Source organism: Camelus bactrianus, chromosome 23, assembly GCF_048773025.1.
Source record: "Camelus bactrianus isolate YW-2024 breed Bactrian camel chromosome 23, ASM4877302v1, whole genome shotgun sequence".
Taxonomy (NCBI): domain Eukaryota; kingdom Metazoa; phylum Chordata; class Mammalia; order Artiodactyla; family Camelidae; genus Camelus; species Camelus bactrianus.
In genome coordinates this window covers 39,085,690-39,157,778 of record NC_133561.1, presented here as the reverse complement: position 1 = coordinate 39,157,778, position 72,089 = coordinate 39,085,690, and the positions used below count along the sequence as shown (strand labels likewise).

Genomic DNA, 72,089 nt, shown 5'->3' with positions numbered 1-72,089 from the left:
ACAAAGCTATTATAAAATAGTGACTCTTTTCCTTGTGCTATCCATTAGGTCTTTTTGTATCTTGTTTTATGCATAGTAGCTTGTATTCCATAATCCTCTATAATAGCTTTGCCCCACCCCACACCCCTCTCTCCTGACAACCAACAGTCCATTCTCTGTATCTGTGAGTCTGTTTCTGCTTTGCTATATCTGTTCTACTTCTTCTTCTTCTTCTTCTTCTTCTTCTTCTTCTTCTTCTTCTTCTTCTTCTTCTTCTTCTTCTTCTTCTTCTTCTTCTTCTTCTTCTTCTTCTTCTTCTTCTTCTTCTTCTTCTTCTTCTTCTTCTTCTTCTTCTTCTTCTTCATTATTATTATTATTATTATTATTATTATTATTATTATTATTATTATTATTAATTATTATTACTACTGTCTTCACCCTTCAATGGAGAATCAGTCCCTGTCTTAGAAGACAGGTCTTCAACAGTGTTATTAACAAGTGAATCACCTTTTGTGGTAGGCTAATTTCATTCATGGTCTCATTAATTCTTTTCTAAATCCTGTCATTTACTTTGTAATTTTCTGCTCTTCCCTTTGACAATGGACTTTTCTACGTTGCAAGCTCTGGTCAAAGCAATGTTAACAATTGTGATATAAGCTGAAAATTAATTGAAGATAGAAGAGTGCACTTTTGATTGTCCTGTTCATGACATGACCTACTCTCTCTTGAATCCTCACCATCAACCTGAGAATGAGCTGAGACTAGCTTCCTGGCAGCTAAGAGACCCCATCAAGCTGGGTTAAGTCACCCCAGCTGAAGCCAGCCAAGTCTGGTCAGTTCACTACTGACTCATAAGTTTATTATACAGGAGAAAGAACCTTCAGCAATGTCAGTCCAACTCAATTCAGATTAGCAAGACCTCCAAACTGAGTCAAAACCTTGCAAAAAAATAACAGGTAGATGTGATTTTAAGTCACTATATTTTGATATGTCATGGGAAAATATCTACATAGCAAAACTTTTCACTTCTGGCAGAAGTTTTCTCTCTCACTCAATGTTTTAAAATTTAAAAACAATGTTTTTTGTTCCTTAGGAAATATTATTCATAGCACTCCTCTCGAGTTTTATGCATTGACAGGGAATTAAGAACCAGAAAAAGCACTGATATTCTTATATGAGATGGTCATGTGAATTTATTATAGTTCAAAAACATTTTTCTTCAACCCAGCAAGAGAAATTGTGAATCTAAATTTCACTATAACTAAGATACAAAATATTACATACTATGAACTTGTAGGGTTCCTTGGGAAGAGTTAAAAGTTTAAAGTTAAAATCTACAAGTGTTGAGTCCACCAAATGAGAGAATTGATTAGAAACTAAGAATGGTTTTTATTAATTATTTTTGGATCTAGAGATTATCATATTATCTGAAGTCAGAGAAAATCAAATATCATATTACTTACATGCTGAATCTAAAAATGATACAAATGGACATATTTACAAAACTAAACCAGACTTACAGACATAGAAAACAAACTATGGTTACAAAAGGGGAAAAGGCAGTGGAGGGATAAATTAGGAGTCTGGGATTAACAGACGCACAAGGTATAGCACAGGGAACTATATTCAATCTCTTGTAATAACCAATAATGGGAAGGAGTCTGAAAAATAATATATATATACTAAATCACTATGCTGTACAGCTGAAATTAACACAACATTGTAAATCAACTATACTTTAATTTAAAAAAATAAAATAAAGCCAGCAACCTCTTGGTGCTGGTCATTATCAAAACAAAAACAAGCAAACAAAAATAAAACAAAAAAGACAATACTGATGATCTGATTCCCTCATTAACAGATGTTACAAGAGTTAAGTGAATTTCTTTTCAAAATTATTTAGAAATATTTTACAATAAAAAAGTGATAATTGAATAAGTGTAGGCTTAATCATTGTTACAACAAGTGTGTGTGAACCCATAGGTTATTTAAAAAACAGGGCAAATTTAATGACTGACAATCAGGCAAATATGAGAACAGCTGCCAAAACCAAACTGTCCCAAGTCCTGAATCATTGTGAAAATTCAGGGAAAGTACCTGTGACTTGACGAATAGCCAATAAATACAATTTCTGTGAGAAATGTATTACTATATTTTATGAAGATTTGTATGTGTGTCACTTGGTGATGCCATGTGTTGGGCTCAGCTGTGATTCATGAGTCAAGAGAGAATGGGGAGTGTTGCTCTGCTAATTGCACACACCACAGCTAAAACATACATCATATTCCAAAACAATGACTCTTTTTTTTTTTTATTACTTTTAAACTGTCTGTCTGTTTTGGAGACAAGAATAAACAAGAATTTTAAAAATGAAGAGCACTATAAACATTTTGTAAGACTATATTTTTGAGAAATGTTTATTGAGCACCTCATCTTAACAGCTAATATGAGTCACAGGCAAAGACTGCCTAACTCTCCTTTCAGAAGTTGAATGGGAAGAAATAATTTCCTTTTAACTAATCACAAAGGAAAAGATATAATTGATGTTGAGGACCTGAAAAAAGCCATCTGATTCTTATTCTACTTCTAATCTTAAATAATTTCAACTCTCCAATTTTATGTTTGCTTATATAGCTAAGAAGATACTTACAGTATTCTTGGATGATGATTATTTATCATCTCTAAATGTTTTTTATTTTGACCTATCCTTTCTGCTTCTTTGAGCTACATTGGATGATATTATCTACCCACATGTGTGCAATAATTTTCCCATGAAAATTAAGCTTCTTAGAGAAAATCTATTGTTGCTTGGGTTAACTTTACAGCCCCTCAGATCCAATTATTTATTTAGGCCATTAAGTGTTTGAAAAATGAAGACTTAGATTTGAAACCCAATTTGGTCACTGACTGGTTTCAAGAAATTGGAGAAAATTATTTCCTTTCTCTCTGTTTTGATTTCCATATGTACAAAATTGGAATTAAAACATTTTCTCACTTTATCTCACAGATAGGTGTAAGGAGAACATGAAATGCAGTTTCAGAAAGAACTTAGTAAATTACAATGAAAAGTGAAGCATATTCTCTTAATGATAAGGAATTAAAAGTTCATAAAATGACATATTTGATTTCTCATGCACTGGAGATTTCTAAATGGGAGTAAACCTGTTAGGGTTGTAAGGATGAAAGTTTTATAATTACTTCTAGCCATTCATTCCAATATCACATCCCTGTATTCTTTGTGAGGTTGGTAAATTTAAGATGTTCTGGGTTCCCTTATAAGTGAAGCTGCATATTCTTGCTTTCTCAGGGAAGGACTACTTTTCTAAGGGTCTCTTTCATTTTGGCTGTGAGGGATCAGACATCTTCATTGTTCAGATGATAGTTTCACGTTCAGAGAAAATTAGGAAGGAAAAGAATAACTGGAAATCAAGCTATTTTCACAATTTGGAAAATTTATACACATTTCTAAAATCATGAAAAATCATACAGTAAAAAGTCATGACCATAAATCTTAAAAGAGCAATTCTAATGGGTTTCTAGACTGAATATATTATAATGCCTTTCTAGGAAATCATTAGTACATATCACTAAAAAATATTTCATATCTTAGGTTAACAGTTATAAGGGGGGAGACATATGGTACAATAAAAGAAAATGTCATGAGTGGTTTTTTTTTTTTTTTTGAGAGTTTTAAATTTTATATCAGAAAAGAATATCTTATTGCCTCTCCAATTTTATCTCCTGCCATCAGACTTGGCCCAGGGAGGCCTCATTCAGACCCTCCAGCAGCCCAGGATCCTTGGTATCTTGTGGTCCACATATTTGTCACCTGGGATACACTTTTCAGAATATCTCCTGCATATCATTGAGACATTAAGTCTCTTCTGGGATAACATAAATTAGGTCCCCTTTGTAAAATCTATCACTTGGCATGTTGTTAAATAATTTAAAAAAAAAAAAAGTCCTGTGTTTGTGGTGAACATGAGGTTGTAATATTCTGCTGAATACAATCCTCACTGGTATATTTTTATAGTTGTATAATGGGTATATTTTTGCTGAATATATTTCAGGTTAATAAATATTATGTTGCTTTAATTTCCTTAAATCAAACCACTTGTATATTAACACCTCTTCCTTATGTGGTGAGAAATATTTATTCTATTCAGCCAATTTACTCAATAGGGAGCTGTTTCCTCCTCACTGGCATTTTTACATTTGACCCTTGGGGACTTTCACTGGCTGGTAAGTTAGACAATGCTCTCCCCTACACACAGACTCCCTCCCTGACATGATCTATTCAGCACATCAATCTTAGGTCTCTGCTCTTTTTGAAAGCATCCAAACTAGTTGGCTAATGTCCTATCACTACTGTCATTCACATAGACAGAATTGAGTTTGCCAGGCTCCAGGACAAATGCCTATGTCTAATTTAAGTCCAACTATAGGCAATTGCAAAGGATTTACTTGAGGAAATTCACAGGGGAAAGCTGCTCAGCCCACCCAGACTCAGTGCCCAGCCAATGAATTGCAGTCTCAGAACCCAGGGACCCTAGTCATGCATGTCTTTATGCTTACCTCATTTCCTGGCCCAGGCCCTCCTCTTGGAGGCTTCATCATCAGTGTCTCACTGCAGAGGAGGCTCTCAGGCACTTCTGCCCTGATAACCTTATCAGGGACCCTTGAAAATATTTTTCTCTGTGCTATCCTAGCCCTTACCCTTTGGCTCCCCACAGACCTCAGATCCAACATGACAGGAGCATTTGGTTTGGGGGCTCCCTGGAAAGTAAGACAAATATTTTCATTGATCCACCTGGCCATTTCCTTGGGCAATATCCTGGGGGAAAGTGAACCACCATGGGTGCTGGCACTTTCTCCTGTTTAACCTCTAACTGTGTCATCTCAACAAGTGATAGAAGGCTTCACTGTTACATTCATCTGGCCTTTTGTCTTGATAACTACTTCAACATCTGACAGCTTATCTCTCTTTAGCTCAGCAGGCTCTGGGCAAGACCCAGAGATGGTGCACAGCAACAAATGCAGCATGTAGTAATAGAGCCAGAGCTTAGGAAAATACTCTATGAAAATCATCATTTGGGGCCATGCAGCTGTCTTTCAGTTATATTCTTTTTGCATTTACACATTTTGGAATACTCTAATTCTAAAATTTGAATATTCAAATTAGTTTCTCACCATTGTCCGTTTAAGTCCAGAATAGCCACAATTCCCAGGACACAATGCTTCTCTGACTTTGAGGAGGAGGGTTACCATGGTCTCTCACTCTTTGCTGTGTAGGATACAGTTGTAAGAATAAAACAGGAATTAACATGTATTAAACAATCCTGTCAAATCTGTGACAGGAAAATCTTCTTTCTGTGTTATCCTTCCAAGGCTTAATTTCTCCTGTATCTTAAGTCAATTGCTCTCTTTCTGGGTCACACCTGCTACATTGCTTCTGTTTCCTGTGTGTTAAATATTTATGCTAGTGGGTTTTTGACAGCATTCTCTCTTATGATCTTCCCCTCCCCTCTACTCCTCTTCTCTTTCCTTATTTTTTGGGGTTTGTGTTTTACAATTGTACTTTGTTTGTTTGTTTGTTTGTTTATGCATGTATGCTTTCTGATGGAAAGGATAGTTCACCAACTTCTGGCCACTCTGCACTGTTACATAGTGTGAGAACTTAATGACAATACAATGGGGAAATGGAGAATGTGCACACAATCAGAAAAGTGAATCTTGTATCACTCTTGTTGTCATGCTTTATTCCTCTTGACACTATATTTTTTTATTCTGGAATTTGCCATGCATCAGTGTTTCATGCAGATTGATTGGGTGGGAGCGGTGCAGGGAAAAAGACACCATTTGTACCCTTGACTCATACAACATGGTTCCTTGACTCTGTTGAGAAATTCCAGATCATTTTTTAAAATATAAACATTTTTCCCTAAGGGAAAAACTAGATTTTGAAAGGAATAAAATCAGAAGAATATATGTCCTATGGATAAACATGATTGGCAGCTTCAGGTTTCAAACAAGAAAGAAAAGAAAATAGTAGAACAAAATGTATGGTTATCCATATTTTTTTCTAAAACTGAATTTCATACTTGTTTCTATTTATTTACAATCCCCAAGTTTGAAATGGAGAATATAACTAGTCTCTTAAAATATTAACTCTCAAACAGTATTTTAATATTTTAAAGAAAATATTTTGAGTTTATTCCTTTAATAATCTTACAACAATTAATTTTTGAATGTCCTAAAAATAGCTTTAAATGCATCTGAAACTATATACATCAGATATGTTATTAGGATCTGATAGACAGCATAATATCAATAGATGAGAAAGATCATCTGCAACCCTTCTTGTCTTCCTTTATGAGTATGGAAATGAGATACTGTCAAATATCTCGTTTCAATTATCTATTTTCAAATATCCATTGTCAATTGCTCAAAGTTTTGACATTGTCTGGGGTTTTTTTGACTTGTAATAAATCACAATTGTCACAGATCCAAATTTTTTAAAAAGCAACTTCCTTAGAAAAAAGTGTTCCCAAATTTGTATTATAACCAAATAAACTGACTTTTTTATTTTCTTTGATGTAGGGCAGCTCTCAGAGGGTATTATGCCCCTTTGGAGAATTACTGAGGAACAACACTGATAGAAAGTGAATACTGTTTGGAAGAAATCTGTGAGAATCAGATTTGTAAGAGGACAATAAAACATGTTTTACTATTGCATTATTCAGTAACCGTTTGGTTAAAAGTGACATTGATTCAAACTAGTTTAAGCCATAAAAAATTACTTATCAGTCCATACTTTGAGAAGGATAGATACTGTGATAAGGGAAATAAGAATTATCATGGTTCTTAGTGAACTGAAAAAAAATTAATGAGAGATAGAAAGTGTGATATAAGCAAGGTTTTTATTAGTAAAGTAAAAAGGTACTAAAAGAGAGTACACTCCTGAGAATCGGGAGCAGGACAACCGAGGGGAAAAATGCTTATTTCAGGTGAGAATGGATTCCAGGCTTCAAATATGTAACTAGCAACCTGTATCATTTTCTGCATCTCATTTCTGACTTCTTTCTGAGACACCCTCTCTTCATCATTATGAATGCTGCTCAGAGTTCCAGTTTAACAAAGAACTTATTTTTCAGGACCTCACATGCAGAGATATCCTCCTTTCCAAATTCCACGTTGAAAACTCCACATATGTCTACTTCTACCACCCAGAAAAAAGAATCAATCAAGATAAATCAAATTAATCAAGCAATCAGGCAAGGAAGCAATCCCAATTCTATCTTGCTTAGCTTAAACCACATAATCATCCTTAAACCAATTGCAATCTGTGGAAGATTCATTCGAACTGAAATGTTGGTCTCTGTGTTTTGCAGTGACTGCTTCTTGACAAATTATCAAAACTTTTGTTGTGAAAATTCATTTTGCTGGTTGGTTCTGTGGGTCAGTGTTTCAGACAGGGAATGGAGGGGAAGCCTTGTCTGCTTCACTTGACATCTGCCAGGGCATCTCAGAGGCAGGGGTCTGAAGTAATCTGAAGTCTCTCTCACTCATATGTCTGCAGGTTGAAGTTAGAGGGAGTTGGACAGCTTAGGGACAGAATAGACAGGAATCTTATGGCATCTCTTCCTTACTCCATGTGGTCTCATCACCTGACCTCAGTATGAAGCTTAGGGTAACCAGGCTTTTAATGTGTCAGCTCAAAAGTTCCAGAACAAGAGATCCAGGTGGAAGGAAGTTGCATTTCCTTTTTCTTTGAGTCACAAGTTATACAATGTAACTTCTGACACATTATATTCATTAGAAATGAGTCAATAAACCAGTCCATATTCCAAAGACTCATATATCTTGTGAGAATTTGAGAACATGTTTGAAACAACCTCAATGTGCCTAATTTTGGGAATGGTAAATGACACATTTTGGTAGAAATTTCCACAAAGTAGAAGAATAGATAACCAAAAAAAGGGGGTGTATGTATTTGTTACAACCATGTAAGAAATAAATACATAATAATCACAATCAGTTTTAGTTTTAATGGTCCAATATGCTATAGATATTATGTTATTAATTATAATTTGCTGTTACAGTTGTAATAAAGTTAACAATTATTTATATCATCTCTGAATTACCATTAAGCCTTGTTCATTGTTAGACATTTTAATCAATCTTTCTATTTAAGAGTATTAATTTTCCTTTTTCTATCAATTGGTTAAAATAGATCTTTATTTATTTATTTATTTTTAGGCAAAGTAAACAGGTTTAAATTATTCTTGAGTCCTGTTTAATTTAAGTGGATTTTATCTTAAAAAGGAATATCTGATCATGAGCTTTTATTTTCAATATTAAACTATGGATGATGCTGTGAGTTTATTTTTTCTTCTATCATTTTGTGTTTCAAAAGAAAATGTGAGGAATATGAGTTTGTTTATTTGCTATTTTTAGTATGAAGCTAACCTTTATCTTTGACTTTTCTGTTATATATTTTATGGGATGAATTTCCTTCCTCTCTCCTCTGTGTTTACATATAGGTGTCTTAAGAATTATATTACATGTAACATAGGGAGCATTTCATTGCACATGCAATGATTTTTAAAAATTTTCATTTGTCTAGAAAACATATCCACACTACAATTTTGGCTACCACTTCTTCCCTTTTTGTTCTGTTCTATCAGTAATCACCAGTAATCTGCATTTTAGAATCACCAGTTTACAGGTTCTATAGATACTTGCATATTTTTTCTGTTAATTTTCATCTTGTCCTGTGAATTCAGGGAAACCTTTTCAAATTGTTCCCCATGTCACTTAATCAATAATATTCTTCTGAGAATTCAAAACAATTTCCCAAACATTTTCCAAATTATGGAACAGATCATTTTCAGAATTAATACCCTCCTTTAAGTGTTTTGTATTTTGTTCAATATATTTGATTCTGCACTATACTTTCATGGCTCACAAGTTGTTAGTAACTATGTTATTCTTTTAATATCATTTGAATTGTAATCCCTCCAACATTGTTTATCAAGAGGTGGGTTATGCTAACTTGATCTCTATTCTTCTGACAGTGCCACACCATCTTGAATAATGTAATTTATAGAAAGTTTTGAAATTGGGAAATGTGAGTCTTCTACCTTTGTTTTTCTTTTCCATTTTTGTGGTATCCTGGACCCTTGAATTTCCATATAAATTTTACAGTCAGCTTATCAATTTCTGTGAAAAAGTTAGGTAGAATTTCAATAGGGAATTCACTGAATCTAAATCAGTCTGGGAACTACTGATCCCCCCAAAATATTGTTTGCCAATGTATGAATACAAGATTCCTTTCCACTTATGTAAGTTTATCTTAATTTCTTTAAAAGAGGTTTTACAGTTTTCAGTGTACAAGTCTTATAGTTCTTTTGATAAATAGATTTTAAACATTTTATTCTTTTATATGCAAGATCATAAATGTATGAAATTTGTCCACTGCTATTGTATAGAATTACAACTAATATTTTATACTGATTTGATATCCAACAATCTTGCTAAACTCATTTGTTACTTGTAATTGTGTTTGAGTGTGTGTGAAATACTTTGTAATTTCTGTATCCACTCACATGTCATCTGTAAGTATATGGAAACATTTTTATATTTAGCAAGGCATAACTCTTATGTTTTCCTTTAGTTCATTAAACATGATTTAATTTGATTCTTGGGAGATATTTGTAGAAGTTGATATAAAGTCTTTGTAAAGTGTATCCCACATCTAAGTTTTCTCAGGGACAGTTTCTTTACTCTTTTTTCCCTATTGTGTAGCATAGTTTTGTGATTCTTTGCATGTCTCATAAATTTGTTTGTTTTTTTTTTTTTTGAAAACTGAACATTTAAAGTAATATAATGTGGCAATTGTGGAAATAAGATTTTTGTTCTTACTGCTTTTTTTTTTTTTTTGGTACATTTCCTGAACAAAACTGTAAAGTCTGTGTTCTATATCACTTGTCACCAGAACTACCTCTTTTATTAGCTTAGCGGTCACCTAATAAGTGCACATATTTTACTTAAATGCGATGTTCCAATAAGTCTCCTGGATATTGCTGAGGGGTTTTATGTGCATGTTAGACACATCTTTAATGCTCCTTCAGTTTACACTATGCTTCTTCTCTCACTTTGAAGTTTCAATATCAGCCAGAAGTGAGATATTAAGACCTTCTTAGTTCCTCCTGGGCTTAAAAACTGCCCTATACATGACCTTCCACATTCTCAGGAATATATCAGAGCTATTTAAAACCCCCTATGGATGTCCTATTTTCCAATTTTTCCTTTAAAGTCTTTTGGTCATCTTCCCACTTGCTCCAGGTGTTGTTATTGGCTCAAGCAGTTGTGGTACTAAACAATTATGGCTGATGGATTTTAACACGTGTCCTGGGGTAAAAATTTCCACTCTACATGCTGACTCGTATCAAATAAAAAGCAGCTGTTGAATTTGGTTTTACAGGGGGCTGCCATGCCAAATAATAATAAAAGATATCTGTAGGAATAAGGCTCTATGGGGTAGTCCAAATCTATTCTACCCTATTGGGACACCAACTTCAGGAAGTGATTATATTTGTTTATATTTAAATAGATACATAAAAGTATTTAAAGACTATTATCCTATTAATGCAATGAACAGAGGGTAGCTATTTTAAGATTGTAAATGATATATAACTTTCTGTAAAAGTTAAATGTACTAGAAAAATTTATATGGGTTTTTTTGGTATTAGTTTCAGGTATGCAGCATAGTGATTCAGTATTTTTGCAGATTTTATTCCAGTATTTGTTATTATAAGATATTAGGTGTAATTCTCCATGTTATACAGTAAATCCTTATTGCTCATCTATTTTATATATTGTAATTTGCATTTGATCATTCCATATTTTCTTAAGATTGACAATAAGACCAGGTCACCCACTATCACTACCCAAACCATCATAACTTCAGTGAAGTTTAAATTATAATTCCTGACAAATTATTTTTAGTAAATACTCAACATACATACACAAGTGCATCAATTTAATAATAGTTCAATCATTTCAAAAAAAAAAAAAAAGATCCTGGAAGACTTTTCCTACCTGAGAAGATGTCATATTTTAAAGAAACAAAACAATGTAGTATAAATATCACAGTAAACAAATCAGCTTCTTGGAATAAATTGGAAATTTTTAAAATAGAAATAAAAGACATATGAATGAATCTATTCTATGGTAAAAGTATCACAAAAATTGGACAAAGTGAAGCTTGTTTAAAGGAAGGTATTGGAAAAACTGAATCATGGAGAAGATTATAAATTTGGATCTCTACATATCAATATACACAAAGAACTATATGGGAATAGTAAAATTGTAAAGGTAATAGAATAAAACCAAGGAAACTATATTCACCCTTGTGTTCAGTAAGGGATTTTAATAAAGCATTTGAAAGCACATATACAAGGCCAAAAATTAAAAATTCTGGTTCAGTATTGGCAAATTTAATATTGTTGTTCAATCAAAGGCACAACTGAAAAATAAGCTGAGATAATAGAGATATGAAGGTATTTGCAAAATTAGTATCTGAAAAATATTTCACATCTACACTGTACAAGTTTATATCAACATAATAAAAAACAGTAGAGACCAAATGCGAAGAGGACAAAGCTCACTAATAAGCAAAGGAAAGAGGGGCCTCTATACATGATATGTCCTTTAGTGTATATTTTCAAGATGTTTATTACAGCATTCTATGTGGAAGCAAACAATTGGAACCATCCTTGTTACTGATTACTAAAAATAACAATGTAAATGTAGGATATGTGTAATACATACGATGCCATAATAGGTAGCAAATGTAGGATATGTGTAATACATACGATGCCATAATAGGTAGCAAATGTAGGATATGTGTAATACATATGATGCCATAATAGGTAGCAAAACAAATATGTATAAACTAGAGGCCCTCAGAGCATTTTGATGGATCTTAAAACATGAAGTTGAGCACAAACAAGAAGAAAAATAAAATGTCATTGTATTATCATTTCTCAATCACATTTATGCATGTAAACAATGAAGATATGCAAGAAAAATACATTATACTTAAAAGCATACATATATATTCAACATATGTGTGTAGACACATATATTCAATTATTCATGCCCAAAGCATTAGAATATCTCTGTTGGGGGAACTGGGGATATTGAAAGCATGTAGAAAGTAGAATGGGGAAATATGTACTTAATTCTTGTACTACAAGTCTGCAATAGTGAGAGGAAAAACAAAAATAGAGCTATTCTAACCTAATGGGTGAAACTTAAATCTTAACCTGTGATACACTGGTTTTATACTTTACCTCCTACAATCTCTTTTCACAATCAACCTATTATTTATATAATAAATAAATGTTAAGTTCCTGGATGCTGATGCCCAATATCTTGGATGTGTTTTCCTATAATATCAAGATAATACAGAAACCTAATTCATGGTGTTGTTTAAAGATTACATGATTTAATATGTGAAAATATTTAGAACAATGTTTGAGACATATTAAATGCTCAGCAAAATTGCCTTCTTGAAATATTTGATTGTTTATATATATATAAAAAAATTTTAAAATAAATAAAAATATATGTATGCTATAATATGTACAATTTTTAGAATAAATGATATTGCAATGTTATTTCTTCATTATTAAGTGATTAGAAATCTGAATTCAGCATTGTTTCACTTACTTCTAAGGCTTATTGGTAGTCTCAATTTTGAACTTGGTCTTTGAAAAATTTAAGAGTTTTATGGTTAAATATAACTATATACATAATATATTTAATATATGAAATGTTTGTAAATAAATGTATATATACTCATTTAAATAAAAAGGTAACTGTTTAGATCACAGAGCAGAAAACTTAAAAAGAGCCCTGGATTCTTTTGAATGTTAATTTCCACATTCACACATCCTCAGAAATTTTGCTTTATTTCTGTGTATTCTGTGATGTTTTGGGCATTTTTTTCCTCTGTGAGTCACTTTCACCATTAGGACAGCTCATCTGATGAGTAAAATATATATAGGAGTTCCTAAAATCCCTATGCTACTCCAACCAGTCAAATATTCTGTTGTTCTCAAGGAGTTAGACAAAGCTTCTTTCCTTACTGCCTTAGCTAAGTGTTCTCAATGTCACATGACCTGGATTAGGTCTTGTGGTCATCTCAGAACTGAATTCTGTGGCTAGGAGAATAGGAGTCCTTCACGGAGTTTAAGATTAATCATTCCCATCGAACTCAAGGAGAGAGTGGAATGGGAATGCCATTTCACAAAAGAAAAACTGAGTGCTCTAGTTAGAATTCTAGGGAGTGAGTCTTAAGCAAAGAACCAACAAATAGAACATTTAAAATGAATACACAATAGTTCCATGCATTCCCTCTAGAGTCTTTTTTTTTCTTTTTTTTTTTCTTATTATAAAGGATTATTCAAGATGTGTGTCTCCATTTAATCTGTTTTCCTCATGTTTTTAAAGACTTTCCCAATATATCTAAGTTCTTGGCTTCTCCTTATGACAACATTTCAGATATTGACAAATCCATTGGTTTCATTTGTTCATATTGTTTGTGGAGTATTTAAAGGCTCTGCTGTAAAAGGCAAAAAAAGAAGAAGCAGCACATATATTTTCCTGAAAAAAAAAATTGTCCTACAAAGATATTCAATGTTGTATTTCTTTGTTATTCTTTAGCTTTAGATGAACAAATCCAAGTGCGTGTATTTTGATGAAGTCTAACTGAAATTATCATGGTCAAGCTAAAGGATATAGGTTGGTTGCATCATCTAACTACATATTCAGTTTTCCCTACAGTGCAAGCATAAAATCACAGATGCTGACAATCTGAAAAGGCCCATCAACATGATGCTGGAGATGTGCCTAGTGAGGGAGCCAGGAAAATTTCAGAGGATGTACTATGCTTTTCTTTAGAGACATGATATATATTTGAGAATGCTTTCAGAGAATGTGTATAAAGAAAGAAATGAGTGTAGGGCTTTTCTCTCTCACCTATAGGTGTCAGATTGCAGAAAAAACACAAGCAAAAAACCTCACATTTGGGGGATTGAAAGATTGTTTAGATAAAATAAAACATAACAACAAAAATAACCATAATAAATTTATCTCTGACCACTGAATGGCAAGGATTATATTTTATCCAAGGAAACTTGGATTTTTTTTCATGATTAGTCTAAGCTGCAAATGAATATTTTACTTGATGTTGCAACGTGTAACATGAAAATCACTAACTCAGCTTGTTTTGCTCCTTTCACTAAGTATTTAATAAATAAAGAAGGTACAAAAATAAGAGGAGCATTTCTCAGTACTGAAAATTTTGCTGTTTGAAAATAAAAGTTAGAATATATTAAGGTACAGATTTTAAGCCTTAGGCCATAGTTTATAAAATTCAAGTGTTAGATACAAACCTTCTACATCCCAGAAACAACATTGTAAGGCAATAAAGTCCATCAGGAAATTTTCTAGAGAATCAAGCACAACAGGCTGGTACATATTGTTAGATTTCAAATAACAGAAGACTCCAAAACAACTTGCATTTAACTGTATGTATATTATTTGTATACAAGACATTTAGAGACAGGACATTATGAAACTGTATTTGTTGACATGCAGTGACATCAACAAAGACCCAGTTCTTCTCATCTTTCTTCTCTGCCATTCTCAGAGTGTTTGATTTGTCCAGCCCTCAGATGAGGCTAATGGCTGATGAACAGGAAGGAAGTTGCTGCATACTGATGTAGCCAAGGTGGGTAAATTCATCCTGCAGTAAGAATTTCTTTTTCTGAAGACAAAGTCAATGAATTTACCTAGAACAAAGTCCACAAGCTGGGATTAATAGCCCAGTGGCCTGCATTATCAAAAACTCATGAAAATGATCCCATAGTGCATTTCACAGACAAATAAGCATATGAAAGACTGGGCTAGACTAAGAATTTCAATGAGATTTGTGTCTTGAATGGATGAATTTTTTTTCCCCAACAGGGATTCCTACAGAATTGAGAATTTTCTTAACAAATCTGAATAAGAATAATATGCTTTCTCATCTAGTGTGATACTGGAGGCCATGAATGTGGTCATTCTTTGATTCTTATGTGTTCAATTCTGCTTTACAGATTTTTTGGTTGGCAAATTTTTGAAGCTGGCTTTACTTGTTTTTGTCTGGGAGTAATTTTTCAAATGTCAAATCTGTGAGTAAATTTTAATCTATTTTGCTGATAGAAAATTTTCTTATTTTATATGTCTTGATGAGTTCATTAGAAATGTTGGAGACTAATCTTGTGGGGGGGGGGAAACACATCCGATTTCAATATGTTTTAATCTTTACATGATACCATGTGAGCGTTTCTATTTTATGCATATGGACATTAATACATTAAAAATATTTTGCATCATTATGAACATTTTGATCAGCTGTTTTATCTTAAATTACTTTATAGAAAAAAATGAACTGTCATTGATGGCAGTACTATAGGATAGGTAATTATTGCTATTCATATAATTCATTAACAGGAAAAGATAACAAATTATTTTAATGAGTCTCCCAGACATAAATTTGTTTCAATCTACAAACTCATTTATGGTTTTGTGGTATATCCATATTAAATTGTCACTCTCTGATATTCTCAGAATTGTTCTTTCTTGTAAAGTAATAAACATAGAATATAGATCAAAACAATTTCTTTACTCAAGTGTTATAGCACTTCCAGGAAATTATTAACACTTCTGGCAAACCTTCTACTTATGATTTTAAAAAACAATATCATTTTCCATTCAATATGTTAAACTCAGACATCACTATATGATTATGTGCAGTAGAACCATGAACAGCCACTTATCTAAAGAATCTTATTTAAAATATTTCTAAATTATTTTATCCAAACAATTGCAGCTATCACTACATAAATGTACAAATGTTTAAAATAGTAAACTCTAGAGTAAACTGCGTGGATTGGAATTCTGGCTCAGGCATGTTCTAGATATAATCAAGTAACTTAAATCCTTTATGCTTTAGTTTCCTTATCTGTAAAACTAAGAATTAAAATAGTACTTTCCAAATGAGTGATTATGGCAATTGATACTACAATATAAGTAAAATGCTCATTGAAGGCATATTATTTTAATTATTAAATATATTTTCTTATCTTGAATATATGAATATATGTGAAACATAGGATATGTATTTGGTCTCTGCCACCAATTTCTGACACAGAGCTTCTAAATCTCTTGTAACTTCCTGGATGATGAGAATATCTTTTGTTCTAATGAGTAAATTCTTGGTGGGCTTTTGGATAGCTTCATCATCAGAGCTGGTCACCAGACCAAGCCATTATCAGAAGTTTGGAACTTTCAGCCTCATCCCCTGTTCTCCAGGGAGGAGAGATAGGCCAAAAATTGAGTTAATAATCAGTGATTTCTACCTGTACCTCAGCACCTCCCTGTGTCTCAGGGCTGACAGCTTTTCCTTTTCTATGTGAAAAGAAGTGTTTCCTATGTTCTGTGCATTCTCTGAAAGGCAGAGAAGGGCTTCTTGTTTCCTTTTTTCTGGACCACTACTTATCATCTGCTTCTAAGCAAAGATAACTCATGCTATTTAAACTTGAAAAGATTCAGTTCTACTATCTTTAAGATGTTAATAAGAAAGAAAAAAAAAGAAAAAAGACAAAGATGGAGAGGACAAAAGAGAAATAAGCAAAGAGAAGAAAAGGAAGGAAAGGAAAGGAAAGGAAGGAAGGAAGAATGATATATGGAAAATGATAGGCAACAAAAATAACATTTAACATTGTTTTGTTAGCTAAACTATAGAATATAGGATGCAATAGAAACATCAGAATTCTTTGATATGACCCTTTAACATCAGATGAGAAAACTGAAGAACTGCTGTGCTTGGTATCCTTGAGTTCATTCATCAGTGTTTATTTAGTGCTAATGAAAGTCAGGCTTTGTTCTAGATGCTAGAACACTGCAGTAAATAACAGAAAGTCTGGGGATTTTCTTAGCAGAATTAAAGTTCTTGTTCTGATTTCCCAATTCCTAATTATTCTGCCTACCTCATTTCACCCATGCCCTAATGAAAGTGACCTCACTGATGCCATGAGCCTGGTGTGTATTTTTGGAAGAACTGGCTACATTTAGCATTTTAACATGCTAAGAATCTCTGGTCCTAAAAGTAATTATTTAAAACACCAAATTATTAATTAGAAAATTATTTCCATAACATGTATTCTACTGAATGTGTGCTGGTCTCACTAAAAAAAGAATAAATGACTTGTTGTTGGTAGATAAAAACAGCAAAGGGATCATTCTTAGAAAGTTACTTTATTCTTTGTTTATGTTTCCAGGCTTTTAGTGTGCCAGTTATTCTGGCAAACAAACAAGCAGCCCTTAAATATTGTTACAACACAGAAAACATGCTTAGGAAAAGATAAAGGCTATATTAGAGAGGATTTAAAAATACTTGGAAATATTGCATGTGCAAAACAGATAGAGGAGTTGCAGAAAATGCTACATTTTTACTTGTCTTGATTGGCATAGGTAGGGGAATGTAAATTGCTTGGGGTCCATCAAAACATGGCAGGTGACTCAAAATGCCCCATGTGACATTGTACAAGCTAGACAATTTGTCACTAGAAACCTCTTTTCATTTTTGGGTGTGTCTTTGTTTGGAATCATATTGTTGAGTTATCACATTTTATAGTGCATTCAGTATGCATTTATGTAAAAAATAAACATTATTCTGCAAAAAATGTTTTCTGATAAGAGATAAAAAAATGTTTAAGAGCTTTGTAGCAGGAAAGCATAAGCTGAACAGTCCTATGTCAGGGAGGTCTACAACCTTCTCCTGGTTTTACCTTCTTTTCTTCTTTATCAAAGTCTCTGCCTTTTCTTTTCATTTTTTACCCCCATGGGGAAATGTCTGTCTCTTTATCAAGGTCAAATTTAAATGTCAGCACATTGTGAGGCTGGTCTCACCTCCAGTTCTGTCTTTCTTTTATCAATCTCTTCCTTTTCTGCCATTCTGAATCCTTCACATTTACTTCCTTTATAGTAGTTTAGAAAGATCAGTCCTGCAGTGTTGATAGGATTAGAGTAATGAGATGAGGAGGCAGGAACACTAGTTAAAAATCTGATTGCATAATCCAAGTAAGAATTGATGCTGACCTGATATAAAATAATGTGGTGGAGATGAACGGAAAACAATAAGACAGGTATTAGGAAATATAAAATAAAAATATGAAATTAAACAAAGTAAAGCACAAAACCAAAAAACAAAATAAAAGCAAAAACAGAAAACCAGATGAAATAAACTAATAAAAAAAAACCCTTGATTCATCAGACTAAAGAAAAACAGTAGAATAATTTGGGTGAATATATAATTTATCATCTGAATCAGGAAAGAGTTTAGGGTGAAAAGGAGCACTATTGATAATTAAATCAAACAAGAAACTTCTAACTAAAGCAGGCTGTGAAAACCTGGGCATCTGGTCACCCTGAGGATAATGGAATCATTGCTGAATTATACATTGAAATGTATTTAAATCCTAATCTTAATTAACCACTACTTTTCTGGGAAAATTTTTGAAAATTAGCTAAATGATTTGATGGTTAGTATTATCTTGCCAAAATTGGTCTAGATGTACTGAAAATTGTGGGTGAAAATGACTGAAATCTAAGCATCTAGCTATTTTTCTATGATTGTATGAAAACAAAGAGGATAAAAGCTCTCCTTCCTCTCCCTTCCTTCCTCACCCATCCTCCAACTCCTGAACACAAATAAGCAAACCAGACCTCCTCTGAAGAAGCCAGGTGCTCACCATGGTCACATTGTCAACCCATAGGAAGATGTTACTCCTTGCTAACCAAACACACTCTTTAATCAAATCATTAATTTCCAAAGCTTCAACACCATGTTTTTACTGATGCTTTCAAAATGCGTATCTCCAATCTCAATATCTCTAATGAATGGAAGACAATATATTTAATGGGGTACTCACCTCAAATCTTTGAAAACTAGCATGTATTTTACACTTAAAAGATATCCCAATTCAGATACTAGATTTTCATCAATTACTTGATCTGTATTTGGATTTTATAAAATTTGCAATTCAGAAAGTAGAGTCACAAGCTAAGCTGATCCAAATACAAGGAAAATTTTTCAGTGAGTTGAGTAGCAGCTTTAAATTTAAGTTTAACTTCAGTAGATTAAATAAAATGTAAAATTTGGTCTCTGCTAAGTACCAGAGGCTACCATATAAAACAATGTAGGAAAAACAGGTGTCTCAAAGTTACAGATTCACAAATTGCATGTTTACCCTACCCTCAAATCTGCTTCTCTCCTAGGCTTCCCGACTACAGTACCTGGCACTGTCATTTGCCTGTGGGCTAAGGTCAAAAAACTTGAAGTCAGACTTAACTCTAGGCTATTTCCACCCCTCATATCCAGTGTCCAGGAAATTCTGATACAAATGTAAAAAAAAAAAAAAAACTGACCACCATTCACCACCTTTGCTGTTAAAGCTCAAATATTTATTGATTCTTCTTCTTTCACTTTTAGTGCCTATATGGTATTTCCCAGGCTAACTAATCCTTTTCATCTGAATGTGCTGCTTAGTTGCTCAGAGTTCCTCAAAATGTTTTCATTAATCATAAAAAACATACTGCAATCAAAAGTCTGACATGATCTGGTCATTTCTCGCTCTGTTGACTCATCCGCCATCTGCAGATCATCCAAGGTGTTTTCTTGATTATGCCCTGACCACAGGAAGCACATCCCACAGTAAGGCTTTACCTTTGCAGACCCCTTTGAAGTTCCTTCTCATCTAGTTACTTGGCTAACTCCCTTATCTTCTCATTGAGGCTCTCCTATTATTTTTTTATTTTATTTCATTTTTTTAATTGAAGTATAGTCAGTTACAATGTATCAGTTTCTGGTGTACAGCATCATGTCCCAGTCATGCATATATACATACCTATATTCATTTTCATATTCTTTTCCATTAAAGGTTATTGCAAAATATTGACTATAGTTCCTTGTGCTATATAGAAGAAATTTGTTTTTAATCTATCTTTATATATAATTGTTAACATTTGCAAGTCTCAAACTTCCAAATATATCCCTTCCTAACCCATTTCCCCCAGTAATCATAAGATTGTTTACTATGTCTGAGAATCTGTTTCTGTTTTGTAGATGAGTCCATTAGTGCCCTCTTTTTCTTTTCTTTTCTTTTCTTTTCTTTTTTTTTTTTAGATTCCTCATATGAGTAATATCATATGGTATTTTTCTTTCTCTTTCTGGCTTACTTCACTTAGAATGACAACCTCCAGATCCATCCATGTTGCTGCAAATGGTATTATTTTATTCTTTTTTTTTAATCACTGAGTAGCATTCCATTGTGTAAATATACCACAACTTCTTTATCTAGTCATCTATCAATGGACATTTAGGTTGCTTCCATGTCTTGGCTGTTGTATATATTGCTGCTATGTACATTGGGGTGCATGTATCTATTTCCTTAACTAAAAACTCTCTCATCTTTCACACATTCATGCTATTTTCTCTTAACAAGTTACACTCTAATTTGTTTTCAGAACTCTTCTTACATGGAGAACTGTCATAGCATAGTGATTATGAGTACAGATTTTGGAGCCATAATTCCTTGGTTTTACTTCTTAGTAGTTATGTGACCTTGAGCAATTTTACCTACCACTCTGTGCTCTGGTTTCCATAACCCTAAAAATGAGGCTAATAATAGTACCTTGATAGTGATAATGTTACTTTATCTAAGGGGCTAAAAACAGTGCCTGGCACATGGAAAATACCCAATTTTAGGTTATATATTTATTTGTTATTATTTATTTCTCACATTAGAGTGAAAGATACGTGAGAAGGGGCAATTTGTCAGTTTATTTACACAATCTTCCTAGATCCTAGAAAAAATGCCTGGTCTATACATGAATAGAAAGACCAGAGTTAAAAAATATACATACAGATGCAAGAAGATATCAACAAATAATTATAATTAAATAAGATAATGCCCAGAAGAAATATTCAAACAGGGGAATTGGGAGAAGAGAGGATTAAAAAGAAAATCTATCTGTACTGTTTTGAATTAAATTAAATTGTTCTTTTAGCTTCACTCTTGTTAGCTCATTTCTGCATCCATCCTTCATTTAATATTTTACATAGGTAAGGCTAACTTGCCTTGGCTTATCAACAGGGCAAATCATGTGACATCCAAGATGCTCCATTTGAAAGCATGCCATGTAATGCAATTAAGAGAGGATCATGTCAGTAAATAGGAACCTGGATTCATTTCTTGACTATACCACCACAAGGGATTGATACTGCTTTGTGTCTCTCATCTTAGTTTTATCATGAATGGAACTGGATTAAGTAGTTACTATTAACCTTCTAGCTTTCTAATTTGTTGCATTTTTGTGGTATGCTCTGACTTTTTCCTGAATGTTTTCTATCTTTGCCCTCTCTCTGTCCTCAATTGGATATCATGGTAAACAGAGCATAATTGCAAAGATAAACATAAGGCACAAAATTATATGCTATACATGTGTACTCACTGATAGTTGAATGTTATGCTATTTGGATTAGCATGGGTAATAATTTCTTATCTTGCCCAACCAAATATGGTAATATGAATTGATGTCAATTGATAGGATAAAGCACATGAAAATGAAGCAGTAAAAGTAAGTGAAATAGAGAAAAGAAGGATACCAGATAAAATTACAAGTGGACAAAATGAGGGCAAGCAGATTCTATAGCCATCATAATTTATATATTTCCTATGGCTTCAAATTCTTTCTGGTTTCACAAATTAACCAAAACTGCTTCCTAGTGGAATAAGAGAATGGAGAAAATCAACAAATATGTGTAATCCTGAATCTGATTTCCAAGTGGGCATCTGATTCAGTGAGGATGTGTTGTCTTCAAGTTGCAGAAAATCTGAATAATTTTGGCTTCTACTGTAGGCACTTGTGTGCTTTCCTTTAATAGAAATTCTAGAAAAAGAGAATATCAAAAACGGTGTTCCAGTGATGGAATGATGGAATCCTTTTCAAGCATTCTGCTGAGTATTCGGGCTACTCCCCCATTCATCAGATGGTGCTGAGGTTTCAGTATCACATCCTCAGTTAACAACATCTGAAAGCAGCAAGGAAGAAGTGTGTGGAGGAGATCTTTCTTACTACTCTCCCTTTTCATCAGGAAGAAATAATGTTCCCTGAAACACCAAGTATTTTCTCTTATGTTCTCTTTGAAGACAATCCCTGACAAACTAAGCCAATTGGGCTGAATATTGGTCATTTCCTGAGTTTAAGGTGTCATCTGAAAACACTGATAACCTTATTAAGTTTATTTGTGGTTTTTAACAGAGAAGTGGGAAGGAAAGACAGGCTTTTGGGATCAAAGGGTGTTTGTTTATCTGTAGTTGTTCTTGCTTTTCACACGTCCTTTAATAGGTAATAGTTCTAAACAAGGTCTATATTATTTTTGGCCTTGTATAAGGTTGTGCTCCATTTCTTTACCTTTTATTTTAATATGATTGGCCCCTCAGGCTGAATATCCCCACCGCCTTCCCAGGAGCAGGAGGTGAAAAGATGGAGTCCTTCTTTGGAGTTTTGCTGTAGGCTTTTGTATAAGTAAAGCTGATAAACACACATGGGAACATTCCTGGACCTACTATGTGGTGATGCACTTAATGCTTTTTAGATTTGTAAGTATCATAACTGCTGACTTCCATTGATCTTCACAAAATGAAAAATAGAAATAAGTGGTGAACAAATCACTCATAAACTCTTTAGCCACAGTTGAATCAGTCATTTCCTTGTGATGGCATTTTGGGAAGAGAGGGTTACCAATAAAGCAAAGTCCCTACTGGGAGAGTTTCAACCACCAAAACAAAAAAACAAGTATTAGATATGACACTTCCTTCTTAAGAAGGTGCCCTTAACATTGGCCAGTATATGATTTTTGTGTGTTAGTGTCAGTGTATGTGTGTCTGCATGTGTGTGTATGGACTAAATTATTAAATATCAGGGCTGTTGTTAATTCTTAGAATTATTTGTATTACTAGGAATAAAGAAGTATTCCATAAGGGCAAAGCATTTGCCATAATTTTTTGTGTCCTTTATTATAGTATTTTAATAATTTGTCAGAAAACTATATACCTATATATTTTTATTAATTATATAATTTATTGTAACTTCATAAACAGTAACTATATAATTTATTACAATAATATTTATAATAACATTAGAACAGTTTAAGGTGCTCAAATGTTTTATTATTTTGATATATAACAGAAATATGTGAGAAATTATCATTTAATATATTAAAAAATCAAATAAGGATAAAAATTAAAATAAATTCTTAAATGCTAAGTAGTACACACATTTCATGTTGTCGTGGCAACCTAAATATCAGCGATCAACTGGAGCATCAGGCAGAATGGCAGACAGCTTTAATGCATTTGTTTTAGAATCTTTGCCTCCTGTAGTGATAGTTTATGCATTTAACTACAATTTCATTCATGTATTATCATCTAATGAGTAGTATAAATGACTGTCAATGAACCAGATATGTTACTGTAGAAAATATATTTTTAAAAGACATGAAATCAAAGTGAATATTGTACAAGTACCATAAATGCAGACTTCCTTCTCATCACACATTAATTACAATATTATTATTAAAATTCTCTCAGTACAATGATTTTCAAACAGAATAACGTATATTCAGCTCTTAAAATCATCTTTATATGAGTGTCCTGTTTTCCTGTGGAGTTTCAAGTTAAGTGACCATTTCTTCCTCTTTTGCTGTTGTCAATCAGCCACATATTCAAAACACAGAGCTTACACAGTCATTGTCAAATGAAGGGCCAATCTGAAGGAAAATAAAGAAAAATAATTATCACGGACATCCTTTGAAAGCAGAATCTAAATAGCCAAAACTAATGCCAAGTAAATGCAAGGGGTTTTTTTTATTTTTTTTCTCTCTCTAATTACTGCTGTGTTTCCTCTGAGAGTAAAATTCTTTTTAAAACTGCTATAAAATTTTAGTTTTATTGAAAAGTCTCCAATTGATTCTAAATACATGAGAATTTACATCAACATATCTGAGACTGGCCTTTGGGGGCAGGAAAATGGATATTTCAGCCTCTTGAGGTCTTCAGGATTTTTACGAGTGACAAGATGACAAATGCTAATGTCATTGTCCTGGATGAGCATATCAGTGATTTGATATATGACATTCTGTTTTGAACCACTTGTTTGGGATATTGAGATTGAATGCTATTGCATCTATGTGATTGAAATTTTATTAAACTTTATTCTCCACCCCCCATATTCACAATCAAATAACAGGGGAAATATTAAATCCGTGGTTATAGACTATTTCATTATGTTTCACTGATGTATTTCAGACAAACACATAATCCTAATACTTATCACAATTAAGTCTCGATAAATGCTCTATCCTTGGTCACATTTTGGGGAAAAAATATCAAAGTATTTTGAGAGAAGTCCTTAGTGTTTATGAATACTAGCTTTACAATTGGTAGCCTCCAATCCAGTGTTTGTGTTTTGGTGCCAGTCTAGCAGTTGTCCATTCTTAAATAATGTCCTAGGATTTAAATTTCCTAATGTCCAAAATTACTAATTTTTTGGCTTCAATCACCAAATATGTACTGATGCATCTCTCATCTTTATTTCCAGATTAAAGAATCTTTGCATTCATCTTAATTTAATGTTAAAATAAATAGCAAGGTGAGTTTTTAGATTTACCAAATTCTCTGTAACTTACAGGTTACTATTTTAGTGGGTCATTTTAGGATAAAGAATAAGAGACTTTGTTCCATTCTAAAGAATGTGTTACTAACCCTTTAAAATAATAGAAAAATTTCAGTCTTTCCTCTTTAGAGCTTGAACTGAATGTAGGCATTAAGAAATAAAGAAATTGTGGTAACAATAGAAGTTACATATAGAAAAGTAAAGAAAATGATCACTTTTAATTCCTAATTTTAATGACTTTGATAATGATAATAACATAAAACTATAGTATAAAAGTCTAGATGTTCTAATAATTTAATGTATTTTATCCTTTAAAGCCTCCCTGATAATTCCATGAGCTAGGTTTCATTATTAATCCAATTTTACAATCAAGAAAACAGATATTAAGAATTTAAGTTACTTGTCCAAGATCACACTACTTAGAAATGACAAACTTAGTATTAGAGCGAAAGGAGACCCAGCTTTTTACACTAGGTTGATAGTTCTTTCTCATAAATTTCAGACATCTTTGGTGTCCAAACATCACAAATTTCTCCCTGCTTCTTCTTAGTCTATACATTGCTTTTATCCTGCTACCTTTTGAATATATATGAACCAGAGTTTAGTTTTAAGATTTTATATTCTCACCTTGTACCTAGTTAACTTGTTAATGTAACTAGAGTAATTTACTTCACAAGGCAGCAATCTTTTGGAGATTAAGACATTTTTACTCCATATTATTCAGTGGCTGCTGGAGGCATTTTGCCAATGATATTAAATCTTAAATGCGATTGAGCTCTGCAATCATCACATAAGGTAATACAGGCAGACCTCCAAGTTTTCATGCTGTTGGGTTTAAGCCTCCTGGGAACCATGTGATAGCTCTGCCCTGTTTGCCATCAAGTAGAATCTCATACAAATCAAACCCTTCTTGCATTTCATCCAAGAAAATTTGCAAAGACTTGTATACAAAAATTCTTCCCTTTAATGCATCAAGCTTGTAAATATCTTGTGAACTTGTTTGATGGCAAGTTGTTTTCCAAGGCAGGGCAAACTTCTTCAATGAGGAAAATTCATTTTTCAAAAAAAAAAAAAGCATAAAGCAATAAAAAAGATCAACTTATATCACCTTTAACAAATGGAACTAGGGGAATTAAAGTTTTTCCTGAATGTTTTTCCTTTGATGAATGTGGTTAAATTGTATGTCACATATCTAAGGACAAAATGATGAGTTTTCATTCTTGATTTACAAAGGCCTCTCATCTACTTCTGCTCTTCAACACACATGCCACTTTCCCCTTCATAGGACAGTAGGGAAGAGAGTTCTGGATTTAGAAATAAGAGATCATGGAGTAATAGTCCTATTTAAAAAAAAGATCAACAATCGCTTAGGCTCCTACATATGGATATGTGTAATGCAGTCTTTCTTATACGCATAATGTGTTTTAAAAATAAGATACCAAGTGCATAGTTCACACATAAAAAAGGAAGTCCTCTATATAAGTTTACAAATATATATAATGGATATTTTGTATGTTTGCTTGTGGGTGTGTGGATGTGAAACTAAGTAAATGTATTCATATACATATATATATATATATACACATACATATATATACACATATACATATATATATTCAGTGCTGTTCCAGAAGGTAGATTTTTACCTACATTTTTCAGACATACTGGAGGTACAAATACACTAATAAACATTTTTCAAAGACATTAATCCATGCATAAAGTCTCTACCAGTTTAGCTATTTGCTTAATTTCATCATTTATATTATAGTGGGCCTCATGATGTTAGATATGAATGCAATATGGTCTATTATGTCAGGCCCCAGGTTGTTAAACACTCCCAGTGAGCTGGTAACCTTTTCAGAAAATTGCATTGTCATTATACTTGTCAACCACTAGCAAATATTAAGAACTTACTTCTTCATTGTGCATTGCTAATTGCAGGACAATTAATTGAAGGGTTTTGTGACTTACAGAAGCAAAGTCCGTGATCTCTCTGGTATCATAGACACAGTTACATAACAGCCTTAGGAAATAGAGATAGGAAATGTTAATTAAAAATGAATATTTGGATAAGTACTAGAACAATATAAAACAGACATCCAGGAAGCTTTTCATATAGAAACACCAGAGAAGAATGCCATAGAGGTTTGAAAGATTTGGAAAAAATTTGTAAAGTGAGCTGGAAATTAGACATATGTTTTTAACGGAGGAAAGGATATTGATTTGGAATTGGATCAAACATCTACCTTCTTTATGTGATTTAAAGGACTTTTCAAATATTTCTTCTTCAATGATTTGATGAACTTAACAACCACAAAACAACTTTTCAGTAATTCCTGTTAATCCACTGAAGAACTTCATTCTAACTCAACTATCCACATATATATGAGTTTTATGTTGTTATTAGCTTGTACTAGCAACCATCACCCATAGCTGAATAAATAATTGTACAACTATTTTGATGTCACAATTTACAATATTCTCACTCTTACATTTGAACCTCAATATAATGTGAGTTAAGGAGGACATGGTATATATTTTTTCAATTTTGCAGATGAGAAAAATGAGCATGGCATCTTGAATCAGATATACTTGATTTCAAATTCTGGCTTTATAACTTACCATCAATTTGCATTCCCATGCATTCTTCAGTATTTTTTAAATAAAATTGTTTTGAACAGTTAAATTAAATAGGGGAGGTAAAGCTGTTAGTACAGTCTAACAGATTAAGAAATGGTAGTTATTTTGTTTTAAATTTAAAGCGAACATTTTCTCACTCTGTCAAGTTGAATGCTAAATCTCAATCATTGAGGTATTTTAGAATTTTTGTATACTAGACAGTGTATTCATAAATATTCATGCAATTTAACTTTTAAACCCTGAGCTGTATGTTTTGGCACATATTCTATTCCCTATGTAATGACAAAGACATGCGAGTCCCAGTCATTAAGTGGAGTTAGGTGAGGCAGAAAGGAGAAATGACACTGATAAATAATTCCAGGCCATTTCTGTGAACCACAGATGTTTACATCAAGCTGATTAATATTTTCATAATTCACAATAGATTAATTTATTGTGGGTTGCCACCTCCAGCTCTTTTATAAATCAAATTATTAAAATTGTATTTAATAAATCATTTTCATCTTCTAAAAATATGTAAAAAATTTAGCTGTCATATTAACATATATTGTGAGTCCACAAAGGAAGATTTTTTGAACTCTAACTCTCATAATACAGAAAGAGATTTAATATATTGAAATACAGACAGCCTTTGAAAACACTTGAACATCATTATTAGATAATAAGTTTAAGGCAGGTGTCATCTTTTCATCTTTATCAATCGGATCAAGTTTGTCCAAATATTGGTCAAAAGAAGAATCTGAGTCTATAATCTTATTCCTGTCTCCTGCCCTGACAAAGGTTTAGTTTAGTTTCTTTAGAGACCTCTGTTGGAGGTACATATTTCTTGTTAACAACCTTCTTTCATCTCTCTATATATTTTCTTCTCTCACATTTTATGATTATAGTTTTCATATTATCTTTAAAATTATAAGCAGATTATTCAGAATGATTTTGTAATCAAGTAAGTTAATTATTCATACTTGACCCTAACTAGAAGCAAATCTATAAACTAAAAATGCTATTAAATAATTGATTTCCTGTCTTGTTTTAAGTGCCCTGTTCAAACTGTGATTGTTAATTTTGCTGGAAATTTCAATTTAATCTCTAAGATAGCATGAAGTTATTTTACTAGTTTCTTCTCTCCCCATCATGTTTTTAAAACAATTTTCTAAATGTATTATTGATGAACTTTACCTACCTATCTATCCATCTATCCCTTCCCTTCCTCAGGATTTAACTCATTTCTCATCTCCACCCTTCTGCTTATCTGTTGTGGACTGAATTGTGTCTTTCTAAAATTCATATGATGTCATATGATGTCCTAACCTCCAATGTGATTGTGGCCATACATAGGACACTTATGAGGTAATTAGTTAAATTAAGTCATTAGGGTAGGACCCTAATCCCACAGGACTTCTGTCTTTATCAAAAGAGGAAAAGATACAGGTTCTCTCTCCATGTACATACAAAAAAGGGGACATATGAAGACACAGAGAGCAGATCATCATCTACAAGGCAGAAAGAGAGGTCTCCCAGAGACCAACCTGTTGGCAACTATATATCAGACTGCCAGCCTCCAGAATGGTATTGAAATAAGTGTGCCTGTTGTTTAATCCACCCAGTCTGTGGTATCTTGTTATAGCAGCCTGAGCAGTCTCAAACTAAGCAACCAATTTCTAACACACTTTCAGATTTCTGTGTAAATATTACCTTTTCCAAAGCCCTTTCTATCACATCCATTTTCATCAACACCACATTACTAGACTTGCTGCATTTTTATATGTTCTAGCTAATACTGTTTTGGATTTCTGTCACCTGTGACTGATTTAGAAGCTTCTTCAGTTTAGAGACTGTTTCCCACCAATTTAACATCCTTAAGACCTATCACAGTGAGTGGTGAATGTTAGGCTACAAGAAATATTTGTTGAAGTGCATTTTTGGAGACATATCAGTACCTGGAAGGCTAGCTATCATAAAGTTGTCAAACAATTGCACATGTTCAATTTAACTTGAATTGAAATTCTAAAGACCTTTTTTATGTGATAAAATCATGGGGTTCTTCACTCCACTGAAGTAAAATAGCTACCAACGAGAGTATTAATTATATTATGCTATATCAACTCAATATACATTTAAGTGGCCTCTAAAAATAATGATTATGAACTCTGTGGAGCATTGTCGAAACATTATAATAAAATGTATGTGAATTGCATGTAACATAATAGAAACATTATAATAAAATGGAAAAGACAGGAGGTGAAATTGCTCATGAACTATGATTCCAAGTGTTAACAGATTGAAACATGAGAATATTTAGAGAATAATAGTTATAACATGGTGTCAATATGAATATTTTCTCCATTTTCCAAATTTCTGTGTTGTTTTCTATTTTCACCATTAAAATATTAAATTTACTTAAAAACGCAAGGAAACATGTGAGTAGCATAGATAATACGTATTAGAAGAATATGTGTTAAAAAGGTGAATTAGCATGGCAGCTGTACTCGTGGGCATGGGCAAACTGGATGGGGTTCAATCTCATATTTAATGCTTACTAGCTTGATGATCTTGAAGAAGTGATTTGCATGCTCTGAGACTTCATCTCCTTGTCCTTTGAATGAGAAATGATATTAACATAATGCCCACCAAAGAACTAAGACTGCTGGAATATCAGGAGTGCTCTTAAACGCCAGCTAATAATTTCCAATATAGTGTAAACTCTGTGAGGCTAGGGACCTGTGAATTCACTACTATAGATTAGTGCCTGGCATTTGGTAATTTTATAATACAACTTTACTTATAGATAAATGAATAAAAGGGTGAATGTAATGAAGCTAATAGAAAAGACTTCATAGAAAGTCTAGGAATTTTGAAGAAAAGAAGAGCAGGACTTTATATACATATACGTGCATATATATCTATAATTTCATTATATGCCTGATGTCTAAGCAGATAACTAAATAAACAAACACTTTTTGCTTCCTGAAGAGAATTAATCCAATTTTCCTTTAAGTTGTTTCCTGAGTAAGATAGTTTTTTTCATAAAATGCTTTAACCCATACCTTTTGATAATTTACTGTGTCTCTGTTCAGAATGATTTTCTTGTGATAGGTTAACTCAGGTTCTAGTAGAATCAGCCATGGTAAATATGTAAAATAAAATTACTGTAAGAAAGATGAATAACATTGGTAAGATCATTTAATATTTTTGGAAGAGAAAAAAAGCAGAAACTGCCTAAAACTTAGAATGCCCCTAGGAACAAGCTGCATTCCCTGCTTTCAAAATCCTTCTTGCTACTTCTGCTCAGTGATGGCACTGAAATTCACTGATGCCTCTGCACACAGTTTTCTTTTTTCAACTTCAGGTCATATCACATTTACAGTTTACTGTCTTAAAAACACATCTGGAATGCACCCAGTGTATTGATTATCTCTCATATTTAAATTGAAAAATATAATGGACTTGGAAGGGAATAAACCAAGTGGTGGCCAGCTTTCTCTATCACTTTTTCTGTGTGTAGCACAGCAGATATATCTAAACATTTTCAGGATAAAAGGAGATTCAAGTGAGCCACTCAGTGTTGTCATAATAAACTTCCTCCCCACGCACACATAGGAGTGTAACACTGACTTACATGTGTTCCAGGAGATAAACCACTCACCCATTCTTTAGGAAATAATTATGAATGGAGTAAGTCAAAGTGTGTTTCCCTGTCCCCTCTTCAGCCCTTATTAATATATTCATACATCTATTGATTCAAAAGGTTAGTCATTCAAATATATATACTATGTATTCATCACACATTTTCTCTATACTAAAGGCTTGTGGAATTTTTGCATTCCAAGAACTTACATTCTAACTGGGAGAGAGACACTGTAAATGAAAAAAAAAATAAGTAAAGTAATTTCAGAATGCAAAAAATAAAAATGTAAAGAAGAAATAAGGGGGCAGAGGTATAGAGTGAGGATGTTTTCATGGCTATTTTAGAGCTAGTGTTCTGAATGTCTTCTCTTAGGGAGTTACATTTCAAGCTGGGGTGTGACAAGTGGACACTCAGCCACAACATGATATTGGGAGAAGAGAATGTCAGGCTTAATTTCCAAGGAGGATAGTGGCTTGAGGTTTCCAAAGAATTGAAGATGAAAGGGAAGGTAGGAAGAGGGAGAGAGAGAGAGAAAGAGAGAAAAAGATGAGAAAATGTTAGTGGGATTGAAGAAAACCATGACAAGTTTTATGGGGTGGATGTGAAGGAATAATATGGGCTCAATTTGGCCATGAAAAAGTCTTAGGTATTCTTCTAATTTCAATTGATCTTCAGTGGAGCATTTTCTCTAAGGCAGTGATATTATCTATTAGATAATTTCTTAAAAAATTTACACACACACACACACACACACACACACACACACACACACTAGTCCAACATCTTTTGTCTTATGAAAAAGTTGTCTAGACACAGAGATAGGACACCATGTACTGAAAGATGTCCAAAGGAATCAATGTGAGAACTGAATTGTGAAAGCTTTGAGTTCCAGTCCAGATGAACAAGAGGAAAAAAGCACTTTTTAAGTATTTAAGTATTGGTGAATCAACTTTACACTAACATTTTTTAAACCCTAGATTTTGTCAAAAAACATAAATATCAGCAAGATGCAACTGAAATTTTTTGACATCCCTAAAATTTTAAACAGTCTAGACGTGTTTGCTTAAAGGTTGAGCAAAGGTTGAGAGGTTGACTTCTCAAGTATCTGCATATATTTTATTTACTACAAATATAAAAATTTCTTGTATAACAGAAACAGAATAGAAAGTGGTTCCTCAAAAATATGTTGGTGTATATTTGTAAAATATCTACCATTTATTGGACTATTACACTGTTCTGCAAATATTTTAATTTTTCAAGAATTCAGATTTGAGGAGGAAGTTAGAGTTCAGTGGTAGAGTGCATGCCTAGCATGCACGAGGTCCTACGTTCAATCCCGGACCTCCACTATACAAACAAACAAACAGACCAAATTACCTTGGCCCCCACTCACCTCAAAAAAAGATTGTGTTAAAAAAAATTCAAAATTTACATTGACACTAACAGGGAACTATTATCATGTTCAATTTCCTGTTGAAGAAAATGAGTTTCAGGGAGGCTTCCCCAGCTCATTTCAGATGGCAAATGTCAGGGTAGGACTAGATCTGAGCTCAGGTCCACCGAATTATTCTGCTGTCCCACACAGTTTAAACCATGGCTTCTTTCAAAGCATGCTTGATTATTCAGCAGTAGAATGTGGGTTTCTTTTACTGTGTGGCTTACTCTGAAAACAGTAAAAGCACATAAAATTATGAAAAAGAGGAAAGAAAACATATACATTGCTTTTTTGTAATTTTTTTAAACTACTCTATATCATTCTCCTCCTCATCCTCTTTTCTATTGTCCTTTCTTACTTAATGGCTTCAAACTTTCTTATGTCCATTCTTCATGTCCTTCTTTGTACTGTGCTTTCTTTGTGGCATAAGCCTTTATTCTTAGATCTACAGTCTTATAGTACATTTGTGAATATATCTTATCTTTTTAAGAGAAAAATATTTAATATATATATGATCATAGAATAGCAAACTTTATAGGACTCCTAAATCTATAATTTTATACAAATATTTTTGTCATTTTTAAGCTTATAAGCAAAATCTCCATGTGAATAGTATGTTTGCAAATACACAGACACCAAATATAAAATGATATAATTTGGAATTTTTATATATTAAAAGCTATGGAAATAAGCCAGAAGCAAAGTGCTTATAATTGTTGTCATGGCAGAGAGAAAGTTACGTAGTTTACATAGCCTCAGAGCATCTGTTATCTGAATATGAACCAAAAACACTCTTTAAAAGATCCTGGGCACATTAATTGAATCATGATTTCCCCTAAAAGTAAATAAACCTATAGATTAATATTACAGGAAACTGTGTAAGAGGATATAGTAAAATATTTATTCAATGTTATTTAAAAAAATACTACTTCTGTTCTACCACGTGAGGACATCCAAGTATCAAGAATTTGAGTGGAAAGAACAAAGGAAGAAAAAGAAATAAGTAGAAAAAAGGCTTGCAGTCAATTTTCCTAGAAGCAGTATCTTTTTCCTGGGCTTGGCACTTTATAAAATACAATTGTCTATGCCTGCTCTTCAAATAGAATCATTTATAAACATTGTGCAAATCTATATTATAAATTTCATAGCTCCTGCCAAAATTAAGGATATTTTCTTACTTTGAAAAACACCTCATTTAATTGTTTTAACTGCAAAATTAATGAAATTCAGAACATCTAAGAAAAATTACAAAACAAATGACTAACATATTTTATAGCACCTCCTATTCAAGAGATGGAATCTGCATCTCAGTTCTGTGAATCTGGGCTTGTCTATGACTTGCTTTGACCCAGAGAACCTGACAGAAGTAATGGTTATCTTTTTAAGTTGTTAAGTTTCCAGGTGTTTCTTTCATTCAACACAAAATAACTGATACAACACTGACCAACAGGAATTGGACAAAATTATTTCAATAAATTTTCCCTGACAAATTAAATATCAAGTGATATCTAGATATTAAGTTCACTATTCATGCCCCCTGCCAGAATGTGGCTTTCTTCACCTGTCTAGAAATTCTAGAGACCCTGAGCTGTGGTTGCTTCTTTCTTAGAAAGGATGGATGAGAGTGGACTAGCCTGCTTATTGGCCTTGTCCTCTGTCAGCCACATCTGAAGGTAGCTGCTCATCTAAAGGTGGGATTCTGCACTGTTCCTATTTATTATTTTCTCCAGAGCAGAAACTGTGGACCTGTGGTTACATGTGATCACAATCCATGGAAGGACACATCACCATGGTCTTTTAAATAGATATAAAATGTCAACAGCCCTGGCTTATTAACACATACATGTCCTTAATAAAGGCTTAGGTAAAGATTGATCTTTGAGCTTCAAAAATGAAACAAAGAGCTATTGGAGGTCATCAATGAGAGGATGTGACTTCAGCTGACTCATGAGCTGGACCCACCAATCAGAGGCTCCTCAACCCCTCCCCTGCCCTTGCCATGTACCTTCTGACCACCTTTCCCACAGCTGGAGCTGTTTTCAAGGACACAGCCTTGAGAGAGCAATGTTTGATGCAGACCATCTGTAAAGTACATGTGACTGAATCCAGTAAAGGCCTCAAAATAAACTTTTAAGATTCTGGTGGGCAGGTTCAGAAGTCTATTTGTCTCACAGCCACCCAAGACAAACCTCATATGTAACTTCCCATGCTTATTAAACCTGCCACATACCAGTCTGGAGTGGTTTGCCTCTTTCTTCAGTCTCTCTTTGCACTCTATGTATGGGGTCTGTTTTTGAACCAACAAGAGCAGCTTCATTTCTGTAATGTGGCTATTGGCAGAAACCATAGATTGAATAAAGCACATCTGGTTACTACCTCCATCTACCTTAGAGGGTGGAGGAAGAGGGTAAAGGATAAAGGGCTCCTGACTTGAGTCCATGATGTTTGTAGAGAGGAGATTGCTCACTGCTTGGTAGTGAGTTCTTGAGTGCAGTATCTCAGCTTTACTACTTCAGACAAAGGCAGTGATTTTCGTAGGGAATGGCTGAGAGCTGCGGCAATGATTCCACCAGGTATTCAAAGAAGAGAGGCTGAAGGATTATGCTTTTTAGTGGCCAGGTGGGTTGCTCAGAGTTTTTTATTTATTTATTTATTTTTTTAAGCAGTAGGTCTCCACCTGGAGTAATTCTTCCCTGGGACATTTGGTAAGATGTGCAAAGATTTTTGATTGTCATACTAGGAGTGCAATGCTATTGCGATCTCATCTAAGATGCTGCTAAATGTCATAAAATGTACAAGTCAGCATCCCTCCTCACTCCCCCCACCACAGACACACACACAAGCACAATCCCGTCAAAAATGGCAATAATGCCAAAGTCCAGAAACCCTGGTCTAGAGGAGCCAGGCCTTCCTTCCCAGATCAGGAGCACACAGGTAGTTTTTGCTCTCAGTCTTTCAAATTGTGTAATTAAATCCCAATGAAACTTCTGTAATTGAAACAGAATGGTTGTGCTTAAATTTAAACTACTCTATTATAACGAAATAATGTTATCCTATTTAAAATTTACAGGGAAGAGATTTCAAATGATTTAGGGAAGAATCTGTTATTCAAAGGGAAACAATAGGCCCAGGTCCCCAGTGTGGGATTCCATGAAACAATTTACATAATACATTTACCATTTACTAAATGGTATTATTTACTATTATTATACAATTTAATTTTATAAAGAAGCTTTCATGTACCTTGTTATTAACAATAGCCCCAAATCACTGCTTAAAAAACTCATCTGTTACCGAAGTTGTAAATGAATCATTTCCTTGTGATGTCAGGGATCTTGGGGCCCATAAAAGGAATTTTTTTAGTGTCTATCAGAGTACACTACAAAACAGATATCATTAAGCATATGAAAAGCAATATAATGCCCTTGCTTTTTGAGAAGACTTAGAAGAAAACACTTATTTAATGAGATCCTCACACTGAACATTATACAAAGAAATGTGCAGCTTAATTAGGATTAAATTTAAGCCTTGTTTAAGTTGTAATTTAAATTATGCTTTTATGTTAACTTTTTTAAAAATCTATTTATGTGTATTTCTGAAATTTATTTGGATGGATATTTAGTTATATCATATTTACTCCTCTCATTCTTTCTAAAATAGAATCTAAAATAGATTGAGGGTCGTTTATCATCTGAAAGTTAACACTCAAACTATAGATGATTTTTAGCTCCTTACGCCGTTCATTTTTCCCTCCATTGTGAACTGGCCAAATGCTGTAGTTATTTAGAAGTCTTTTCCATTGTCTCCTGGAGAGAGTGACAAGAAACAGAAATGGGATAGGAGAAATTAGCCTAATGCATTGACTTTAGAAGAAATAAATGTGAAAGCTGTTATTGTACAGTTTTGCAGTTGGGTAATTATTGTATAAAGTGAGAGAAAACCAATTTTTATACAAGTTTTATACCATTAAATGTATACTTAATTTTTTTTGAAATTCTTGTTTTTCCCTTTGTTACTTACAGATCAAAATTTATAATGAGTGCTTTTTGTTATTTTTTCTTCTCCATGAAAGTCATTTTGATAATTAGTCAGTTTATTACTGTGTTCCTTGATTTTAAGTTATTTCTGCTTCTTCATTACCTTGATTACATTATCTTATACAGTGACCCAAAAAACTGCTGTTACCCCTTATATTTACTGATTGATAAGGCAGTGAATATAGTTAGCAGAAATTATGTAAAAACTGAAGTGTGTCATGCATGTGGAAGAATTTAATTTTATTTTTCTTGAATCTATATCCTGACATTGATGTTGTCATTCAAAACTGCTTTAAGCATTGCTTTCTAAATTCTTACATTTATTCAACAAATATTGAATACATATAACACATCAGAATGTCCTTAGACAAAGGGATATAATGATTAAAACAAAATATGCCTGCCTCCACGAAGCTTGCATTATAGCATCCTCTATCCTTCTGATTATGGTGTTTCTCTTGATTCTTTCTCAATCTATGCATTCATCTTTTTAACAAATATTTTTGGTGTTCTTATGTGCTTGGCTTTGTTCTACATGTTTGGTACATAATGGTGAGATGATTACTATCTTCGTGGTTTTTAAATTAGAATGGGGAAATGAATATTATATAATAAAGGCAGACATGAATACAAAATAATGACATTTTAATTACTAAGAAAGAGACAAGTGCTTTGTAAGAAAACAATCTGGGTAGCAGATTCTTGTATAGAATATGCAGCCCAATATTGTCCTTAAAGAAGTAAATCAACCTGAGAGCTGAGTGAAGAGAAGGAAATAGCCATGCCCAAGAATTCAAATTCATGTTTTTCTGATAGAATATCATCACATTTAAGTACTGAGATGGGTAAAAGTCACAGTCTTCAGTACACCAGAGTCCAGTGCAACTGAAATTCAGTGAATAAATGGAGAGAAAGATATTAGAAGATGCTGGGTGGTGGCCCTGATGCTGAAGATCAAGAAGGTGTTTTTTGGAAATATAATTATCAGGAATTGGTGATTTTTTGTATGTGAGGACTAAGGAATACAGAAGTATCAAGGATGGCCCCTAAAATCTGAGCTTAAGCAGCAAAATAGGGGACATAGTTTATGAAAGGAGGGAGATGAGTTTGCAAAATGTGTTAGAGACACCCTTTCTGGCACTAAAGCAGAGATGTCAGGTGGAAAGCTGAGTATAGGTCAAACTTCAGAGGAGGTGATCAGATTGAAGTTAGAAGTATAATGAGAGATATCTTGGGCTGCAATTATAAGTCATAAAAACAGGTTCCCCAAAGAGTATCTAGAGAAGATACTTCCAGTATAGATTCAATAGTAAGGTTTGAGTAGAGGAATAAAATCTGGGAGCATGCACTAGGAAATGGAGATACAGAAAAAATAGAACAAAGCTTTGACTTCTAGGGGATTAAGGTCAAGCTGAAGAGATATACAAGTATCTGAATAGTTATATGATAAACGTATGTACTAGCTACTAATGGAGAACAATGGAGGAAACATTTAATTCTACTGAGGTTAGTTCAGAGGAGTTACAGAAGGATAATATGAAGCAATTCTGAAAAATCTTCAAAATAAATAACAAGCTAATAGGACAAAGGGAAGAACATTCTGAGCAAAGGATTTGAGATTAAAAAATTCAAAGCATTTGAACAATTGTAAATAGTTCAGCTTAATTACACGGTTATAGCTTGTTTCACAATTCAAGATTTAGGTTAACCTTCACTGATGTACCTTTCCACCTGCATTTTACATGCCTGTAGTAATTAACAAATCATATTGCTTTTGCCCTCTCATTGTCTCCATTAATATTTTCTCTCCTGGCTTGTCTTTAATCTGCACACTAAAAAGAGGAGCGTAATTCCTTTTTATAAGCAAATGCTCATGCAGTTCTATGCAAAGAGCAGATGGTCTACAAAAGTATCATTTTCTAAACAACTGTATTCTTGTCCCTTTGTCCTTGGTGGAGATGGAGGTAAAACTTTTAATTAGTGTGAAAACCAAAATAACTGTATCCAAAATATTACAACATATCATTCTATCCTATCTGTGATGCCCTGATGTAAATAAAACAATTCAGTGATCTGAAATTAACCTGTAATTAAAGTGTTGAGAATCAATCAGTACAATTTAAGTTTCATTAAATTCAAACACACTCAAAATTGAATCAATTTATTAAGCTTACTTATTTCCCAGCCCCCAACAGACACAATAATACCAACATGTAACAAGCTCACATATAAACAGCTTCACTATTCCACTTACAGAAGTGAGACTACAACTTCCCAACTAGAATAAGGTACACTCTAAATGCAAATTAAAAGCAAGACAAGACACTCTAAATTGGAGATCTGCTTGCTGTTGGTGAGAATGCCTTGAAGTATTGTTTTTGATCTATATGCAAAAGTATAGGGACACACACTTGTCAAAAGAGAATACAAAGTTCAATGTAACTGATCCATATTTGCAGATTTTCCCTTCATTCAGTGCAAATTTAAAATGTATAAATTATTTTGATCAGAATTCAGCAATAAAATCTTAACTCAAAAACAGAAACAACAGAAGTGTCTTGTTCACACAATGCCTGTGTGTCTTTGAAAAAAGAAAACTACCTGGAAGCAATCGTCTCTGTACCTCTCTGCCAATTTTGATTAACAGATTCCCTCTTCTTGACTTGGAGCAACTCTCTTAGAATCATAAATTGTGAAAATGAATTGCACATTAAAGGTTCTGGCACCCGAGGACCTTGAGTTTTCCAAATAATGTTTTTCAAGACATTTAACTAAATGCAACTATTGTGTAAGGAGACGGTAGTTGTCAATATGAACACTTCAATAGAGTAGAAGTAGTCATGTTGAATTTTTTGCATTCAATTATTCATTCTATTTTATGTGATAACACATAATCTATGAATTATTTGTTAACTATCACAATTAAATTTGTCAGTTTTTTTTTTTGGTAAAACCACTACCAAAAACAGCAATGGCTAAACATGCTTTTATAAAGATAAATCAACCAATGCAGTTTAACACATGATCCATTAGAACCTCTCTTTTCAAAGCCTGGAGTTCTTTGACAGGTGGAAAAAATGTACATACTGTATACATTACAGAAGAGATCTTACAAAATTCTATCAATAAATATCCACAAAACTTTTGCATGTCACTGCTAAAATTCAGTTTCACTATTCTGTTGAAAAAATTCCATTGGTTACATATCTCATTTAAGTGTTGGAAAGAATACTCCATGACTTCTAAGAAATGATGGACAATCTGAATTAAATAGCTAACTAACTTAAAATCAAAACTATAAGTTACATATTTGATAAAAGTAATATATAAGTGTGCTTATCACACTAATATAATGTAGAATAAGATGGCTATAATTGTGGAAGACTAGATCTACAGAGGTAGTAAAATGGTCCTGCTAGCTAGTAAATCTGATTATTAAAATCAGGAAGGAATAAGAAGAAAGTAGGGAAGAGAGGGAGAGAGTAAGATGAGAGGGAGTGAAAGAGAAAAAGGAGGGAAGGAAGGAAGGAAGGATTTGTAGTCAAACTGTTACAGGTCAGGCCCTAAATTAAATTCTTTCCTTAATTCCATGAATTCACTTATTACACAATATTAACAAATTACTTAAAGAATGAATCAAAACCATATAAGATATTATTTCTCATGTAATGGAAAAAATAATACGATGAAGCAAATTAAATCTAATAGTGTTAAAATATTCAAAGACTTTCTAATGATAAAAACTTTAAATATAAATTATTCTACTTCAAAAATGCTTTCAGAGATGTTATCAATGGTGAGAGGATGTATATATCATATATAGTTTTCTGTTTATGAATTTGATTATATTATAGCAATGGAACAGTGTAATATTAAATTTAAAAAATGCATATCAATTGAAGATATAAATTAACCTCAAATTTGGGTTGTAAATAATTTTATATTTAGCTTTCAGTTTTCTTTGTTTTTATATAATTTTAGGAAAATAATTATCATACATAAATGTACAGATCTGAATCTTTATCTAATATGTCTCAATCTCAACAGTTCTAAAACCCCTCAATTTCCTTCTTTCCTTTCTTCTTTTCTCCCTTCTTTCCTATTCCTTTATTGGTAATTTGGTGTATAAAAGTTAATTGTTGGCAATATTTTATCAGAACTTATAATGTGTATGAAGGATGAAAGATATATACATATATACACACACGCATATAGTGATGATCCAACTTGGAATAAATATTTCCATATTTCTATGAAAAATTGTGAATGAATTTAACGATAGTATGTTATTCCTTAACATTTTTCATAATATACAGTATATGTACTTACAACTTTATACTGTGAACTTAATTGTTTAATATCTACCTTCATGCATGGAAGAGTTTTTATGTTATTATAAAGCATACTTTAATAATGTGATAAAGGAGAATGACATGGTGTTAAGAAATTATGTTAATGTAATGGGCTTTATGAATTCACAAATTAGCTGAGCACTAAGAGTGATTGGAAATAGATAGGCAAATCTCTTGAGGGGAGTAGGGCATTGATGTGTAAAAGATTATTTCTGAGAGTGAGAATAGCATGTGTATGGCCCTGTAGCATGAGGGAACATAGTAAGTACGAGGATTGTAAGACGTATATCTATGGTAATGATCATGAAGGTGAACAAGGAGTGATTTGAGGCAACTAACAAGGGTAAGGCCAAATATATAACAGTCAGCATATTACAGCAGGCTGTCCGGCGAGCCGGCCCTCCGCCCGCGCCGCGGGGTGGGCTAGCGCCCCGCGGGGGTCTCGGGCTCCCAGCCCACTGCCCCGCCTCCCCGCCACCCGCTAGGCGTCGTCCGGGGACGCCCCTCGCCGAGAGAGACCCTCAATCACAAGTCACCCCGCCCTCCCCACCCTCCTCGCCGTGCCACGCAACCCCGCCCCCGAACCGCCCTCCCGATCTCCCTGCAGTACCCCTCGCCCCTCGCCGTGAAGAAGTGACTCCAGCAGCCGTGGCGGCTCTTTGGGCCCAAGGGGCGGGCGCGGCAGCCATTGGCGGAGGCCGCTGCCTCCGGCTGTCAATCCCGCGGCCCGTCCCCGCCCCACCGGCGGAGCGTGGCTGGACGCAGGGCCGCGGGGGCTGTCGGGACGGCTCCAAGATGGCCGCGCGCTTGGGGTCCGCACCTGCTGGCGGCCTCGAGCCCCGTTAACTGCCACAGCTGCTGACCGGAGCCGCCAGTCGTCCTGGCGACTCCGTGGGCTGTCCCTGCGGGGCGGGAGGCCGCCATGGCGACCCTGGAAAAGCTGGCGAAGGCCTTCGAGTCCCTCAAGTCCTTCCAGTGGCCGCCGCCTCAGCCCCCTCAGCCGGCACCGCAGCCGCCGCCGCCTCACCCGGTACCGCCGCCGCCTCAGCCCCCTCAGCCGGTACCGCCGCCGCCTCAGCCCCGTCAGCCAGCACCGCAGCCGCCGTCGCCTCAGCCGGCACCGCCGCCGCCGCCGCTTCAGCCCCCTCAGCCGGTACCGCCGCCGCCTCAGGCCCCTCAGCCGGCACCGCAGCCGCCGCCGCCGCCGCCGCCGCCGCCGCCTCAGCCCCCTCAGCCGGCACCGCAGCCGCCGCCGCCTCAGCCGGCACCGCAGCCGCCGCCGCTTCAGCCCCCTCAGCCGGTACCGCCGCCGCTTCAGCCCCCTCAGCCAGCACCGCAGCCGCCGCCGCCGCCGCCGCCGCCTCAGCCAGCACCGCAGCCGCCGTCGCCTCAGCCGGCACCGCAGCCGCCGCCGCTTCAGCCCCCTCAGCCGGCACCGCAGCCGCCGCCGCCTCAGCCGGCACCGCAGCCGCCGCCGCTTCAGCCCCCTCAGCCGGTACCGCCGCCGCTTCAGCCCCCTCAGCCAGCACTGCAGCCGCCGCCGCCGCCGCCGCCGCCTCAGCCCCCTCAGCCAGCACCGCAGCCGCCGTCGCCTCAGCCGGCACCGCAGCCGCCGCCGCTTCAGCCCCCTCAGCCGGTACCGCCGCCGCCTCAGCCCCCTCAGCTGGCACCGAAGCCGCCGCCGCCTCAGCCGGCACCGCAGCCGCCGCCGCTTCAGCCCCCTCAGCCGGTACCGCCGCCTCAGCCCCCTCAGCCGGCACCGTAGCCTCAACCGCCACCGCCGCCCGTCCACCGTGGGTCAGGAGCCGCTGCACAGACGGTGAGTCCTTGCGGGTCCCTCCCCAGCCCTGCGCGGGTCTCCGTCTCTCCCTCGGCCTCCCCCGAAGGCCCCGAGGCGGTCCGGGCCCCAGACCTCTGCTTTCCCGGCTGCGAAACTCGGGAAGGAACGGTGCTGTGTTGTGATCCGAGGCTGCGCGTCCCGTTCGGCTTCCTCTGGGCCACTCCCCAGCCCTCTCCTTCTCTGGGCCAGGTGTAACATTTTGTCTTCCCTTTTCAACTGAGGGTTTAAAACAGTGTTTCAGATAACTGTCAAAACGCTATGCATGCAAAACCCTAGGTTAACTTAAGGGAAGGAGTAGGAGAGAAGAGGGGAAGGAGCGAAGTTCACTGGTCACTTCTGTGGGGGTGGGTTAGATGGTCACAGTGGTGAACGCTTAACTGCTACATGGCCCCGTGCGCTTACCAGCATAGTCGTTACTGTTACTAACCCCGGACAGCACTGGTGTTAAGGAGGCATGACCACGGACCGTGTGCTCATTGAGCTTAATTTTACACAAACTAAGATTTCCACAGAATCAAGACAGGCAGTAAACGCCAGCTGCAGAGGACAGCTTGTGCAGGGTTGGGGAACAGCATGGCATGATCAGAACTTTAGTTTGACTGGCTTGAAATGTAGAGGGAAAGGGAAACTTCACACTGATGAATCAGAGAGGAGATAGCTGTTTTTATTAAACTAAAATGGTTAAATGAGCCTTGTTGGTTAATGATTTGCCTTAGCAATGTGAATTTGGATTCTGCAAGTATTTTATAAGTTCTGTAAGAAGCTTGTTTTAAAATTTCAAAACTCTTAAGATACTAGAAGTTCAGTTTTATTTTATAAGAATTTTTTAAAAAGTGTTTATTTAACTCAATTAGAACTGAGTTCCTTTAACATAGACTTTATTATCTCATGTATTAATACCCTCTAGAGGTACACAATGAAAAATGTGATTTATAAACAGACACATACAGACACAAGGAAAACAGAGTATGTAGCTTCAGTAACAGTTTAAGAGAAAAGTCAGAAACAAATTTTCCCTGGTCAAAATATCAAAAAAAGCACCTGGGGCTTATATCCTTTAATTGATTTGAGCTCTAAATGGACAAATACACAATTTTTTTTTTTTAAATTGCTAAGAACAAGATTCTTTTTCACGTTGAATAATGATTTTGAAGTTTAAATAAATACCAACAATAGAGCTATGAGGGAGGAAAAATATAAAATACTGATTTTATTTTTAATCTCACCGTAAGGTGCATTCTTAAATACATAGGAGAGAACTGTCATGATTTGCGCAACTCGCTTGCAAATAGTTAAACAGTATTAACAATGATTGAATTTAGATGGTGGGTATATGGGAATTTATCATCCTATTAAACAGTTTTCTGTACTTCTGAGACTTAGAATAAAACATTGGAAGGAACCTGTTAGACATAATGCTCTATGTGAAGTAATTTGTTCCCTTTGTGAAATTCTAGGAAGGTTAAAATGCATGTTCATAACATCAAGAAAATCACAAGCATTTACGATGTAATCAGAACTACCTGAGGATCTGTGAAACTTGGTGAGTTGGTGGATTTTTTAAAATGTCTTAAAACATTTTGTTTTTACAAAGTTTACAGGAGTAAGAGAAGATAAATTTTAATCAACTCTTAATATTTTTTTTTCCTGGTTGATGTGATATAATTAAATGTGGGGAAAAAAGGTAAATTCTAAAAGGAGACACTACCTTGATGGTTTTCTATGGAGGAAACTCAAGCAGGAGGAAGTTTAATTTAAAAACATGAATTACTGCTCTTTATAATACATTCTAAGTTGTCATTCTTTTGAATGCCTTCCTTTCCAAACAGGTGTGTTATTCTGGAAGATCATCAGGACTTCTGGGTATTTGGAGGTACTGACCTAACCAGTGGAACTGCTGATTTATAAGAAGTTGTCCAGAATTTTGAAAAACTGATTAGTAGAGGTAAATAATGTTTCCTTGGCAAGTGATGACAGAAAGTGACTTGAGTGAATTTTCCTTTGTTTTTAGGCAGATGTACCTAACCATGTATGTTAACAATGATTACAGGCTGGAGACCGAGAACTACCATTTTTGCCAGCTGGGATGCAGAAAAGTTTGGACTTCTGGGTTCCACAAATGGGCTGAGGTAACTAAGACAGAAAACGTATCTTCTTGGTCAACATGTATCTCAGGGTAATCACAGATGTGTTCCATTACCTGATATTGTTTTAATTTGGATAAATACTCAAGAAAATTTAAGAAATAGAGTTTGCTTTTGCTTTTACATCAGTTTGGTAAAACAGAACAACCTCTTAATTACTAAGTACAAACCAAGTTTTTCATTATTTTTAAAATATTTTAGTTTCTATTTGTATTTGTTTTGTGATAAGTAAGTAAAATCTGTAAGCTCAGAAAATAGTCAAACCTAGGAAGCTGCTTCTGACAAGTGAATTAGCTTATTGAAAATCTGATATAGATCCTTGGCATTAATTTTCAAGTTTTTACAGTTTCCTTGGATTTCTTCTATCTAGGAAAACAACATGCTCTTTTAAGATAACTATACTCTGATTATAGTCTCTCCTTTATGGATTCCGTACTAAATTGGAACCATAGGTATATTTTACCATTTACAAAAGTGCCTGATTGGGAAGTATAATAGAATGATTTCGTAAATTGAATTACTCTAAAATTTCAAGGATTTATTTTTAATTCAATTATGATTAATTTTCATTTGTCACTGGCTCTTAATGCTTTATTTTAAAGTGTCTTTCATAGGCCCCCTTCTTTCATCTTCTTCCCTTAGGCTCTCTGTCCAGTAACTCTAAGTTCTTACATGTTCATGGTAGGCTTGTGTGTTTTTTTAAAGGCAGGTGCACCAAAAAGCACTTTCCTGTGACTATCCTCTGTTTTGTTCATCATTTATGAGTCCAAATTTTATAGAATTGATTTGAAGAATGTCATATCTTTCTTATCATTGTATCTGGTTTTTAAAATGCTTTCCTTCTGACTCATTTCTGCATACTTTAAAATAATAATATGAATCAAATAAGTATGGGAATAAAATCACAGTTACTTGTATCACATTTGATTCCATGTATATTGCAAAGTCTTATTATTATGTTGGTGTTATGAACATGCATTTCATAATACACTTATTTAGATGAATCAGATCTTATTCATTAAGGTCATTTACTTTTAGAAATATGTAATTTCTTGTGAATACATGTATATAGAAATACATGTGTCTTTCTATAATTTAAGCAGCTTAGAATACAGATAAAATAAATCCAAGATACAAGATAATATGCCTTACATTAATTTAAATTCATGTGAGTTAAAAGACAATTTGAATATTGTTTCCCATTTTCTACTAGCTTCTTGATCATATTCAGCAGCACATTTACCTTTACATATATTTAAGGAATCTTTTTTATTTCTACTGTAGCTCTGTCATAATGGAAACTCTGCAGCAGAATCAGCTGTCATCTATCCCGTGTGGCCAAGTGCAGAGGTGAGAATTCTCATTCGTGGGATGACCACTCACAGCTTTAAATGTTTTTACTGTAACTGCTCTTATAAGGTAGCAAGCTAGAGAGAGAGAGAGAAACAGAGAGAAGAAAAGAGTTCTCTCTGCATATTCCCATGTGTGTGATGGCATTAGTCTTCTTCTGCTGTATTTTTCTAGAATGTGTGTGCATGTGTGCATGTATGTGTGAGAGAGAAATGTCTTGTCTTTGTCCTAATAGCCACTCTTCTCTCCCTCTAGTTTTTTCTCTATCCTCCCCTCCTTTCTTTTTCTTTTTCATCAATATCTTCTCTTTCAAAAAATTCTTGATAAATCAAGTTTCCAACTTCCTCACTTTTAATATGGTAAAGTTACTTGGATCCCCAACGTCAAGGGATGTCATACTTTAATGTCTGTAAGGATTGCCAGGGACACCTTTTAAAAGTACAGATTTCCAGGCCTTACTTTGAGCAGTTCTCTTCCAGTAGATCCAGGGTGAGGCTGAGCATCTCTGAGCCTTCCCCCTTCATATTATGGTGCAGGGGATCAGGGGCAGTTTTCCTCTGGGTCTCCGTGCTGTTGCTATGAAAAGTGGCTACAGCATCACTAATATTTTTCTTTCTTGTTTTAATTGCATTAATATAATCAAGCAGTTAATAGCATTTTCTTAAAATTATGGTCAAAGGCATAGGCATTTGATTTATAATGGTATCTGCAAACCACTCTTTTACTGAATTAATTTGTTTTGCTTGTATTTCCACAGTTGTAAATGCCGTGAGTTAAGTGACTGCTTTGCTTCAACTACAGGAGAATGTGAAAACACTCCAGGAGAGAGAGGTTGCATATATCAATGCAGACTCATACACAGAAGGTAAATTTTATTTCAGATTGTCATTAAATAGTATACCAGTATTTAAGTCTGTCAACTCCAACTCATAAACTAGGATTATCCTCTTTCTATGAGATGCCTCAATAATACCTCCATTTCTCCATTTTACCAGAGAGAACATTATTATGATTCAAATGAATCAATATGATTCATAACTAAGCTATTGATACTAATTTCTTTAGTATATTTACCATTGGCCTATGTTGGATTACTACTTAAAACTTTAGTACTTTTGACATTCTTCCTGTGGAGCTATTTTTAAAAGTTGGGCTAAAGTATTTCATACAGAAATAGTTCCTGTATGTATTGGAACAACTCTGAAATAAGCACCCACTACAGACTTCCTTTTGACCCTGACATGTGGCATGTGCATCTGTAGGCTTTCATCGTGTTATGGTTATTTCTAGGTAAGTGTCACAGGACACATGTTAGTTACTGACACGCTCTAGTCTAACGTCTTGATATTGAATTGAATGAATGAATAAAAACGTGAACATTATGGCCTTACCACTTCCTTTGCCAAAGACCCCTAGGTACTGCTGCCATAATGAGCAATGGCCCTTACTGTTACTGCAGGAGTTGCGGCCTTAGCAGCAGAGTCTGCCTCTGCAGTCTCCTATCCTGAGTGTGTGCTGCAGCCTCTCTGGCTCCTGAAGAGTTATTTCCACCTTGTGTTTTAGTTTTAGCCAGACTGTCTGCCTGTCTATTTATCTACCTACCTATCTATCTATTCTAAAATTTTATTTATTTGTTTTTACTGAAGTACATTTGATTTGTAATATTAGTTTCAGGTGTACAGCGAAGTTACACAGTTATATACATATACATATACATATACATATACATATACATATACATATACATATACATATACATTGTTTTTAGATTCTTTTCCATTATAGGTTATTATAAGATACTGAATATAATTCCCTGTGCTATACAGTAGGTCCTTGTTGTTTTTCTGTTTCATATATAATAGTGTATATCTGTTAGTCCTGAACTCCTAACATCTCTCTTCCCTTCCCCCTTTCCCCTTGGGTAACCATAGTTTCTTTTCTATGTCGTGAATGTATTTCTGGTTTGTAAATAAGTTCATTTGTATCATTTTTTTGTTTGTTTACATTCCACATATAAGTGATATAATTTGATATTTGTCTTTCTCTGTCTGACATACTTCACTGAATATGATAATCTGTAGGGTCCACCCTATTTTTAATTCTCCAGGAATGATGCCTTCAATTTGAAATCTGTTATATCTTGTTTATAATTAGAAAATAAAGTTAGAATTAAATACAGGTTTGAAGTCCATTTGGAGGTATTAAAATACCCTCTATTTTATTTTGCAGGCAATTATACTCTCAGAGTTGACTGTACACCCCTTCTTTTCCAGTTGGTATATAAACTGACAAAAGAGGTATGTAAGTAGATCTGTCATAATGTTTTTTTGATGAGTGGATAAATCAATAACTTTTGTTTTCTAAATTACTAATATTTAAACTGGTGACAGACATAGCTGATTTGTATAAATAACAAATCAGAATGAGCTTTAATACACTACTTATGTGACATAACTATGAGAACAGTAGTGCTAGTCTCTGTTCTAATAATAGTTCCTAATAATTGTATACATTTGTTAAAATGTGCAGGGTCTATTGTTTCATGGGGCAGAGTCTCTTTGATATAACAGAAAGAATACTGAGCTGGGATGGGGAAGCCTTGGCTGTGAAGATTGCCTTGGCTATTCATTCATTCATTCATTCATTCATTCAGCAAGTATTTATTGTGTGGTTACTATGTATCAGGTCCTATGAAATGAATTCTAGCAGCTACAGTGATAAAAGCACAAGGTTTCTGAATCCAAATACTTTATAATCTAGAGAGGCCACAGACCTGTAAATGAGGACTCATACTTCACTTGAATATTGGATACTATATACAGTGGAGGACAGTTGTGGAAGAGAGAAGTTAAAACCCTGGGGTAGCTGGTGAGGTTGGAAAGCACTAGAAGGTGTTCACAGAAGGATTAGTGGTTAGGCTGTAAAATGGAAGGATGTGAAAGTGGGGAGAAGGTTTCTCCTCAGAGGACACAGGACCTAATAAAGACATGGATGTGTGAAAGAACATTTCCCGACCTCTGGGTAATGCAATATAACCTAAATGTAAGGTGTTGGTGAAAAAGCTGGCAAGAAATGGGGCCTGACACATAGGCCTAAGTGTTCATAAATCTGGTGATGGAGAAATTAAAGAATCTTTAACAAGGTTGTATATTATCATTTTTATTCATTAGAAAAATTACTCTGTATCAGTGCATTGAATAGGTTAAGCTGTAGTAAGTCTAAAAGCAAAATGGAAATAATTCCACATAATCATTTAGCGCACAGGAATTTATAAATACTAGTTATTGATGTAAAAAGTACTCTGAAAATGCTAATGCACTCTGAATCTCTAAAAATTATGTGATCTACTCATTGAGTATATGTGTGCTTCATTTAAATAACCCCCCATTATAGAATTTAACTGTAAAAATATTTCTTTCAAGTAGGTATCACTTAGATGACAGTGGGAAGTAGATGTCACATCTCTGTGGTCCTGTTTCCCAATCGCCCTTCATCTTGCCCTGTCCTTTTCACTGTTAGTGTCTTTAACATCTCATCCTCCCAAGTGAGCATCCTCCCATGCCCATCACAACTCCCACCATACTGGGAAGCTTAGGTCCTTGATCCTTTTATTGAAATGTCCCATAAAAACATCTTATCTAAAAGCACGCTGTAAAGACAGCCCTTGTTGGGGAATCCTTCTCAGGAGATACATTTACACTCTGTCCTACAGAGGAGGCTCCTGCCTTTATAGGAGGGGTAGTAAGAATTTTAGGGCCAAGAAGGAGAAGCTTAGGTCTATCCCCTTTGTACATTTATTTAATAAGTATTAAATGTGTAAATGGTTACCATAGTGACAGGATAACTCAAACATAGATTCTGCTATTAGTGTGTTACCTGTGTAGCCAGGAGAGACTATGATCAGGAATTTTCAAATCCAAGATAGAGATTAAAATCACCAAAGTGAATACAGATAAAAGTGTGGGAAGCAAAAAATAAATATCTTAGTTTATTATTTTACATGTTGGAATTAAACAGCCTGCTTAATGGGAAATTGCAAGTTTTTTTCCCATTTTAAAGCCTCTTTTATGTTAATTTGAATTTAATTTTCATGCCACTTTATATACAATATATTTGTCTTTCAGAGTTTTTGTTTTAGGTAGTTTTTTAACAGTGTAACTGGGAAATTAAAATGTATCTTTAGAAGTTACATTATCAGGATGAACTAATTAATTGTCCAGAAGAGAAGAGTGAGATTTTATAATCTTGTTTGATTTGTTAGTGGAAGAATCAGACATCATTCATCTGGAGAAATGCTATTGGTTGCTGAGGGCTCAATCCTGAACTGGATGACTTGATTTAGAGACATTTGGCCCATTGGCTTCACCACCAATTTGTCCATCTCTGAGTGAAGGTGGGAATCCTATTTTCTACAAATGTTCTTTGCTAAAAACGTGAGCCTTGTTCCACCTTTGGAGCCTTGTGTAAGTCGGTTTACCTTTCTGCACCTGAATATTCTCATATATAAAATCGGTTTGACCAAGAAAATCATTATGAAACTGTGCTCCAGTGCGGTGCCTGAGCATCTGGTGCAAGGTCAGGGTGGTGGACACTGAATAGGCAAAGCTCTAGCTTCCACACATGACCCCACCTCTTCCTCAGCTGAGTAATGTCTATTGTATTTCTTTTATATAGAAGAAGGTTCCACTGCTGTATCCTTCCCCCACCCTTAAAAAATTAAGAAACCACTGGACTAGACCATCTCTAAGGTCCCCACTTAGCTCTAAACTTTTCACTACTATATATATATATAATTAAATGAGGTTTACAAGGAGTAGTTGTGGGTGATAATCACAAAAACTGTATTTGAAATCTGAAAGCTTGGGTTCTGCTTCTGATTCAGACCTTTTTAAAAAAAATTTCTTACTTTCAGCAAGTCATTTAACTACTTCTTAGCTTCAATTTTCTGCTCTTTGAGGGCACAGAATTAGATTCTTGAAATAGTCTGTATTCTTCAGGTTTGTAGTGTGTTTTAGAAATACTTGTTAGGGGAGCTAGAACAGACAGGGCTTCCACTTCAGCAGTGCAGTTATGTTTTTACCTTTTTAGAATTAGAGATTGAGAAATCATTTCATTTGAAAACAAAATGATTCCATTTATTTTTTATGAAAAGTTTAAAATCCACAGGATTAGATTATAAATTGCCCTTTATTTCTGAAATTTAATATATTTATGTATACAGATTAAGTGGTACAATGAAGACTGCAGTACAGAATTTCTTTCTCTTATAATATAGTGTGTTAGTTTTCTTTGCTTCATGAAGGAGCTGTATGAAGCTTGTTAATAACAACATAGTATATCTTTTATAGAGTTCAACTTTTCTTCTTCTTTTTTCCTTTTTCTTCTTAGTCTTTCCAAATTAGGATAATTGTGGTCTCTGACTTTTTTCCAGTTACATTTTTAAAATATACTTTTATTTTTTACATTCTACAATCACTTTAGACTTTTGGAATTAATATAAGATAGAGACAGGTAGGCAGACAAAACCAAACACTAAATGATAGTATTTTCTTCTAGGAAGTTAAATTTTGGTTATAATTATGCCAGGGGGGAAAAAAAAAACTTCCTAAGACAGTGGAAACTACTGATAACTTTTAAAAACTAAGTCAGTTTGTGCGAGTCATGCCTCCTTTCATAAGCATGTCATTATTAACAGGAAGTTTGTTGGCTGTGATTTATTCTGTGTTCCTATTTTACAGGTTTATTTAACGCTTTTGGTGAAAATCATGACAGCCACATAGATTTTAAGGAGATATCCTGTGGGTTATCAGCTTGTTGCAGAGGACCTCTGGCTGAAAGACAGAAATGTAAGTGTGTTAAACATCACAAAATTTGGAAGCTATACAGAGAAAAAAATTAGCATCCATTCATGTAAAAAATCATCTGATTAAAGCTTGAATTTTCATCCCTTTGGCAAATAGCAATCTCTTGCTGAGGTTTTACTGAGGTCAGTGTAAAGGTTCAATCATCTGTTCTTCTTTACTGTGGAGTAATTTAAGATCTTTGTTATTAATAATGGTTGATTTTCCAGATGAATGTACAATTAATGGTAAATGAACTACATCATTCATGATGTGTTTGAAAATGTTAAGCATATAGAAAATATTTTCTGGTAGTCTATATAGAAAATTTGTCTTGCTTAACTTGAATTCCAACTTATTTTCTAGCACTGTGTATATTGATATTTTATTAGCAAAATTAAATTTATGATAAAACAATTTTATTAAATACTAAATTTATCTTTTAAACCTAGCTAAAATATTATAGCGTAATTTATAAGCATATTACATTAATAAATCTTAACCATATTTGGTTAGGAAAATGCAGCAGTTTACATTTAATTGGAACCTAATTCTTATATATTCACTAGGGTCATTATCTCTGCATATTTCTAAAATACAGCTTCACAAATACTGCGTATTTTGGGTATGATACTTATTAGTTCAATATTCTTTAGTAATGTTGTACTGTGATGTACTCAGTTAATTTAATAGCATAATTAATACATAATTATTACACACACGGGTGTGTGAAGTAGATAATTATTTAATCTTAAAAATTTAGATTTCTTTTATCTTCCCTGATAGTATACTATTACTCTAACCTGGCTTTGTGATAGATTATTTGTTCACATTAAAGTTCTGGTATTAAAGAGGCTGAAGTCTTTGTTTCTCAATTGAGCTTAATTATTGTCTTAAATTTTTTTTTTAATTTATTTTTTGCCAGTGGACTAGTGGAAGTTAACCAACTAGACTAACTAGCAATTTTGCTGATATTGATGTTAATTAGCAAAGTGCTGATATTTCGGATTTTTAGCTTGTTGTATATAAACTTCATTGAAGATTTGAGATTGTTCTTAGGCAAAAATATTGGGTGCACATTAATTACACTGGAGAGGCAAAATCTTTATACAGTCATCTCTCATTATCTGCTGAGGATTGGTTCTGAGACCCTCTCAGGTACCAAATCCATGGATGCTCAAGTCCTTATGTAAAATGGCATAGTATTTGCATATAACCTATGCACATCCTCCTGTATACTTTCAATCATTTCTAGGTTACTTGTAATACCTAATACAATGTAATTATTTGTAAATACAATGTAAATGATATGTAAATAGTTGTCAGTGAATAGCAAATTCAAGTTTTGCTTTTGAGAACTTTCTGGGAAAATTTATATATATATATATATATATATAATTTTTGATCTATTGTTTATACCTGTGAATGCAGAACCAATGGATACAGGGGGCTGACTGTACCAGCTTTTTGTTGATTCTTAATGTAGATGGAATATTTTGAACATTGTAAGAATCAACTCTGAAGTGATCAGTTTTAAATATTAGAAATTAATTTAAAAGCTTGAATTACCTTCTCAAAATCTGTGAGATATTGTATAGTAACTTGGCCCTTCTTTTTCAGTTTACAAGAAATTTAACTTTAGATTTAGGTGAAGGATAGAGTTCTCTAAGCTGGCTAATGATATAAGGAGAGAGACTTGTGAAGTGTACAGGAATTCCTACAAGTTCAAAGGACTTTAATGACACAATCTCCTCCAAATAAGAACTTAATCCAGAATGTAATTGTTTGAGGAACTAAGTAATTTTACTAGGGCAGCTTGTAATAAAATGTATTATACTTCAGAATATGAAAGTAATTTCCCTCCATAAGAGTTTCTTTCCTTTAGTTTGCTTCAAGGTATTTGATGTTGATGGTGATGGAGTTCTCTCTAGGGTTGAACTGAGAGACACGTGGTTGCACATTTAGAGGCCTGGAAGGACAACTGCACCGATCATACCCTGGTAAAGTCTGATTGTATACATCTTCTTGAATGTAAACTTCCAACAGGAACATAGAGTGAAGAATTTTTTAAAACAGGTTGAGAAAAAGATTTCTTACTACTTCTAGGTTCTATATTATGCTACTCAAAATATTCATAGCCAAAGATGCAAAATTGGGAAGAGAATTTGCCTTAGAAAATTTAATAAGCTGAATGTATTATATTAAAAAAATGAAACCACTGGAAAATTGTCATAAATTTTTAAGGCAAACAAACAATCTATTTCTGTAATTAAAAAAAGAAAAAAAAAGTTGACCGAAAATACTTTATACTTCAGCTACTGGCTAATAAAAATGATACCTTCTCTATCCTAACTACTGATTTGGGTTTCTGGTTTTAAAGGAATTACATGTGGATGTATCCAACATTGTAGAAGACACATAGAATGCACATGACACCACAAAGGTGAGTCTAGCAGAGACTAATTTATTCTTTTCTAAAAATACATTATATTCTGAATTGGTATACATACCTTACGTATACATACTTGAATCTCTTCTACATCATCCCTGCTAAATGCTTATTTGGACCTGTCGTTACAATACCTCCGAGTTGTCCCTAAGGAAAGCCCATTCCACCTTTAAACAACTCCATTAAGTGTTATTTACATAAAAACATTATATTTTATAAGCTAGGCATTTTATAAAAATTAAGTAGAGACAGCCCTTGACATCTGTAGTTTATAATCTTTACTTCTCCCATTTTAATACATTATGGTAAGACAAAGCTTATATTGAGCAAAAGAAGCCACAGAATAAAAGAACACATTGTACAATTCAATTTATATGAAGTTCTAGAACAGAGACAACTCATGTTAATAATTGTTACAATAGTGATTTTGGAGATGGGTCATTTAACTGGGAAGGACCATAGGATATCTGGGATGATGGAAATTATTTTTTATCTCAATCTGGGTGGTGTATATAGTTTTAAAAATTTTTTTTTCAATAATATTGGTGAGGGTCTGTTCTAAGTTTTTTAATAGCAGCCAGAATAAGTGTATAATAGCAGAAACAAGCATGTACTTTACAAAGAATAAAGCCTTGAATTTTTTTTAGTTTCACAACATTTATTAAAGATATTATAATAGGTTTGCCTTAATGTCTATGTATCCCTGTGAAACTGAAGATAATCCATATATGTGAGACACATATGAGTTAATTTGACCCTTTCTATTCAAATGTTGACATGTACCAAGTAGCAGATGGTAGGATGTAGACCATAGTGGTCTTCTACAGGCTTAGAAAAATAAGTAACTTTTTTTTTCAATCACAAATCCAGAAGAAATCATCATAGTCTTATTAACTGACACTCAATAGAAATAAATAATAGAAATGAATTTTTCAGGGCTTGATCTTTGGCAACTCAGATAACAGTCTTCATTTACTTTTCTGCCCAAAACTAAGGTAGCCATTTCTATTTGGTATATATGAAAACAGAAACATAGGAAAGTTTCTGTTAGGAAATACCTTATGTAGAGATACAATTTCCATTGCCTTTTTTCTGGGTGTTTGATAAGTATGGAGGTTATCATCGCTGTCTATTTTTATGTAAGACCGTGTTTCTTCTTATGGCTGTACTTTTGAACATTAAAAAAAAAGATAATTTAGCTGCTCCATCTCCGTGTAACCATAATAATGAAATGGTAAAAATTTAGAATAGAATTTGGACCTTTCAACCAAACCTATTACCCATATTCACTGGTGACTAGACTGTGACAATATTACCCATTATTTTGTACCATTACATTGGTATTAATATACTTTTATGGAAGTTGCATCATGAAAGCCAATAATTACCATCATAGTGCTTTAAAATCTTTTCTTATAATACATGGTATTATATATTGAATGAATACATGAATATCATTAATAATAAATATTAAATATCATTAAATAATAAATCATTAGATAATAAAAATATAATTAATAAAAGCTAAGAACATTATTATTCATCTAGGATTGTTAAGGTGATTGTTCAAAACATGAAGTAAGAAGCATTTGGTTATATTTTTGCCTGCCAAGAAATATTGTCTACTGTATATAAATGTAATTTTTGGTACACTTTGACACCAAAAAAAAAAATACTGCTTTATTCAACTTGTGAAAGTAATGTTAAATTTTATTTTGAGGAAATGTTTATATAGATACTCATTTATTATATATATTTAGTTTTTTTAAATCTCTTAAGAAGTCTAATAATATTGCCAGATGTTTTAAAGAAGATCTTAGAAAATTGTTAGGGTCAAAGGGCATAATCCAGAGAGTTTGGAAAGATGCTTTCAAAGTTAGTAAATAGTCCTTTTTCTCTAACCAGAACCTTTTGTGGGTTCTGTTAGTAAACTTCACCTTGAACCAGAAGATACTGTGAGTTATTTCCCAGGTCTTACTGGAGGAAATAGATTTTTGGTGATAAATTGCCCACGTTGTGACTGACTACTTCAGAGTTTGGTTACTTTTGAACTTATTCTTGCTGGCCTACTTTCAGATGAACACATAGCATCACGTTAAATCATTAGTTTTCTTTCAGACAAATGACCATTGCAAGTTTAATAAAACAGATTTTATTCAAATAATATAAGAAGATGAAGATTTAAGATATTCTTAAATATTGTTTCTCTTTCAGAATGGCCATCTTAACTCTAGAGAAATATCATATCTGGAGTGTGAAAAATGTTCTTGCCAATGAGTTTTTGAATCTACATTTCCAGGTATGTTTAAGGTAAATGACAGAGACCGAGGGCAGTGGTACCAGTAGTTCTACATCTTTTCCATTATGTAGTAGTTAGACAACTAGACTACAAAACCATATATTGTCAAAAGAACTGCATTAACCTGTACACCACCTGCAGATGGTAAGTTAGAGCGTGAGTGCTTCTCAGAGTCACAATGTGCATGATAGGAAAGTAGAGTATAGCTGATAATGTTTGTCTTAATAACTCATGATAGAGCAGATTGTAGACACATAGAAAAGAATTTAAAATGTAAAAGCCATTATAATTTGCTATTTTTCTTTACCTTTTTTTTTTTTTTTAAGACCCTTCTTAACAAGTAAGGCAGCGTGGACAGAGACATAGATCATAAGTCGGCAGCTGTAAATTTTTCACAAAGTATACAATCTTTCCAGTTAGGAGGTTATTTTAGATGCAAATCTGTTTCTTAATTTTCTTTTATTCTGTCTTTCTTTCTTTTTTTTTTTAATTTAATTCTTTAGAAGGTCCAAAAAAGATTGAAGGAGAAAGGAGGAAAAAAAGCTGCCAGGGGTGAACATGAAATCATAAAACTTGCCAGATTTTAACTATTTTCCAGTTAAAGTAGTTCTCTTTGCTCCAATTTAAAGAAACAACTTATAGTTTCCCATTTTTCATAGTTCTTCATAAATATATATTGATTTAATAGTATTTTACAGGGTATGAGTAGGGACAGACTGGAAGTTCAAGATTTGTAAATACTGACAGGTATCTATAGAATAGATAAACAAGTTTATACTGTATAGCACAGGGAAATATATTCAAAATTTTGTAGTAGCTCATGGGGAAAAAATATGAAAACAAATATACGTATATTCGTAATGTACTGAAAAATTGTGCTGTACACCAGAAATTGACACAACATTTTAAACGGACTATAACTCAGTAAAAAAATAAAAATAAGATAAAACTGTTAGAACACTATAAAAAAAGTAGTATTTTAGATTTTTCTTATTTTATTCTCCTTTTCTTATAAAAGCACCCCTATGAAGATCAGTAAGACTTGATATCTTTATATCTATCATGATTCTCCATTGTAAATACAGAGTAACCTGCCTGTGACACAGCTATATTAGAATAAATGAAAATTGAACTCTTCCTGACAGCTAATAATTAATGTATATTTAAAGCATATGAAATCTGATAAGTCTATGATACCCATTTAAATCAATCAGTTGCTCCACTGTCAGTTATCAGCCAGGATCTAAGTTGATGTCTTTATAAAATATAAATACATATAAAAATAATATAAACCTACTATAAACAGAAATGACTTGCTTAGTAATATGAAAATTGAGCAGCTATTTTTATCTCATTTAAAATGATGTCCTCAGTTACTTTAAGTTATCATTAATTATATAAACATTTTGACCACTTAAGTTTGTGTCTGAGTCACCTTGCAGCTCTTACATAGCAAAGCATTTTGAACTTTTATATTGCCTTTCCTATTTTCTCATGTTTATCAGGGACTTGCATAGGCACTATTTTTTCTAGGACTCTATAAACAGATGTATGCCTGAGATTTTCTTTTGTGTCTGTGTTTCTAGCATTATATTACTGACAGATTTTTTTGTTGGTTATCAATCTAATTTTTTTTCTTGGTATATATAGTCCTTTCAGCCCTTTCAAATATATATATATGTAGTCAGTTTACAATGTGTCAATTTCTGGTGTACAGCACAATGCTTCAGTCATACATGAACATACATATATTACTTTTCATACTCTTTTTCACCATAAGTTACTACAAAACAGTATTGGATATAGTTCCTTGTGCTATACAGTATGAACTTGTTTATAAATTGGGAGTTTGAGATTTGCAGGTACTAAATATTAACATTACATTTTATGATGCTTACTTTATCCCATATTCAGACATGCTTTTAAAACTTAATTTTCACTTAATATATAAGTAATCAGACTTACTCTAAATTGTTTTATTTTCTGTCTGTTTCTAAAATAGAATTAGCTAGTAAATTCAGTGATAAAAGCTTGAATTATACTTTTATTTTATTTGCCAAGATCCCACTCCTGGCTGACCATTTTGGGTATTTAAGTATAAAGTAAGTAAATGTCAGTAGAATTAGGAAACCATTCCTGTGGTAATATTATTTTCAGTCCTTTCAAATAAACTCAGTGCCCAATATTTTGCAGAGGAAGCATTCTAAACATGATCAGGATCTTCTATCTTGTATGTTTGTCAGAAAGCGTCAAATGTTAAACAGTTTGATAAACAGAATAGTGCACCACACTGACCCCTACCTATATCCATGCTCTAATCCTGAAATCTGTGAATATGTTATTTTACATGGCAAAGGGGATTTTGCAGATGTATCAGGTTAAGGACTCTGAGACAGGGAGATTAGCCTGGATTATCTACATGGGCCTAGTCTAACAATAGGAGTCCTTAAAAATTGAAAATCTTTCCCAGCTGTGGTCAGAAAGATATGACTTTGGAAGAAGGATTAGAAAGCTGTAAAGCTGTTAGCTTTGAAGATAGATGAAGGGCCATGGGTAAAGAAATGTGGGTGAACTCTAGAAGCTGGAAAAGACAAGGAAATATATTCTTCCTTTGACCTACAGAAGGGCATACAGCCCTGCTGACATCTTGATTTTTAGCCAAATGATACCTGTTCCTGACTTGACCTACAGAACCATAAAATAGTAAGTTTGTGTTGCTTTAAGCTACAAAATTTGTGATAATTTGTTACAGCAGTGATAAAAATAAATATAGGGGAGGTAATCCAACTTTATGGATTGGAGGGCTCAGCATTTTAAAGATGTCAGTTCCCCTTCAACTGATTCAAAGATTTATATGTGCACATCAAAATCCCCAACAGTTAATTGTTGTTACTGTTTTTTTGTAGAACTTGACAAGCTGATACTAAATACATAGAGAAGCGTGAAGGGCCAACAATAGCCAAGATGATATTAAAGAACAATGTTAAAGGACTTATTATAAAACAATATTAATTCTATGTGATAACAACCTAAAGTTAGATATATAGACCAATGGAACAGTATTGAATTAAACCCTGTACCATACATGAACAGTAATTTTAGATAGATTATAAATCTAATAAATTTGAAACATAAACAAAGCATCTGGGGGAGGGTAAAGCTCAGGTGGAATGTGTGCTTAGCATGCATAAGGTCTTGGGTTCAACTCCCAGTACCTCCATTAAAATAAATAACCTAATCCCCCACCAAAATAAAGCATCTAGAAAATAGTGTAGGAGATATTTTAATGACTTTGAAGTGGCAAAGAGTTCTTAAACAGGACACAGCACTAAACATAAAAGAAGAGTTTTAAGTTGGAATTCAGTAATATTAAGAATTATTTTTATCGAGATACCATTAAGAAAGTGAGAAGCTAAGCCACACGGTGGGAAAATAAATTTGCTATACCTATATCCAACAAAAGACTTGTATCTAGGGCATATAAAGAACAAAAACCAGTGGAGAAAAAGGCAGAACCTTAATATTAAAATGTGCAAAAAAATTGAACAGGTGCTTCTCACACACAAAAAAAATCCACATAAGCTATGAAAAGGGGCTGACCTCTTTAGTAGTAATGGAAATACGTACTAAACCCACACTTGGAACACCATTAGACATCCACTAGAATAGTTAGTTGTTAAGTGATATGAAGCATTGGTGAGGGCAACAAGCAATGGGGACTCTTACACATGGCCAGTGGGAATATAAATTCTTATAAATACTTTGGAAATAGGCTTTTTGAATGAAAGTCATATATGTATATGTGTGTGTGTATATGTGTACACACACACACACACACACACCCTATTACCAAGGGTAACCCATGTGTGTACCCTTCAGAAACTTCTACATCTGAGCACCAAAGGACATCCAGAAAATTCTCATAATCACTATTTGTTATACCCCCAAATAGAAAATGACCCTAACACTTTTCAACAATACATGACCATAAGTGCTGGCACATGCATACAAGTTGTATAATTTAAAGCAATAAAAATAAATATACTAGTTTACAGAAAACACTAGTGGATGAATCTTACATAATTTTGAGTGGAAAGTATGGGACCAAAAATTTCAAAAGCAAAAAAGCCAATCCATTGTGGCTGAATTTAGGATGGTGAGTCCATCAAAGAGGTGCCGTAGTATCTGGGAAGAAACCCAAAGTGGAACAGCAATGTTCTGTTTCTTGACTGGATGAAGGTTACATAGATGTGTTTACTTTGTGAAAAATCACTGAGCTGCATACTTAAGATGTGTTCACGTTTAAGCATGTATATTATATTTGCATTTTTTTAAAAAATGTTTGCTTGCAAAAAAAGATATCCAAAGCCTAAGTATTTATTAGTAGGAGGATGGATAAAACAAATGATAGTATATTCAAATAATGGAATACTATTCAACAATAAAAAAGAATCAACTACTGATACAAGGATGAACCTCAAACGCCTAATTTATACATCTCATTGTCAGGTAAATTTTAACTCAGAGGGTAAACAAAACTGTAAACAGGCATGTGCCCTGGGGGGAGGGGTGCTTTAGCCTTTGTCTCCTCAGACCTGTGCCATTACTGGCACATCCCGCAAGAAGAGAGGCAGGGCTCAGCCACAGCTACCATCTCCTCCTGTGCATAGTGCCCGGGCGGGGGCGGGGCTGAGGCCTGAATCTGCACGTGGGGGCTCCACAACCTCCTAGGCAGGACTGAGACTTGTTTATAGCCTGAGGCAGGGAGGATCTTTCTACCCTGACACCTCAGAGAACTTGTGCTGCCAAGAGAAACAAGGAGCTCAGATTTGGCACAGAGCGTAGGCGGGGCTGTTCCGCGGTCTTCCCCGGGCCCACCTACAGACCGCCTACCCGAGGCAGAGCAGGCAGCTGCACAGAGCAGCGGAGTGACCAGCACCAGGAGAGGGCACAGCACCTGACCACGGTGCTGGGATGGGGTGTGATCTGCCCACCTGCCTCCCCCTGAGCACAGCATCTGACTGTGGCATCAGGAGGGGGAGTGACCTGCCTGCCCACTGGGTAAGAGCTCAGCTCCTGACCTAGTGTTAGGAGGGGGCACAATCTGCTAGCCAACAGCCACTGAGAGCAGCACAGATGAGGGCGCCAACAGAAGGCCTATGAAACAGCAAGCTGAGTTCGCGAAGCAGGGAGAAGACACAAAGACCTCTCGATCAAATCATTAAGGGCACACCATCTCCAGGTTAAGTAGGTAACTGATACTCCTTAAGCCACGGTGCCAGAGAGATATGAGCAATGTGAAGAAGCAGAGAAACCACTCCCAATTAAAAGATCAAGAGAAATCCCCTGAAAGCATGATCAAGGAAATAGACATTGATGGCCTACTAGATCAAGATTTCAAGAAAAGAGTGATCAAAGTTCTGAAGGAACTAAAAGAAATAGGGTTTAGGGATATAAAATATGTCAAAAATGAAATAGAAACTATAGAGAAGAACCAAGTAGAATTAGTAAACTCATTGGCTGAGATGAGAGCTGACCTAAAGGCTGTGCAAAGCAGACTAGAAAATACAGAAGAACAAATATGTGATCTAGAAGACAGGACAACAGGAAGCACCCAATCAGAACAGCTGAGAGAAAAACAAATAAAAAAACAATGAAAACAATATATGGGACCTATGGGGTAATATAAAGTGTGCCAATCTATGCATAATAGGAGTTCCAGAAGGGGAAAAAGAACAAAGGGGATGGAAAAGATATGGGAAGGACTCATGACTGAAAACTTCCCAAACCTAAAGAAGGAATCATATCCAAGCACAGGAGGCTCAGAGGGTCCCAAACAGGAAGAACCCAAACAGACCCACACCAAGGCACATCCTAATCAAGATAGCCAGAGTCAAGGATAAAGAAATGATCCTAAAGGAAGCAAGAGAAAAACAGAGTGAGTTACAAGGGAACCCCCATAAGGTTTTCAGCTGATTTCTCTACACTGTTTACAACAGCTAAGACATGGAAACAGCCTAAAATGTCCATCAACAGATGACTGGATAAAGATGTGGGATATTTATATGATGGGATACTATTCAGCCACAAAAACTGACAACATAACGCCATTTGCAGAGACACGGATGCTCCTGGAGAATGTTATTCTTGGTGGAGCAGAACAGAAAGAGAAAGAGGAATACCATATGAGATCACTCATGTGTGGAATCTTAAATATATGCAAGATCTTGTGGTAACTCACAGCAAAAAAAAAAAGTGACAATGAATATATGTACGTTCATATATAACTGAAAAATTGTGCTCTACACTGGAATTTGTCATAACATTGTAAAATGACTATTACTCAATAAAGAATGTTTAAAAATAAGTAAAATAAAATGTAACCTTTAAAATACTGTATAATGAGAGGTGTGATGTTCTAGTATCTGTTCTAAGAAGTACGTTAGACACACATAAGAATAGCCAATGGTCAGAAAGATCACATGTTATCAGCTACCACCCCATGCAAATTAATGGCATTTAGTAGATATTCATATATGTGTGTACATATATAAAATGTGTATTAGTATATATGTAAATCAAATAAAATAATTATATTATAATCTAATGTAAAATCATATCAGCAAGCACACTGTGCTGACATAAGTGTCTTGGTGTAAACAGATTACAATTTTTCATTGAGTTGTCATAATGGGATAATATTGTGAACCAATGGAAATTGTAAAAAAAATGTTATCCAAAAAAAAAAAAAAAATCCTGACTACATGAAAAGATGCACATTTACTATAAGGCCTCTTCCCTTATTTATTATCAGTGTCAGAAAGTCACTTGGAATAGGTTAGGAGAATTAAAAACTCTAAAAAGACACAAGAATGCACTCTCTGTTAAAGAAACCAAAAGAAAAAACAAATGAATGGACAATTAAGATCCTACAGATAAAAATACCAATTTTTATGGGAAATAGCCTTAATATAAAAAATAAGGAGATTATATTCTAATTTCACTTTGTGAATAAAGATATACAAAATTTAGCTGAATACTTTCGTATTTTGCACTTATGAAGAAAAAATGTATTTGCAATGAAAAAGCAGCCATTATCCTGCCTTTTGAGTATTCTAAAGTTTTAGGTTTGAATATATTTCATCTTAAATGGTCTTAAGCACTATGCACTGGTTGGTGTTTTAAAAATACCACTGTGTGTGGAACTTCTAAAAGTGATTCAAAAAAATTTATATTTTTGTAATAATTTAGTAATGGCCCGGATATTATTTTTAACAAGACTACTCACCATGGAATGCTGCAAGATTTTTTCAATGAGTTTATATTCACACATGTTGAAGATTGTCACTATATTATGAGAAAATGTCAACCATGGCAGTATTTTGACTTGAAAACGAGATAAGATGAGAAGCATATTTTAAGTATAAAATAAATGATTGCATGCCTTTAAAGACAAGAAAGTAAAAGCATGATAAACTCTGACTTTGACACACTTAAAATATAAAAATTAACATAATGTGATTTTACACACTTCTCTTTAACTCTTTCAGTACTTTCTCAGCCCCTTTCCCATTACACCTGCGTCCCCGCTCCTGACCCGCGCGGTGTACACACCTCCAATCACACGGGGGAAGGGAGACCCGGGCGGTGAGGACCAGGGGCGCAGACACTCACACCCGCATACCGGCTCCTGACCCTTAGTGTACACACCCCCGACCACACGGGGGAGCGGGGACCCGGGCAGTGAGGACCAGGGGCACGGACACTCCAGCGGCCCGGATGGACGCGGACACTCACCCGCTCCCGGCGGGCGAGGAGAATAGTCGAAGCGGGCCCGCCAGCGCACCCGTCCCCTCCTGCCCAGCCGGCCGGGGCCCCAGCTCGGTCAGGTCCACACACATCCCGGCAGGAAGCGGGCTCAGGCCATGGGAAACCGGCGTAACTTCAGACAGCGGGTGGGGAGCGTCCTCCTCCCGCGGACACGCAGGCAGCGCTGTCCCGGAGCTTCCATGGCGCCGCCCGCTCAGTCCTGAGGAAAACAAGCTCCGCCCCCAGGGAAGACGCTGGCTGCTTACGCGAACTGCGCATGCGCACAGCCACCTAAGACACGCTGGCTTCGCGCGCCCCCTGCAGGTCCTCGAGGGCAGTGCAGGATACTCAGAACTCACTGTAGAACACATGACCCCTCCCAGCCAGGATGCTAAATCACTGGAAATCTCAGTGCCCTGGCCTCTTTGTTGATGGCACTGGCGATGCTCTCATCCAGCCATGCCTGCTCTCTTGCCTGACACATGCCTCAATCCTTGGAATGCCGCCTGAATCAGATTCTGTTCTGGAGGAAGGACAGGTGCAGAAGAATCTCAAAATTCCAAACTTAGAAGATGATCAGGAACCCAAACTCAACTCTGTCAACTCCCTGGGGTCCCCTGAGGAGTGTGGTTTTCTCAGACCATCTGCCCTGTGTCAGGAGCAGACCAAGCCTCAGGTAGCTTAGAGAGACTATCATGCAGCACATGCTTTGGACGGTTCTCAGTTCTGACCTGCATGATCTTGAGACCCTTTTGTAACTCCTAACACTGTTTTCTCATACCTATAGTGATGGTTATTGATGACTGAGTTAATCCTCTTACAATGCTGAGGTGCTGTTGTTCCTTGGATAACCGAATATTTTGAAGGGATCAACTGTTTATCACTTCCCCCTAATTAAGTATGTTTTTAAAACTACAAATGTTTCAGGGGGCACTCAGGTCCTCCTCTTTCACCAGTTCCTGGTGTTGGCAGTTTCTGCTCTGAGCTCCAGATCCTGATCCTGCCGGTGGTCTATGGTGATGCCAGTGTGTACATGCCCTTCCTTGTGCACTGGTGTGGAAAGGAGGCAGCCATTCCCCTACATGAGGCTGCAACATGCTGACACTCAAAGCAGGCACAATGAAGAATCAGCTAGTGTTCCCGGTACCAGCTGTCCCAGGTAGAATCATCACCTTCACCACAGTGTTCCTGTGCTCCTATCAGGCCTTCACTACTCCCAGCAGGCCATGCATGAGCAGTGTGACAGGTGACTGCCTGTCCCAGCACAGCATGGTGGTGATGATCCCACCTTATCTGTTTGTCTTTGGAGTGTCCCCACACCTCTCTGAGCTTCACTTTGCTCTTCTCACAGGCAGGCTTGTACAGGCATGAACCTCACAGGATTATGGTAGGTAGTCATGGCAGCTGCTCACCCAGTGGCAGGCTCTGCCGAGAGGGCTGCTGGGAGTGCTGTGTGTCTTCACACTTGTCCTTCACTCTCCCCAATGAAAACACTCTTGGCCTTATCCTTCCCTGGCCTGTGGCCTTTCTGTGTTTGCAAAAGAACATGGAAACAATCTGCAAAGAAGTTTTGAGGTTCTGTCCATCTGGTCCAGGAAATGCTGACTCTGCTAGATGTGCTGTTGGGTGGTCTCTCATGAGAGAGGCTTGGGCAGGACTTCCCTTGGCAATAAGCTGCCCCACCCAGGCCTTTCCATGATCCAGACTCCTGGGACCAGGGTGCAAATCCCCAGCTCCCCACTTGTCAACAATGTGACCTGGGCAACTTTCTCAAACCCAAGCTTTGTCCATCCAAGGTCAGCAGAGATGGGGGATGACAGGATGTCCTGCACAGAGTGTCTGTGCAGATTAAGTGAGGTAGAACAGACAGAAGTGTTGGGGCCTGGCCCATTGGTTGGCAGAAGGGAGCTCACCATGTGCAGCTATTTCCGCGGGTCACCCAGCAATCTGCCCAGAGGGTTAGCCACTCCATCACTATCATGTATCTGAAGTCCACTTAACCACATGGGAGAGAAACAAACACATATTCTGAGTGTAACTGCCACAGGAAAAAGTGCATCTGAGCGGGGAGTAATACCAGAGGGTGATCAGGATGGTGGAAGATGCCCCCTTGGGTTGAGCAGATTTGAGCTGCCCTCTGGAGCCTGGGGTTAGTGAGGATGGGCTTGTAGAAATGCCCCTCTCCTTTACCCATCAATGCTGGGTCCTGCGGGTACTGAGTCCCACAATCGGTGTGCTGCTAGTGCCCTCAGCACAGAGAAAAACCCAGGGGTTCCCACAAGGCTTCGGCCACGTCCTCTGCTTCCTGAACTCCCATTCTGGTGACCCCACCTGGGATGCAGAGATGAGGTGAGGCAGGGGCTTGTGCTGTCAACACCACTGCTCTACCCTGGGAATCTGACACACAGTAGGTGCTCGGTAAGTCATTGTTGAATGAACAGCAATACTGGGTCAAGTTTCTGTGGGTGTCTGTGCCCCCAGATCAGGGACCCCTCAGGGCCCACCTCACAAGTGACATGAAAATAATAATGCCACCAGGAGCAATAACAGTTCCTCAGAATAAGTGGGCTTTTCCAAGCACTCTCCACCTGTTGCAAAGGCCTCCCAGCAGGGAAGTGGGCTGTCAGTGGCAACACTGCACTCTCCACTGTAACAAGGAGAAAGCCAAGGGCCACAGAGAGGAGTGCCTTTCCAGTGTCACTGCTCACTTTTCCACGTTTTGGGAGACTGGGAGGCTTTTCTAATACATTCTGGCTCTGAAGCCCCAGTATTGTTTGGACATGCCTCCCTCCCTGGAGCAGGGAACCACTAAGTGACCTGTCACTTGTCACCAAGCAGACAGGCTCATTTCAGCTCATTGTGCCACCTGCAGTTTGTGCTAGTAGCAGGATCCTCTGGGAGACATCACACTCTCCCAACCTGAAAACAGGTGAACAGCTCACAGGTTTCCTGGAGAGGATGGTCACATGGCCTGGATCTGGCCAATCAGCATTTTCCATCCTCCCTGGCCACTGTGATTGGCTCAGGGCTGGGCACCAGCCCAATCAGGCTCCACGGAGGTCAGGCCTAGTTACTGGAATCCTGGGAGCAGAGAAGTTCTATTTCAGTTGGGAGTTGAGGGGTGATGATGTCAGCCTGTGGCAGTTGGTAACTATCTTGCTCTCATAAAGGCAGAGCCATGTGAAGATGACACCAGTGGCAGAGCCCAGAGGTGGGGAAGGATGACTTCTGCTGATGTCACTGAGCACCAGGTACAGCCCTGCCTGAAGCAATCTCCCTGTCGATGTCTCAGTTAGGTAAGTCATTCTCTCCTGCCCTGTTTGCTTCTTTAAGCCACTTTGGTTTTCTGTCACTGGTTTTAAGAAAAAGTTTGACTATTCCTTCAAGCTGGCTAAATGGAGACCCTGGAACTGCAACAGTGTGGTGACAGGCAACAATGTGGCTAATAGACTCCAGAGGCCTCTGTTCAAACAGGGGATTGTAAATGACAAGGGAGAGTACACATGGCCTCAGTGAACAGATTTGCTAGTGGTAGCTCGAAGTTCCTGGATATTAGAGTGCATGCACTCAGCCAAGTCTCAGCTCTGCTCTCACACCTGCTAACTCATACATCTCCTCTCCCACCTGCCCGGCCTAGGGGGGCTGGACACCCCCCGGTACCTGAAACAGCCCAGGGCTTTGTGTTGTAATTTACACAGCCTGCCCCCACTTCTGAGGGTGAGGGTGAGGGTGACTGGGTTCCAGTTTACAGAGAAAACAGACTAGACGGTCTCACTGGTGAGCTGTGGGGGTGGGATCCCAATCTACCATCTGACCTATGACTTCAGAGTGGACAGCCTCCCAACCCTCAGCCAGGATGCTTGCTAAGCCTAGGGGCTCAAGAGTCCTGCTCCCTCCAGCACCCCTCCTGGAGGTGAGAGTGGGGGGTGGCTCTTCCCTATACAACATTCACCCTTGCAGTGACACACGTGTGACCTCACAGTCTGTCATCCCTTCCTTATGAACTGGACCTCCTTGGCAGGGCATGAGGGGTGCCTTGATGTGTGAGAACTGCAGTTCATGGGTGCATACGTGGGCAGGTGCACCATGACTGAGAGGACAGCACCCCAATTTAAGCCCTCTCCATGCTCAGATGATTACATCCTGGAATTGAGGGGTTCCCAGGGGTCAGGTGGCCAATTCTGGCCTTAGGGGCAAATTCTTATCACCCAGGGGGCTAATTTTTAAATTAAATTACACATTTACAATTCAATAGTCAAGCCCCCTTCTCAGCAGCCTTGTAGCCTCTCAGCTTTTACTCCTCGTTGTGACCATGTTCTTAGCTTCAAATTGAGTGCCATTATGGACATGAACATGTCCCTGTCATGTGTCACCTTCAGAGTAAGGGGCCACCCAAAACTCCCCTCCCTTCCCCTTGTCGATACCTCCACACAGGGAGTAGGGCCCTTTCAATGCAGTTGTGCAAATGTGTGAGCTAAGGGTTTAGAGTGACCAGGCTAGGGGGGGTCTGCCCCACATAGCAGGGCAGGTGGGTTGGCAGGGGGTGATGGTTCACTTGTAAAACTCAGCTGGTGTCAGGCAGCGACAACAGACTGGCAGCCAAGGGCTCAGCTGGTGCAGAGTAAGCGGATTAAATGTGTTCACCCAGACGCCTCGGGGATGGCAGCCCTGGAGTAAGACTACAAGTGAGGAAGGTGGAGGGTCCCCAGTGCCTGGACCTCCACCTTCTAAAAATCAGGACTGAGATGTGGCTTTGAAATCAGAACACTGGGGTTCAAAGCTTCCCCCACCACTTGGTCAATAATTCAAAGCAAATGAGCCTCAGTTTTCTCATGTGTAAAATCGGAACATTGAAGCCTCTCCCTCTGAGGGTGTGGAGGGAAGTAAATGCGGTGACAGCAGAGCACAGGAGCTGTCTGGGCTGAGCCTGCACACAGGCAGGCCGTTGTTGCTGCCATGACCACCGTCTTCCAGGGCAGGGTCTGCACACTCTCCCTGTGAAGGTCCAGACAGTAAACATTCTAGGCTTTGAGGGACCTACAGTCCCTGTCACAACTACCACCCTCTGCTGTTGGAGGACAAAGGCAGCTCCTGCAGTATGTAATCCAGGCTCGCACCCCCGCTTCCTGGGATAAGTATTCCTGAGATACAATTGTCACATACCTTTGTTGGCTTTAGGTGTGCAGCATAATGACTTGTTACACGTGCATATTGTGAAATGATCACTGCATTAAGTTTACTTGACTTCTGTCTTCAGTCTTCACCCATAGTCACACACTATTTTCCTTGTGATCAGAAATTTTAAGAGGTACTCTCTTAACAACTATCAAATGCACAGCACAGTATTGTTAACTACAGTCACCTTGCAGTACATTATGTCCCCAGGACTTGTTTATCTTCTAACTGGAAGTTTGTACATTTTGATTATCATCCCGAATTTCAATCACCCCCTGACTCACCTCTGGCAACCACCAACCTGATCTCTGTTTCTATGGGTTTCGGTTTATTTTGTAGATTCCAAATATAAATGAGATCATAGGTATTTGTCTTTCTCTGTCTTATTTATTTCACTTAGCATAATACCCTGAAGGTCCATCCAAGTTGTCACAAATCGCAGGATTTCATTTTTTTAATGTCTGAATAAGATTCCATTATATATACATATATATGCGTCACGTTTTCTGTATCCATTCATCTGTTGATGGACACTTAGGTTGTTTACATATCTTGGTTATTGTAAATAATGATACAGTGAACGTGAGGGTGCAGTTGTCTCATTGACATAGTGATTTCATTTCCTTTGGATATATTCCCAGCAGTGGACTTGCTGGATCATACGGAAGTTCTAATTTTAAATTTTGGGGGAGTCTTCTTACTCTTTTCCAGAGTGATGGCACCAATTTACATTCCCACCAACATTGCAGAAGTTTCCCTTTTCTTCACACCACCACCATCACTTGTTATCTCTTGTATTTTGATGACACCCACCCTGACAGGTGTGAGGGGATATCTCATTGTGGTTTTGATTTGCATTTCCCTGATGGTGAGTGATGTTGAGCACCTTTTCATGTACCTGTTAGACATCTGTGTGCCTTCTTTGGAAAAATGTCTATTCAGTTCCTCTGCCCACTTTTTAAATCAGATTGCTTGTTTTTTTGCTGTTGAATTGTAAGAGTTATTTATATGTTTTGGGTGTTAACCCCTTATCAGATACATAGTATGAAAGTACTTTCTCCCCTTCTGTCTGTTACCCTAACCTCTGCTTTCTGGATGACAGGGGTCCAGGCACTTGGGAATCTCTGCTTCTCACATGTTTCCAATGGTGGGTGGGTGAGGGCTGTGTTGTGATAAAACTGTGCACAACCGTGGGTCACTACCCCTTCTTTTAGAAGGTGGGCTCTGAAGAGTGCAGTGTGGGCAGGGATGTTTCCCTGAAGTCATCATTTGGATGGTCATGTGCCCTGGAACTCACATCTTCTAGCCCGGATATGATGGGGGAATTTGCAAAGGGAGGACCTTGCAGCTAAGAGACTGACCAGGTGTTCTTGTGTCTTGTTGGAAGCACCTGGAAAAAAAGTTGTGTGGAACAGGGACTCCTCCAGGTCACAAGGCTCAGTTCAGGCTTCTGGGATGCAGAGACCTGCTCTGAGCCACTCACTGAGGAGGGAAGGGCCTCAGGCAGGAGGGAGGGGTTGCTGGATTTCACTTGCCCTGTTTGTCAAGTATCAGCTCTGGTGATGTGTGGCACATGGGCTTAGCTTTGGGCATGTAAGAGGAGAGGTTCCTGGGGAAGGGCTGGCTTTTTCCTCTGATTGACGTCCTACTGTGTGCCAAGCACAGCAGTCCTCTGAGTCAGAGCTGGAAAGCCAGGCACAGAGAGGTCAGGGAGTTTCCAGGTCACACAACATTAGGGGCATCATTAGGGTCTGATGCAGACCTGACGCCCAGCCTACATTCTCTCTCCTTTATCAGGACCATCATGATCCCACATGTCAGCATCACCCAGAGAGGCCCAGGTATGGGCGCTGGGACCTTTCCTGCCTAACATGCCAGGAGCCTTAAGAGGGAGGACAAGACACTTCCTGAGTCCATGATGCCCAGAGGCTGCTCTCAGCGAGAGGCCCAGCACACACTCTTGGATGAATCCTAGCTCTGTCCTGAGTCACTCTGTCCTCCCTGCCTCAGTCCTTCTGCCCACATGGGGCTGGAAACAGCAGCCACTTCACAAAGGTCTAAGGAAACTCCAGGATCCTGGAAGCAGCACCTTCACACAGGGAGCACGGTGGGGTCAGCCTCCATTGTCTCCTTAACTTTTCCTCACCTCTTTGCTGGATGAGGAGTCAAGCGGGGCCCTGGCTTGTCCCATTTCTCACCCCAGATCAGGGTCCAGCAAGGGGTGGTGTCCAGGCTGGACTCTGTCCTCTGCCCCTTCTGG

The 72,089-nt window shown here is 36.2% G+C and overlaps 1 protein-coding gene across 1 annotated transcript; it reads left to right on the top strand.

Moving 5' to 3' along the window:
* The first annotated feature begins 35,075 nt into the window (after window positions 1-35,075).
* LOC141574723 (uncharacterized) lies at window positions 35,076-63,247 on the top strand. Its single transcript, XM_074351444.1, has 13 exons — window positions 35,076-35,107; window positions 41,555-42,742; window positions 44,221-44,306; window positions 44,593-44,708; window positions 44,814-44,892; window positions 46,192-46,257; window positions 47,015-47,122; window positions 48,487-48,554; window positions 50,519-50,650; window positions 51,996-52,103; window positions 53,983-54,097; window positions 54,478-54,540; window positions 56,761-63,247. The coding sequence occupies exons 1-3, from the start codon at window positions 35,076-35,078 to the stop codon at window positions 44,288-44,290; spliced, it is 1,290 nt and encodes a 429-aa protein (XP_074207545.1). The 3' UTR covers window positions 44,291-44,306; window positions 44,593-44,708; window positions 44,814-44,892; window positions 46,192-46,257; window positions 47,015-47,122; window positions 48,487-48,554; window positions 50,519-50,650; window positions 51,996-52,103; window positions 53,983-54,097; window positions 54,478-54,540; window positions 56,761-63,247.
* The last annotated feature ends 8,842 nt before the right edge of the window (window positions 63,248-72,089 follow it).

What these genes read in the sequence shown, in the direction of transcription:
- LOC141574723 (XM_074351444.1), top strand. Translation starts at nt 35,076, where the DNA reads ATGGCTGAGAGCTGCGGCAATGATTCCACCAG. An exon ending in TGCGGCAATGATTCCACCAG is followed by an intron (nt 35,108 to 41,554) that starts GTATTCAAAGAA and finishes CTCGCCGTGAAG; the next exon opens with AAGTGACTCCAGCAGCCGTG. An exon ending in CAGGAGCCGCTGCACAGACG is followed by an intron (nt 42,743 to 44,220) that starts GTGAGTCCTTGC and finishes GTGAAATTCTAG; the next exon opens with GAAGGTTAAAATGCATGTTC.